We start from the raw sequence: 72,089 nt of genomic DNA, 5'->3' as shown, positions 1-72,089 counted from the left end.
TCCAGGCCAACTCTGTTATGCTGAGGAAATACACTGCTGGATTTTGCACTGGTGGCTGGCAGAGGGCCTGTCGGCCACTGACGACTGAACTTCCCTGCTGTAATAGAGAGAAAATAGAGCAGAGACAGTGTATTCTTAAGGATTTGTTTGCACAATTTACCCCTCCTTATCATTTGAACAGCTCAAAGGAGTAGTAAACTTGGTTCACAAACCATCAATGGATGCAATTTCATTGCATGATGGCTTATGAATCAAATGTGTAAGTTCAATAAATGCAATGAAACAAGACTCTCAAAACCACCTCCCTATCATGAAAGATTAAGGAAAGTAGTTGACAATGAATCTTGAACTATTTTCATCACTAACGAGTATGAAACGACTCAAGACTCAAGGGTTCAATTAACGTACGATTGAACCCAAACAAGCTATTATCTTGCACCTTTTTTAGCCTCAATTTTATTACTTCATTTTAGATTACCATCCATTTTTTAGTCAATTAAGTCCAAATGTGAGTTTAAGTCCTTTAATGGAAAGAGGGCTCATACCAAGAGTTGCTTTGGGCATGAAAGAGACATCATATCGTTGGTAATGAACCCCCAAAGGGATTAAACCATTAAGCATGACATCTCAATCTCATGCTTAAACAAACAAATAGTTTGAAACCACTTTCAAAGCAAAACAAAAGCCAAGAAATGAGGGAGGTTGCAGAGGTGAGTAGAAGTGATCACAAGTATGGAAAGCCATAAATAAATGCAATCAACTCAAATAGGACGGTGTCTAATGCCTAAAACACCAAACTCATGAGGATAATTACACTACAAGCATGCAAAACAAGCTCAAATGCAACAAACACTTAAAAACAATCCTAAAACAGTTCTAAATAAGTCCTAAAACATGTTGGAATTAAGACAAAAATAACTAGATTAATAAGCTAAAACATGGATCATGCTAGGCTAGTAAGCAAGACATAAGGAGGGAAGGCTAATCCCTCCAATTTTGAACTTCAAACCATGATTTTAGCCACTAAAATAACTCTGAAAATCAGTGTTTAAAAGCTCAAAAAAAGATAGTGCAAAGGTGGGAAACACAAGTGTAAGGGCCTTGAGAGTAAGGTATAAAGAAGGGTGAACGACCCCTCAACCTTTATTGGCCTTAAAACCCAAGTTTCAGCCAAAAAATACCGAGTTTTTACAGCCCAAAATCAGTTGGAAAACAGTAGGAAAAAGAGTAAATACAACAAGTAAAAAGGCAAAGCTTTATACCTTTTGAAGAGGAGATCACTTTCAAGCAATAAAACAAGGCAAACACACCCTCAAGAGCTTAAACAAGGCTCAAAGATACCTCAAATCAAAGATGGAGAGGTTTGGTTAAGAGTGTATAGGCAAAGGTGAAGAGTGTATAGGCAAAGGTTAAGAAATTTGCAAGAGAGAGAGAGAGAGGGAGAGAGAGGAAAAATTTTTCTCCAAAATTTGTCTAACCCCATGGCAAGAAGGAAGGCCTTCTATATATAGAGAAACATGAACCTTCCTTAAAAACATCTAGCCATATATGTGGGAGCAGATGCAAGCATTTGTACAATCAGCTGGCACAACTGTCACAAAATATCTGCAAAACACATTGGTGGCCGGCAGGTCACACCAGTGGTCGGCAACCAGAAGTGATGGCCGGTAGGCCATAGAAGGGGCCGGCAGGCCACAAAAGGTTGCAGGCTTGAAAATCTCTGGGTTTGGTCCAAAACAAGGTAGCAAGGTGTAGGGTTTGAAAGGCTCAAAACTGTGAGGACTTTGAGCATTTAACAAGCATATACACTCATCATTGGGTGTGCAAGCCATGACGTCCAAGTCGTAAGGGCCATAAAAAATGGGGTGTCTACAAGTGCCAATCTGGTTAAGTCCCTTTTTAGTCTCGAGCTCATCAATGTCAATCATATGTTCAATTTCAGCAGCATGCACAACTTTCAATTCATCATTGCGCTTGCATGAAGCACCAACAATATTGACAACAAAAGTCAATTTAGGAAAAAATTATGAATTAGGATAACATCTTTCGATGTTGCCACTAAAGCCAATTGCAAATGATGTGCAAAGCAATGAATATAATAAGCATATGGACAATCATTCAAAACTAATGCTTGTAATCCTTTCCACTCACCTCGCATATTGCTTGCACAATTGAATCCTTGTTCTTGAATATTCTGAATATCTAAATTGTAATGAGACAATATATAATATATTCCATCTTTTAGGGTTGATGCAGCAGTGTTAGAGACATGAATAAGCCCAAAAAAAAGGCTCTTTCACAAAACCATCTTTGTCAACAAATCTCAAAACTATAGCCATTTTCTCATTCTTTGACTTATCACGATCTTCATCAACAATTATGCAATACTTTGCATCACCAATTTCTTCACGAATTACATTCTTCACTTTGGTTGAAAAAATATGTAAAATTTCTTTTTGAATCTTTGGTGATGTGTAAGAGGCATCATTCGGAGCTTTATCCAATACTTTAGCAACATTATCATTATATGACCCCAACAATTTCACTATTTGAAGAAAATTTCCGCGATTGATTGAATCTGGCCTTTCATCATGACCTCTAAAAGCATAACCTTGAAATGCAAGCAATCAGATTGTATCAATTCAGACCTTCAATCTTAGTTGATTATCTACAATTTGTTCAGAAGTGAAATTGTCCAATACCTTTTGTATATGTTGAAATTGATTCATCAAGTCTTCACATGATCTCTTGGCAACATTGTGAAAAGAATTAGGATCTTTCCCTATATGATTCGAAAAAGCACATTGTGTTCCATTCCTAACTTCCTTCCAATTCTGAAATCTATCAACAGTGAATGCTTGCTGCCCATAATATCCAGATCCACATGGTTTATAAAAAAGAAAGCATGGTAAACAAAAAGTTACATCTTTTGCAAGTGAATATTCCAACCATGACAAAAATAGTTTGAACCGTGACGGTTGAAAGCTACAAAGATGAGTTGTTGATCCAGTTTTTGGATACTTTGAAAGTATAGGTTGGTATGGACTAGCCTTAATATAAGCTCGTCGAATTTCATCACGTTAATTAACATGATAATCCCATATCTGTATACGTAATCCAGGATCTCACTCTAATGAACCAATATCAATTTCTTTGACATCAATTTTTTGAGATTTTATGGGAGGATTTTCAGGGATATCAGCATTGGAAGTTGGCAATGTTGTATTGTCAGCATTGACTTCTGAGGAACTTGCATTTTTCCTTTTAAAAAATCTATCAATTGTACATGGCTTTTCCATAATAATCTACAAATCAAAATAGAACTCATTACGTACATGGTTAATATTCTACTTAGAAGTTAGAACCAATTGCTAATGTAATATATATATATATATATATCCCAGGACGTAGGAATTTTTTGTGCCTAGAATTCAGATTCAACACATAAATTTTATACAAGTCTCAATTCATTTTAATTTTGAATTTATAACACTTAATCTAAATAAAATTAAATTTTCCCAAATATGATAAAAACAAAAAAACCCTAGTAATTGAAATCATACGCCCTAATTCATGATTTTTTTTAATATGTAAAATTAAAAAAAAAAATTGCAATTGTATCAACATGACATTGAAAAAACAAGATAATAAAACTATTACAAATTGAAAACAACAATAAAAGAGAATAAGAATCACATACTTATAATAATGAGAAGATTAATAGCAGAAGTAAAACTTTTTTTTTGTTTGTTCCCCAAGTTGATTTGACTCCAAGAAAACCCTATGCTTTCAATAATAAGATGGCTTGCAACAAGTCAAAACCCTTAGTTTTTTTTTCTTTCTTCTTTCTGTCTTTTTCTATCTTCTGTTAAGCTTTTTTTTTTTTTTTTTTTTGGAAAGAAGAGACCTGGCCCTGGGCCATCTAATGAATAGATGGAAGCCCACAAAATAGAAGCATGGGGGCCATTTTACTTAAATAATTATATATTATTGATATTTTGTTGAAAAGTAATATATATTAATAATTTTTTTTTGAGCCGGAGAAGGCGTGGCCCCTGGTAGCCCCCATGTCAGTTCGTCCCTGGTTGGGACTAATCTGAGGATGACATAACATACATTGATGCAAAGAGTGTGTTGTTGATATTCATTCATTTCAAAATAAAACATAACTTTTCAAACATAATTCTTATCATTTTTCAATCAAAAATGAATTTCAAAACATAGCTTTACTATAGTATATTACTCACTGTGGCTCCCGTGAGAAGTAGGATCCACAAGATTTCAACTTACACAAAAGAAAGTGCGAACATTCATGGAATACAATTCAAAATAATGCATTACCACTCTTTTTCGGGTTCAATTCGTAATGTTCTAGTTTTGGTTCATACTATTTCTCTTAAATATGTACTTTTAGGTCCATTTTCAAGTCTTATTCAAGTTTATTTCAAGTTTCAATTAAGCAGAATGAGGCCTGGCAAGTCAAAAATGTGAAAAATAAGCAAAATGGGCTAAAACCCCAGTTGGCTGCACGTGCGAATTCAAGCAGTCTCGCAATTGGTTTTTCAACCCAACTTCCAATTGTCATATATTCCTTATCTAAACTCGGTTTTGGTTGATTCTTGAGTCTAAATTCAAGCCCCAGAAGTTTAGTTTCTAATGATAATAGTTTCATATCCAAATTTCAAATATACAAAGAGATATGATTAAATTAGTGAAGATTGTTCATTTTTATTTTAATTATTCCAAGCCAGTTCTTTTTCTAACTTAGTTCTTATCATATCTTTCATTCCAAAGCTTCAAATCTTGACTCTAGAAGTTCCAAAACATGTATAAATTGAATAACAACTCTTAGAAAAATATTTACATGTAAGAATTTAAGATCAAAATCAAACAAAATCTTAATTTTCAAAACAAATTCACAATTTTGATTTCTTACATATTTTAATTCAATTTCCATCCGCTTCTTTCATATTAAACATTAATTCAAGACTTATAACTTCTAAAACACATCCACGATGCCATCTCACCCTAAACAGGATAGAGAGGTAACCGTCCAATAGTCTTTAACTACCAAAGGCCGTACAAAACAAAAACAAATAATGGGCTATACCATATTTGTGGAATACATAAGCAGAAGTTGTACATACAAAATAATTTAAGGTCATTCAGAGTTGTGCATTGATATAATGACATGAAACGCACAAGTCTTATTTATTGCATAACTAATAATTTGCAAAACTAGGTAAGGGTTACAAAAAGATATAAAACATACAAACATCACAACTATAATAAAAAACTTTCCAATCTCTTACAAACTCCTCTTAGCTTGCGTTGCAAAAATATTTACATGTCTTCTATTTAAAAAAGTAAAAACTCAAAAATAGACTCCACATTTTTAATCCTAGTCATATTGGAACAATCTTCTGTGTAAATAAAATAACTTGAAATAAATTCAAACAAAATAAATAAATAACATACCGGATTTATTTTGTCGAACCAAATAAAAATTACAAGACCAAGTCGAGTGTGTAACACTCTGTCCTTAAGACAGATTCGCCCCGCTACGGTGCTTACGGTTGAGTGGCGTCTATCTCCCAGGATACAATGATCTTCACAAAATTGTTGTAGCACACCAAACAAAATTGTACGGCGAACCAAACCTAGTGTTCTATACTCTCTTAATATTATCTCCAAAACTAATATGAGGAAATAATGCAAATATAAAAAAATTTGGACAACAAAATGAGATAGTTTCAGACTAAATTTCCGGTGTAAAGACTGCTGGAATCAAGGCAGTATTTATAGGCAAAATTTACACAGCCCCGAAAAGGTGCCGGTAGGCTGAACAGGTGCAAAAAGTGTAACAGATACATTTTTGAAATGTCAAACAAATTCATTGTAGTTTATAACGAATCTGTCCGTTTGCATCTTTTGGAACAGCTATACCACACAATTTTGAAAAAAGATCCGTTCGTTGACTAAGTCAAAGAAACTTAAGGTACTTTATTATGTAAACTATTTCAAATATTTATATATATATATATATTAAATCATTGAAATAGTTTAATAAATAAATGAAGAGTTACAAATTTTAGGAAACCACTTAGGAACCTAAAATAGAATTTAGAATTAAATTAAATTCTCACAATTACAAATTTTAAGAAACTACTTAGGAACTCAAAATTTGAATTTAGAATTAAATTAAATTCCCACAATAATTTTTATTGAAAAAATTCAAATGAATTTTATCTAAAAAATTAATGTTAGACACGAAAACGACGTCAACTTCCCATTCACTCATAAATGGTTTTGACGTTCCGTCTTCACCGTGTGACTTGCTACGCAGCAAGGAACACGTCACCTCTTCGGACCTACCCCAAACGTTGTTTGGGCCCACTCAAATAAGGGCTCAAAAATATGTCTATATTAAACCATTTTTCCAACAATCCCCTACATGAATGGAATTTGACGGAGAGAAAATGCAACAACATGATCTAATTACAGAGAGTACAGAAATTGAAAATATTCTGCAAAGGATAGGTAGCTTTTGGCTTTGAACCTTCCCTTGTGAGACACTATCGGATTTACTAGCTAACCAGTGAACATGATGTCTTGAACTGTTCAGCCGTTTGTGTAAACCAAGACAATAGAACTCACACAGTATATCCCCAGACACAGTTTAGTTCTCACTATTGTGTTCATTTTAGCCCTGAACAACCTGGTCTTTCATCAGTGCTCTAGAGAATTGTAGCCCTTTACAAATCTCATAGAACCGGCCCAGTTCACACTCACATAGGTGATTCTTATGAAGAGTATCCTGCTATACTCCACTAGATTAACATAGATATAAGAATCATTAAAATTTTACTTAACCTTTAACGTTGCAGACATCACTATTTCATCAAAGAAATGGGTAGAAGTTAGACTCCCCAGTGATCCTTCTGAGTCATTCACAACTCGGTTGTCCCTCTGAACCTAGATCTTGGGATCTCTAGTCAACTAGGTTGGGTTGCCGTTGTGGTAACTCTTATTTAACAGGCTTAAGTCCCATTCCCCTCAATGAATTCTCAACTAACTCTCTTGCTAACCCTTTGGTTAGTGGATCCGCTATGTTGTCTTTAGACTTAACATATTCTATGGAAATAATTCCATTAGAGAGTAGTTGTCTCACGGTGTTATGTCGACGACGAATGTGTCGTGACTTACCGTTATACATATGACTCTGTGCTCTACCTATAGCTGATTGACTATCATAATGTATGCATATAGCAGGAACCGGTTTTGGCCATATTGAAATATCTTCAAGGAAGTGGCGAAGCCATTCTGTCTCTTTCCCTACTTTGTCTAAAGCTATGAATTCAGATTCCATAGTAGACCTAGCAATACAAGTCTGTTTGGAAGATTTCCAAGATACAGCCGCCCCACCAAGAGTAAAGACATACCCACTGGTGGACTTCGAGTCTCTAGTATCCGATATCCAATTTGCATCACAGTATCCTTCAAGTACTGCTGGATATCTAGTATAGTTAAGCCCAATGTTACGAGTAAATCGGAGATATCTTAGAACCCTTATCATTGCTTTCCAGTGTTCTACTCCCGAATTACTCGTATATCTACTTAATTTACTTACTGCATAAGCGATATCTGGACGGGTGCAGTTCATCAAGTACATTAAGCTTCCAATAATTTGGGCATACTCTAATTGAGAAATACTTTCCTGTACATTTTTAGAAAGATACAAATTAACATCTACAGGAGTTCTAGCAAGATGATCATCATCTTTGCTGAATTTGTCAAGTATTTTCTCAATGTAATGAGATTGTGACAAAGCATATCCTTCTGATGTTTTGGTAATTTTCATACCAAGAATTACATCAGCAATGCCCATGTCCTTCATGTCAAAATGTTTATTCAACATTTTCTTGGTAGTTTTAATCATATCATTATTACTACCTATGATGAGCATATCATCTACATAAAGACATACAATGACATAACATTTATCTGTGTTTTTAATATAAACACATTTGTCACACTCATTAATTTTAAATCCATTTGACATCATTGCCTTGTCAAATTTCTCATGTCATTGCTTTGGCGCTTGTTTTAAACCATATAATGATTTAACCAATTTACACACTTTCTTTTCTTTCCCTGGAACAGAAAACCCTTCTGGTTGTTCCATGTAAATTTCTTCATTTAACTCACCATTTAAGAAAGCGGTTTTAACATCTATTTGATGAATTTCTAGATTGTATAGAGATGCAATGGCAGTTAGCATTCTAATGGATGTGATTCTAGTAACCGGTGAGTATGTGTCAAAGTAATCTAGACCTTCTTTCTGTCTAAAACCTTTGACTACAAGTCTTGCCTTGTATTTATCTATTGATCCATTCGCTTTCAATTTTCTTTTGAAAATCCACTTGTAGCCAAGAGGTTTACAACCTGGTGGCAAGTCCACTAATTCCCAAGTGTGATTTTGCAAGATGGATTCAACTTCACTGTTGACAGCTTCTTTCCATAAATGAGCTTCAGGACTGAACATAGCCTCTTTAAAAGTTAAAGGCTCATTTTCTAACAAATATGTTAGAAAATCTGGACCAAAAGATTTTGAGGTTCTAGCACGTTTACTACGCCTGAGTTCCTCTTCCTCATTTTGATCTAACTCTTGTTCTTGATTATGTTCTTGATCCTGACTAGTAATAGCATCAAAAGATCTTTTATTAGTACTAGTTTCCTGTCCAGTCTTCTTTGGAAATACATGTTCAAAGAAAGATGCATTCCGAGATTCAATAATAGTATTTACATGCATTTCGGAATGTTCTGATTTATGAATCAAAAACCAATATGCACTACTATTCTTGGCATAACCAATAAAAATGCAATCAATGGTCTTAGGACCTATCTTAGTCTTTTTAGGACTAGGAATAGCCACTTTAGTCAAACACCCCCACACTTTTAAGTATTTGTAGGATGGTACTCTTCCATGCCACAATTCATAAGGTGTTTGATTTATTTTCTTTCGGGGTACTTTATTTAAAATATAATTAGCAGAAAGTATTGCTTCCCCCCACAAGTTCTGAGGTAATCCAGAACTAATTAACATGGCATTCATCATTTCTTTTAAAGTCTTATTTTTCCTTTCAGCAATTCCATTTTGCTGAGGTGAGTAAGGAGCGGTGGTTTGATGAATTATTCCATGTTCTTTACAAAACTCACCAAAAGGTGATTCATATTCACCACCTCTATCACTTCTAAGTTTCTTGATTTTCTTACCAAGTTGATTTTCAACTTCATTCTTATATTGAATGAAAGTTTCCAAAGCTTCATCCTTGGTTCGAATTAAATAGACATAACTATATCTATTATAGTCATCTATAAAAGTGATAAAATACTTTTTCCCACCTCTAGTTTGAATTGATTTAAAATCACAAATGTCACTATGAATTAATTCAAGTGGTTCCGTACTTCTTTTAATTGAATGAAAAGGAGTTTTAGATAATTTTGCCTCAACGCAAATTTCACATTTAAGATTTGAATCAATGTTAAATTTAGGTAAACATTCCATATTAATTAATTTACGCAAAGATCCATAATTAACATGTCCTAGTCTACCATGCCATAAATTTGAAGACTCAAGCAAGTAAGAAGAAGATGTAGTATTATTAATAACTGAGGGTACAACGGTCATTCCATTTAACTTGAAAAGACCATCAGACATGTAACCTTTTCCTACATACATCCCATTCTTAGTAAGTACAAATTTATCACTCTCAAATACTAGCCTAAACCCATTCTTACTCAACAAAGATCCGAAAACAAGATTCTTGCGAATGTCCGGTACATGCAGCACATTGTTGAGAGTGAGTTCCTTTCCAGATGTCACCTTGAGTACAATCTTTCCTTGTCCTTCAACTTTGGAAGTTGAGGAGTTGCCCATAAAGAGTTGTTCACCATTATCCACTGTAGAATAAGATGTGAACATCTTTTTGTCGGCACAGATATGGCGAGTAGCACCAGTGTCCACCCACTATTCTTTAGGATTTCTGACAAGATTTTCCTCGGAAACAGCTGCAGAAAGATTGATGTCATCGACACCATTGGAAATATTGTCCACTTCGGTCATATGGGCTTGAGCAGGCTTCTTGCTTGTTCTTCTTTTGCTTTTGCCTTTGCTACGGCAATCTTTGGCCCGATGTCCCTCTTTGTCACAGATGTAACATTTGCCATTAAACTTGTACTTTTTATTTTCCCCCCCTTTAGAGCCGTGTGATGAACTTTCTCTAAAAGACTTTCGTTTCTTGGTTTTTGAAGCATGTTCCACCACATTTGCCTTAGACTCCATAGGAAACTTACCAGCCCGCTTTTAAGAATTGCGGTTGTCCTCCTCAATCCTCAAACGCACAATTAACTCGTCTATAGAAATTTCTTTGCGTTTGTGTTTGAGGTAGTTCTTGAATTCCTTCCAGCCTTTTGGTAATTTTTCAATTAAGGCTGCAACTTGAAAGGATTTACTGAGAGACATACCTTCTGCGTGAATGTCATGCAGGATGAGTTGGAAATCTTGAGCTTGGCTGATCACAGTTTTTGAATCAACCATTACAAAATCCAAGAATCTGCTAACCACAAATTTCTTTGAGCCGGCATCTTCCGTTTTGTAATTTTTCTCCAACGATTCCCAAAGTTCCTTTACAGTCTTGATTGAACTGTAGACGTTGTATAATGTGTTGTCAAGTCCGTTCAAGACGTAATTCCGGCAAAGGAAATCGGCATGTTTCCAGGCATCAACCGCAGCAACCACTTGCCGGTCGGTTTCATCATCTTTCAGGATAGGAGCATCTTCACGGAGGAAACGAGCCAGGTTCAGAGTTGTAAGATAGAACAACATTTTCTGTTGCCATCTTTTAAAGTCAGTTCCTAAGAACTTCTCTGGCTTTTCACCGTGATTTACCGGTACTGTTACAACAGGAGAGGGGGTTGGCGTCATTGCACCCACCACAGTAGTACTTGTTTGGGCATTTGTTTCAGTAGCCATCAATTCTAATATATAAAACAAAATTATAATTAGAATTTACACTACACAGAAAATTAAACCAAATTTACAGAATTAAATTCTGTAAAAATAAAAGAAATAAGAATGTAACTTTTATTTTCCAATTAATTTGAAAATAAAATAAAGTTTTATTTAAACAAATTAATTCCACACAGAAAATTAAATTCTGTAAAAAAAAAAAGAAATAAAAACTATAACTTTTATTTTTCAATTAATTTGGAAATAAAATAAAATTTTATTTAACTAAATTAATTCCACACAAGAAATTAAATTTTGTAAAATAAAAGAAATAAAAACTATAACTTTTATTTTTCAATTAATTTGGAAATAAAATAAAATTTTATTTAACCAAATTAATTCCACACAGAAAATTAATTTCAGTAACACTTCAATAATTAAAATACTGAAAACAGAATTTTAATTAATGAAAACTCAGAAAAATAATTTCTAAAACCCAAAATTAATTTCTGAAAAAATTCCACAAAAATATATTCTGAATTGTTAATGACACCAGTATCGTACTACTAGTTGTTGTCAAAGAAAAGAGACAGTATATTACTACTATCTGTCAAATAGCATATAATCACTATTTGTTTTTCCAACCAGAATATTATTTTGTAAATCCACAGAAAATAATTTTTTTCCGAAATTATTTATGAAGAATGTAAAAGGAAAACAAACGAAAAATTCTGTAAACAGAATAATTCGAATCTGTCTTAAGATTGTTGGAATAATCTTCTGTGTAAATAAAATAACTTGAAATAAATTCAAACAAAATAAATAAATAACATACCGGATTTATTTTGTCGAACCAAATAAAAATTACAAGACCAAGTCGAGTGTGTGACACCCTGTCCTTAAGACAGATTCGCCCCGCTACGGTGCTTACGGTTGAGTGGCGTCTATCTCCCAAGATACAATGATCTTCACAAAATTATTGTAGCACACCAAACAAAATTGTATGGCGAACCGAACCTAGTGTTCTATACTCTCTTAATATTATCTCTAAAACTAATATGAAGAAATAATGCAAATAAAAAAAAATTTGGACAACAAAATAAGACAATTTCAGACTGAATTTCCGATGTAAAGACTGCTGGAATCAAGACAGTATTTATAGGCAAAATTTACACAGCCCCGAAAAGGTGCCGGTAGGCTGAACAGGTGCAAAAAGTGTAACAGATACTTTTTTGAAATGTCAAACAGATTCATTGCAGTTTATAAAAACCGAATCTGTCCGTTTGCATCTTTTGGAACAGCTATACCACACAATTTTGAAAAAAGATCCGTTCGTTGACTAAGTCAAAGAAACTTAACCAAGTCAAAGAAACTTAAGGTAGTTTATTATGTAAACTATTTCAAATATTTATATATATATATATATTAAATCATTGAAATAGTTTAATAAATAAGTGAAGAGTTACAAATTTTAGAAAACCACTTAGGAACCTAAAATAGAATTTAGAATTAAATTAAATTCTCACAATTACAAATTTTAAAAAACCACTTAGGAACTTAAAATTTGAATTTAAAATTAAATTAAATTCCCACAAGAATTTTTATTGAAAAAATTCAAATGAATTTTATCTAAAAAATTAATGTTAGACACGAAAACGATGTCAACTTCCCATTCACTCATAAATGGTTTTGACGTTCCGTCTTCACCGTGTGACTTGCCACGCAGCAAGGAATACGTCACCTCTTCGAATCTGCCCCAAACGTTGTTTGGGCCCACTCAAATAAGGGCTCAAAAATATGCCTATATTAAACCATTTTTCCAACAAGTCATTCTCATCATCACCTACATATATATATACATATATATATATATATATATATGGGAGAAAGAGAGTCAATGCCTAGTGAATAATATTTAGATGTTCTTTAATTTTCTATCAGGAAATTCGCTTAATAACTTAAAATAATACTTTTCGTTGTTTCTCTACTCATGTGCCTCACAATTATTTTGGTCATATTTGCATAATATTTTTCTTATATATAACACAAACTAATTTTATATAATATTTTTCATCTATACAACTACTAATTTGCAATAAATTTTACATCTTAAATATTTTTCACACTCACTTTTACTTTAATATTTCATTAAGGATTAAAAAAAAGGAGACGTATGCCCTCTAGTCCGACCAGAGGATGTTGTTTAGGCTCGTGGGGCCCACCATTGCCCCTGTTTTGATAATCTAAACTGTTCATTTTGTCGGACACTTCATATATTTTATTCAGACAAAAAATTAAGTCGATTCGATAATCATAACCTATTCAATTTATCTCATTTTCACCAAAAAAATAGACGATAATTGTGTTTTTGAAAATAAACCATACATTTTTTGGTGACAAACACAATAAATTACTTTTTTTTTTTTTTTTTTGGATAAAATACACAAAGTGTCTGATAAAACAAACAATTCAGATCATCGAAATGGGGCCTATGTTGGGCCTCACAGGTCCAAATAGCTCCCTCAAATCTAGATTTTGGACTGGGGGATTGTTGGCACCATAAATAAATAATTTATTATTATTATTATTGATAAATTGCAGGACACGTGACACTCTCCTACTCATTTGGAGGTTATGAGAAGTTACGAATTATTAAACACATGTGAAACAATGATGGAGAATGTAGAAGCTCATGGAGCATGAATTGGAGGTTAAAGGAAGTTATGGAGACATAAAGATAAAGTGGAAAATCATGGAATGTGAAGTGTGGAAAATGGAAAAATGTGATAGTTATTAGGTAGTTTTTTTCCTACAAATGTTTGCCTATAAAATAGCCATTCATGGCTACATTGTACAAAGATCTAAAAGTCAAATCAAAGACAATTGATTTCTATTTTTCTTGTCATTTATATTTCTGCACTTAATTTTCTGTACTTTATTTTATGCACTTCATTTTCGAAGCATAGGAGTAGAGGTAAATTTTGTGCACTTTATTTTATGCACTTTCTTTTCAAAGCATAGGAGTAGAGGTAAATTAATGGTTTGTTTGATTGTTCACTCAATCACCTCGATTGTTCATTCAATCATCTTTCTTCATCTCCGTTCTTCTTCTTTTAATTTTTGTTTTCTCTACACTTAACAATTTTGAAATCCTTTTCATTGAGGCAAAAGAACTACCAACACAATTACTTGATAATTGGTTTGAATTTAATCTGTAAGGATTTTTCAATCCTTGCTGGCACGCTCGCATTTATAGTATTTTCTTTCGTAGAAAAAACAAGCCAACATGGATCCTCCTCTTAAACAAAATATATGTACTAACTATAGCAGAGTGAAGCGATTTTGAGGGCAGATTATAAATTTAAAAATTCAATCCGCCGTTAGCAGACGGATCGATCTGGATCAATGCGGTTTTAACGAATTAAACTGTATTTTGCACAGCCTTACCTATGACAGATAAGTTTCTTGACTATTCACCTTTTTTTTTTTAAGCCAAAAAAACTTTATTTTTTTATAATATTTCAAACAATTATATTTTGGGACTAGATTGTCTCTAGTTCTTCATCAGATAGTCCATACCAGTTCGGCTCATTGGTCCAATTTTTGGACTCTGCTTAAATGATCTGAACGGTTCACATTTTAAGATTTGTCGATTATATCATTTTTGCAAAAAATCAAGTCGATCAGATAACTGAAAATACATTTTTAGATCAATTTTATATGAATCATTTATTTTATCACGTCCATTTTCAAAAATCAAGGACAACAATAATATGAATTTATATTTTGTCCTTTTAAATTCATACACAAAACGTATAATTATGACAATTAATGTTTTCAAAAAAATTGAAAGCGTAGTTTTGAAAAGTTTGTATTTTTAAAGTGTAATAAGTCTACTAAAAACAAATTTTTCCAAAGAGACTAATATTTTGGGACGATGAGAATATATAAAATTGATCTCAATATATGATTATCGTTATCTAATTGACTTAAGTTTTTATAAAAATAATATAATCAATAAATTTTAAAATATAAATAATTCAAATTATTAAAATAAAACATAAAAATAAAGTTATTAAACTAAGCAACACCTCTCTAATTCGACGGTGGACTGGAAATAAAATCCCATGGAGGTGACATGATCTGTCTATTGTGCCTGTTTGGTACAGCTTAAAAGCTGCTTATTTCAGCTTTCAGCTTAATTTAAGTTATTTTGATGTGTTTGGTTTAACTTAACAATACAGCTTATAACTTTTTGTAAGTCAGAAATCAGCTTAATCTTTGAGTGGGGCAGAAGATGCTTAATTTATAAGTCAGAAATCAACTTATGTTTATTGTTATAAGTTATAAACTGTTTCGACATAAGGTATAAGTACTTTCCAACAGTTCTACCAAACATGCCATTGTGTGCTACGGAGTGGGGCTTGGCCTGATCGGGTCGCTATCTTTCTTAAAGCAAACAAATCAAAATATCTCACACGTTAGAGATCTTTGTTACGCAAACAAATATCTGATCTCTCACCTCTCCCACCCAAAAAAAAATATCTCCAACGCCAAAATGTGGGAGTGCCAAATTGTTTACTGTACACACCATTAAAGTGATATATCATAGGTATAGGTATAGTTATATTATTATTTTTCTTTAATTGTAATTAATTTTTTAATTACAATAATATTTTAATTATAACTTATGAGATTTTTTGTTATGATTTTTATTCTTATTTTTATAATTTTGACATTTTTTTTTATAATTATAAAGTACATTTTATCTCCAAATTATATAGATTCGTCCATCCTATTTTATTTATTTATTTATTTATTTTTATCTTTACAAGTGGCCATCTCTTCTAACTTTAAAAAAATAAAAAATAAATAAATAAAATAAAAAATAAAAAATTAAGTTCTCACTACTCTATATATAAGAAACTGGATGTCCAAATATGAAATTAAAAATTTTGGATAAAATATAATAAAACGAAATTAATTTCTCATATCTAGTATCAGCTACAAGTATTAACATTCAAGAAGAGAAAAAGTTAAAGAAAATTCACCAAGTTACTTGATTACATTTATTAAGAATTTAAATATTAATTCTATTTAGAAGCCTTTAATTATATGGAAAAATATTGATAACAACTCAAAATATATCACTTCAATAGATATTATCTTACATTTTCCATCTTTCGTAATTGAACATGGATACAAGAAAATAGAGTGTCCTAAATAAGTATACTTGTTGTCTTTTTAGACTAAAAAATTGAGGTTAAAAATATGGATGTTTGGGTTAATTTTTTGACTTTTTATGAAAAAATGTGTAATAAAAAATTATAAAAATTAATTTGTAAGGAAAAATTCGAATTGAAAATTGTGCAGCCGTAATTGTTGACTTTTGATAAATAATGTTAAATTTTTAACTTTTTAAATAATTTTTTGACTTTTTAACTTGACTATATGTCAAACTTCGCCTTAGTTATATGTATGTTTTCATACTTTTTTTCCCCACTATTAATGTCAATAGAAATTACTGTTATAGTCTATATTTAAAAATAAAAGATTTTACTCTATTCGCCCCCTCTACATCAAAATACTGGGTCCATTCCTGTATTGAGAGGCGTGTACTATACCTTTTTCACTATATTGCGATTCTCTCCGTTCTAAAATTATAATGATAAATCTTTTTATTACATTATTTAAAAATTATATATGATTCTTTAAAATTTAAAATAATAATAAATTTTTGTGATTATTAATTTCACAATTATGTAATAAACGGGTAATTATTTAATATTTCTAAAGTGATGTATCATAGAAAAAAAAGATAGAAGCCCACAATTTGTGTTGCGATGAGGAAACAATATAAAACTAAATAATTAATGATTGACTTGAAATATAATCAAATAATATTCTAAAAATATTAAATAATCTTTTGTAATAAAGATACTCCATTATATTACAATAATGTAATGAAGAGAATCTCACGTACAAACAAAACCCCATAGTCGTAACCCGCCCACCACATTTTACTCTCCATCTCTCATATCTCATCGCATCCCATCCCATCCCATCCCATCCCTTGCTTGCTGATCGAGGTAGAGGAGGGAGGAGCAAAATGCATTGCACTGGTGCCAGCCTTGTTCTTCTTCCTCCATACAGAAGATACAACAACAACAACAACAACAACAAGAGATACAACAGATCCACTCCTAGTTTTGCTTCATTAATCATAACTACTAAAAATCCAAAAACCTTCTTCTCCAACACTAGCAGTTTTTACACTAGTACTACACTACCAACTGCTCTACAGAATAAGAACAATTATCGTCTTACATGTAGATGCAGCAAGGCTTCTTCTCCTTTAGAGTTGGATCTGTATGATCTTCTAGGTGTTGATAGCTCTTCTTCTCAATCCCAGATCAAGTTGGCTTACAGGGCTCTTCAGAAGCGCTGCCACCCGGACATTGCTGGCCCTGCTGGCCATGACATGGCTATCATTCTCAATGATGCCTACTCTCTTCTTTCTGATCCTAATTCTCGTTTTGCTTATGATAAGGTCAGTATCTTCTTCTTTTTAATCTATTATCTTCCAATAATTTCTATGTATTATACTACTATATTATACGAGTTGGATTCTTTCTCGTCTATAATCTAGACTAGATAGTGTTGTCTGGGTCTATAAAACCTATCACGGGTATATGCTAAATTAAAATTAGATCAATTTAATAATCGTAATATATTTAATTTATTATATTTGTAAATAAAAAATAAATTAAAAACACAATTATCATCCATTTGTTTGGTAACAAGAAGATAAATTGAATACTTTACGATTATCGGATTGACTAAATTTTTGTGTTTGGATGATATATACAAAATGTATGGCAAAATGAACGATTTAGATAATTAAAATGAGACTCATGATCCCATTACATCAAATTTAAATTAGAATTTATAATTTGTTATAGTTTTAACTACAAATCCATATATTGACTGCGCACACACTGCTTACTTATTATATAAAGCACATATGTGTGAACCGTCACATATTTTTCATTCCTAAATTGTCCCTGAACAATTCCGTCTACATAATTATCTTAAATTCTAATATTAAATTTCAAATTTTGTTTAACTTCAATTTTTCCGTACATTTAATTGTTAATTTTCATAAGGAATGGCTCTAGGTGCACTCACCTCCAAGAAGGGGCACATAATAAAAAAAAGTAGTCATTTTATGTGATAAAAATTATGATTTTGGTGGTATGTGTTGTGCTACTTTGTGATAAAAATCATCAATGACAAATTTATAATGTACAACCCAAAGATATAAATAACAAAGTTATGTCAATTTATAGTATATTTTTTGTGATTAACCAAAAAATTATATTGTTTAATGATAAGAAAAATTATGACATTGATACAAAGTCTGCCACATCATCACTTGACCGAAATATCTTTATATTATTACTATTTTTATAATCAAGAATCGAATCCATCCGACACAAGGGCAGAACCACCCCTCGAAGGTAAACTTGAGGTTCAAAGCCCACCACCTAGCCAATGAATTAGACAAACGGGAATGGATTTGAACCGTTATCAATAACGTGAGGAGTATACCCATTTATCAATTCAGATTATTTTATTAAAATGTGAGATGCACATAAATAACTTAAAGGAAGTTATATTGATTCAAAACTTTAAAATTAAATAATTTTAATTCTACATCCATTTTCCACAAAATTTATATTTTTTTGAAACCTATTCGAAGATATTTACCAAACAAAAAGATTTTGGAAAAAAGGGGGGGAACTTCACAGTTGGCTGAGAAATTTCACTGTGAATTAAGAAACTTCTCAATTACAACTGTGAAATTTATAAGTTACGCAAGCATAAAAACACCAAATAGTTTTCTTTTTTTTAATTTTAATTTTTACATAATTTCATTTTCATATTGAACTTGTTAGATAAATCTTAATAAGTGCATTTCAAAAATAAATTTTTTATTAGAAATGGGTGTATACAACAAAAGTTATGACATTTTAATGTTTGAAATAAATAAAACTAAAAGCTAGATAACTTAGCGCATAAGATGCGCTCCACTAAGGGACAAATCGTTCTTAATCTTCACTTAAAATTAAAAAAATGGACTTAACATGTTAAAGATTAAAATGAATGGGACTTACTAGGTATAGAAAAAGTAAAAAAATAGTGTTGAGATCCAGGGATAGAACCAGAATTTTATCTCCAAAGGACCCAAAGATAAATAAATTTTTTTCACCATATATACAAACACACATGTATGTATAATATAAAAAAAAAAAAATTTCTAGAAAATAAAAAGAGAATGTGAGATTATGGTAGAAGGACATGATATCTTTTATACTGAGAGATTATTTTATTTATAAAATAATATATATATTTTAAAAGTGTTAATGGTTAATAGAATTTTACAGAAATAAGGGGGTCATGACACCCTATAGTCTTCTTCTAATTTCATCCCTGCCGAGATCTAATCTAGCATAATACTCATTCGTAGAACTTTCTACCAAGTAACCCTTGTTTTGACACATGCATTAGTTTTGCATGATGGCTAACAGGCCCTGCACCTCCTTAGGAGGTTAGGAGTTTGATTTACTCATTTATGTGCTGGAATTTTCTATCTTTGTATCTTTTTGTTCAAATATTTCTTGTGTGCATGTCAAGTTTTGTTGTATGCTTATGATAATATGATTCCAATGTTTTTAATTTTATATTGTTGAATGTCTAGTCCAATATGAGTCTCAGAATATTCCTAAATATCTACAAATTGACAGAAAAGAGAAAAAAGGGGAACACAAAAAAGGCTACCATCTGTGAGTGTTTGTGCATGCATTGTTTTATATGATTCCTTGTTTATGCATTTATTTTTAATAAGCAGGAACAAGCAAAGTTTTCAGAATTAAGAGGGTATACTGGGAAACCTATATATTCAGTATGGTTTGGAGCAGAAAAGGAAGAAAGGGCTGTGTTTGTGGATGAAGTAAAGTGTGTTGGTTGCTTAAAATGTGCCTTGCTTGCTGAGAAGACATTTGCTGTTGAATCAGTTTATGGGAGAGCTCGGGTTGTTGCTCAATGGGCCGATCCCGAAAACAAAATCCATGAGGCCATTGACGCATGTCCAGTCGACTGCATCTCGTAAGGATTTTTATACCTCCCTCAACCTTCTTCTGTCTGTTTGGTTCCCTCATTGATTTATCAATTTGTCAAGGCTAAGAAGAGTGTTCTGTTTCTGCCCCATCCGAATTAAGTCAGGACAGCATATTATTTATTAATCACCTAACTTTGCTTCTTTGAAATCCATATTTAATCATTTCATTTCATTCTATTCAAATCAATTGAAAAAAAGAAGAGTTAAATCAAAAGAAAATGGTATCCTTGTTCACCTCAATTTTTTTATGCATCCACTTACTAGAAATCTTATACCCTCCCATTAGGCATAAGGAGTTACAAGGTGAGAAGTGTAATGTATTTATGGCTACCAATGCTAAAAATTATGGTTCATACAAAATAAAGTTAAAAAGGAACAAAGAAAAGCAGTTAGAGATGAACATAATGAATGAAAAGAGTTATGATTTGATGATTTATTTTTGATTATTTGATGTAAAGCAAACACTAATATTGAGTTAGGTGAATTATTTTTACTTGTAAAGATTATATATAAAATTATAAAGAGGGAAAAAAAAAAAAAAAAAGTGAAGGCTGAGGGGTGAAATTGGTTCAATTCGGTTCAACTGGTTTTTTTTTTTTTTTGGTAGATTTTGAGCCAAACCGAAGTAATCGGTTTTGTTTTTTTTTAAACCGAACAAACTGCAATGCATCGAACTAAACCGTTTTATGCGGTTTCGGTGTGGTGCATTGCAGTGCTATGGTTTTGGGCCTCACATTTTAGGCCTACTTTTATTCATTACAAAAATGAAGTTGGGCCTTGGAAACTAAAGTCAACAACACTTAAGCAAAATTTTTACATATGCCTACTTTATCAAATTAAATTGGGCTTTATTTACCAAAAAAGATATTTGAATTGGGCTTTGAAATCCTTGTCCACTAAGAGCTAAAAAATTGAAAAATAAAAATGCATCTAAAGGCATCCCAGCATACATCTATACCAACATGTTATAAAGACATCCCAGCATACATCTATACCACCATGTTATAAAGACATCCCAGCATACATCTATACCACCATTTCCTGTCGATGAATAAGCATGTGAGTTGAGTCTTCCTATAGGTTTTTATTTGCTAATTGATTTAGTTTATTTTCGCTCCTGTGTTAAACATAGGGTTGTGGAGAGGTCCAACCTAGCTGCCTTAGAATTCCTAATGTCCAAGCAGCCACGAGGCAATGTTAGAATTGGTGCAAGCAATGCAGTGGGTACACGCGTCTCAAATATCTTCGTTGATGTGGAGAAATTCCAAGCCAGGTTTCAGGATGCTAAGAATAAAGCTTCTTCTACTGATCAATCCACAGTGAGTGCTTCAAATATCTATCTGACTCTTCTCTAGTATTTGTGCCATAAACTAGTTTTTTTAGTTATTCTGACTCTCAAGTGTTCATTATAAATCTGTAGTTTCACAGTGCTTTCGACAAACTAAAGTAGTAAACGATGTGTAAAAATCTTCTATGCCATTGGTTAGCATATTATGTTTTTTTCTTTTTCTTTTTCTTTTCATATATGGTCTAATTTGTACCTTCTAGGCAAACCATGTACCAACCATAAACCATAAAAATGTGCATTTTAGGAATCAGATGCCCAAAGAGAAGCAAGAAGTTCAGCTATTCAAGCAATCAGATCAATCTCAAATTGGTTGTACTGGCATTCACCCATTGCAGGAGGAGGAGGAGGAGGATCAAGTACTACTGGCAAAAATTTGATACCCAGTGGCAAGAAATCCACTGAACCAAATATCAAGAAGCTCCAAGAAGCTGCCGCGGCCAGAAAACATGCAAGAGAGAATGGAAAACCGATTAGTCAAATCCCATCAAGTTACATATATAATGATGACTATTGGATTCCATCAACTCTGAAATTGCCTGAGGCAACAACCCACCAGAATATCTCTGGCTTTGGAATTGCTTCGGAGTCTTCTCATACCACCAAGGATGTCTACAAAACAAATAATCAAGATTTTACAGTAAGGAAAGACATGAAGAGAAACCCTTTTGTGTGGGGTATTCCAATGGCAATAGCAACAGTTGCAGCAGCAATAGTTCGTTTACAAATACAGGAAGGGTCGAGTGGTAGATTGGAAGAGCATATAGGGGGCTCATCGGCATTGCATATTGTCAATAGCTCCTGGTTGCAGGTTGTTTTAGCTGGGATTACATGGTATCTCATTGGTACATATACGGTAGAACTAGTAGAGGCCTTTCGAAGTAAGATGGGGATGTATAAAAAATAATAAGGAAGATAATACTTGAGCATATATGATTATAGCATAGACATTCAATTTCTATAAATGTATATATTCTTCAACAATACTTACTGAAGAATTGAGATGAAATGACACTCTAGAATTTGAAAGCATATGACACAGCCACCCAATAATAGAAATTCAGATGTTGGTCGATGATTTTATTCTCCTCTCTGTGCGCCCTTTTTTTTTAATGATCTTTATTGCCATATTTGTCATCAACATCTTGGTCATCTACATTTGAGCATTTTCTTCGTAATGGTTGTTCTCCCCAAAGATTCAGTTTATCTATGTAGCTATACCTTAGGTGAATGTGGAAAGAAACAAAAGGGACCATAAGTGAAAAAATTATTGAAAGCAACACTGAAAGTAAAAAGGGAATTAGTTTGTACAATTTCTCAAGAGTATTTTTCTTGTTAGCTGCTAGTGAGAGAGCTGAGGTCTAAACTTTCCAATTTTTTTGGGTTTTTAAGGATCTTGGAAAATGGTCAATTAAATGATTATTAGACCACAAATTTAGTGAAATGAGTTCTCATATAGCTCATCTATTTAATGAATGGTCAGACTTGCCAATCATTAGAATGACTAATGTCTGGAGTGGCACACCTTGGAAATAATATGAATTACTTTGCAGCATGAATGGCATATAATTCTTGGATCAAAGGGATAGGCAAGACAAAGCGGGCCAATCTCGAAATTGCATGAAATTTGGTGGATTGATAGACCCCAGTGGATTTTGAGCAAAATCTATCATCAATTTTGCGAATTTGCCATTTTTTTAAAAAGATTTGAAACTTCAATTTCTCGTAGTGTAAACCTTGGAATCTGATTTCGTCGAATCTACCATTATCATAGAAGCATATATTAGTAGTTTTTTTATTTTATTTTATTGCAATGTTTATATTTTTGATAATTTTTGTTATATTTCCTTATTTTTGTATTGCTCATTACGAAACTATCAATTCTAGTTGTTTCCTATTAGGCTAGGTTGCCTTTATTAATAAATAATAGATGTAAGCTTTAGGACTCTTAAGTTTTTTTGAGAATTAATATATTTCGAGTTTTATACTATTTTGTTCTAACATTGGGTATATTTTGAGAATCAACAATTATTAAGCCTTTATTCTTAGTATTCTTTGTGAATCAATGAGTATAGAAAAGAATTTTGTTTCCGATATTAAGTTTTCAGTTAATGGATTCTAAGATTATTACTATCTCACGTTTCTGTTACATCAATTACCTACCTTAAATTAAAGAGAAATTATTCTTTTCTCCTCAAACAAATTAAAGTGATGCTCGACAATGTGTGAGCAATCAACTAGTATATTGTTAGGTCCCGGTTTTTAAAAATTAATTAGGCAGAAGATCTCATTAACCCAGGCCTGATTTATTACTGAATAATCCTTGATTTAATCAAATTAAAATAATTTTTTTATTTTTTATTTTTAAAATTTAATATTTTGATTTTTAATTCTACTAAAATATTCTCACTCCACTCCTACACCCACATTCTCGTTTTTTGGATATTTATTTTTTGTTTAAATATTAAAATTTATTAATTAATCAGTTACATAAGTAAATTTTTATTTTTCACTATTTCATAAGTTAACATTATATAAAATTGTCATGCATATTTATTTAATTTACATTTTTTAAAGGGCACTGGGGCATGAGTCTAATTTTAAAACTTTTGGGGCAAATAACCAAGGTCTATTCTTTTGGAGCTAAAAGGACAAAACAATTTGAAAGACCATATTACTCGTACTTATCTGTCTATTTTTGTCTCCTACCTTTCCACGTTATCTATCTGTTCATGGGTCACCTAATGTCCACTTAATCTTTTTATTTGTCTATACCACCAGCAGTCACCACCACCGTCAACTACTTAGACAATTAAATTCAACTCTATCCACACATTAAAGTTTCGCAATCAAAGTTTTCCCTCTTCTTTCAATCCTCATCCCTTACTGTTGTAGGTGTTCTTTTTCTTTAACTCTGGCTTCCGACGGTGACCGATTTACAAGAAGGTAACAGCAAGAACAATGGAGTTGAGCAGTGGTGGTAGGGGCGATGGCGACGAGGACGAGGAGATTGTGTCTTCTTAGATGTAAATATTGTTTTTCAAATCACATCCATGAGTAGATTAGTGGTTTGCTAATTTTTTTTGACGGATTTTGTTGTTTGTTGTTGTTTCTATTTTTTGTTTCTTTTAATTTTAATTTTTATATATGATGTTAACATTTATTTTAATATAATTGCTTTATAACTTTTCTCAATATATATATATATATAAACTCAAGAGAACAAAATAAAAAAACTCGTGTATATATAAAATAGAAAAAATCAATCAACACAAAGCCTCTTAATTCAGCCCCCAAAATTATAAAATACAATCAATTGTCATTGCCATTGTTGTTACTGCAATTACTACTTTCTTCATCTACTAGCAACTACATGATTGCATCATCACCAATCAATTCAAATCTCACATCTTTTACCTTCATGGCGATACTAATGAATGACCCACCCAGAGAGAGCGATAAATCCAAAGACGGGACTGAAACCTCCTCAAACCACCAGTCAAGAGGGACTTGCTGCTAGCTTCTGCTGGGGCTTGAGTCCATTTCATTCCATTACATTTGGGCTGGAAAACTTTTGGTGTATCAGCCAATTTAATTATGTACTAGGCTTGTTAACTCACCCCTTCCTTTTCAGGAAATAAACGAGGGGACCGCATTGAGCTATGTTCGGAGGTGGAGTCGTCATTACACTCACTAGTTGTAATTGGTTATATTTGTAATAATGTGATGAAAATTTATAATAATGGCATTGCAAAAGGGGAAGGAGAGGGTTGGGTTAGCTGAGGGATAAAAGTCGCTGCGCTGCAAAAAGGGAAAAAATGGTGGGTCAACATTGGAAAGAAGGAAGCAGGGTAATTGTAGTGGCGCCGAGCGGAGACGGAAGTGGTGGTGGAGGATGGGTCAATAGCCATGTTCCCCTTTCACCTTTTCTCTTAATATAGCTCCCTCATTGCTCTTAATATAAGCCAACTCATTGACTCAAGGAGTGAGGAGGACAGAGAGCAGTGGTGGAGTGGGAGTATTGATGGAGAAAAACGAGCAGCGGTGGGGGTTGGGAAAGGGAGGACAATAGCCTATTTTTCCTTCTTTTCTTTCAAAAATTAAAATATTAAAACTTAAAAAAATCAAGGGTAAAATGGGCATTTTCATTTAAAATTTGATGACATAAGCTAGTTCCATCCATTTAACTAACGGAAATGTTATTATGTTTCAAGGAAGGCTAGTGTCATTTTTCAATAAAAGTGGGGCTAGGTGTAATTTAGGCAATTATCAAGGGAGGTTCGGTGTAACTGGCCCTTTATGTTAATTTACTGAAAAGAAATAACCGTTCAATCATATTTTTTCAGACTTCGTAGAACAATTGCCCATAAAGAATCAAGGCTTGGCTTGCTTGTCCTGAGGGGCTCTACAAAGCAATTGCATTATAGTTTGAACCCCCCACAGATGCATTTTAACTCTCGTACAACCCAAAAGGGCAATTATCAATAAGCAGATAAAAATATAACAGGACAGTATAGATAGATATCGAGTGCAAAAACTAAGCAGGAACCAAAAACAATTCCAGTGTCAAGTCAAACAATACACCTACAATCTTATCCAAAACATACATACATACATACATACATACATATATATATATATACACACACTAACTAACTAGAATGAGAGACACAAACAAATAGATACCAAACCCCAAACATCACTTCAAAATCCCTTCATAACAATCCTAATCAGCAAATGTAGTCTTCTTTCCCTGCAAAAGTACATGGGATAAAAAATAATCAGAAAATGGCAAAAGTATATGGGATAGGAAATAGAATCAATCATCCCACAGCCTCAAAAGCACCGGAGCAATGCAGCTCAGAAATATTTTGAGCAGTAATCCAGTTCTTACGAAACCCAGTCCAAACTTGAAAACTCATTCAACGCAAGAGATGCTCTCATCATCAAAGAATGATTAAAAACAAGTTGGAAGCCAACATACCAATACCACCAGCAGTACTTATGCTTGGTTTGCTGCGCACTCCACATCCTTCTCTACCACCAACCTCCAAACCGGCCGCCACTTTCTCCAAACCGACCAGCACCATATCTACCACTACTTCTTTCACCACCTCTGCCACTGCCAGTATAGTCACGATTATCAACTCTCCGCTTTGCCTCTTCCACCATCAGAGTATATCCTCCAAGTTCAGATCCATTGAGTTCCAGAGCTTTGTTGAAACTGTCACTGTCCTTGAAATCAATGTAAGCAATCCTGCAATCAAAAAGAGACAAAGAACTAATTGATATATATATATATATATATAGCATGTATGTCATCCACCAATCTCAACCTCAGGCCAAGTCCTAATAGCCTTGGGTACTAGTCAGTTGCACAATTATTGTCATATTATTTCAACATTTGGTAATAAGGCAGTGGCATGGAAGCCTTCTTAAAATAATGCAGCTAATAATCCCTCAGGTGTTCATACAACCCTTGCTTAAAATAAAATCTCCAAACTAAACAAACACACCACATCTGGTTGATGCAAAGTGATGATCAATTAATGATCCTTACTTCAACAAGCCCCAACCCAATTAGCAGGTTTCAATAACATCAAAGCATCAAACTTTAAATCTATTACAAAAATATTTTATTCACCGAAAAAAAAGGTTTCAATATCATTTCATCCAGTATGAAGTCTTGAAATGTATTTTATCCCTTGATACACACAGTAAAACTCGGCTAATACTCTCAAATTACCAGATTTTTATTCTTGTTGATTGATACATAAACACCCTACCCTGGCGTGCACAACATATGGCTGTAAACCCCCCACTGAACAAAATAAGAACATATAAGAACAAAAATGAGCTGCCAAAATGACTTGCAATTTTATTGACTAGAAAGTGCTTTATATACATGAGAAATATAACAGAAATGCATAATAACTTGCAAAGAAATAGCATCACAAGCCCATGAATAGATGAGCTTATCTTCTAGTTTCCTATTTTCTAGTAACAACTACCTTGAAGCTTTCAAACATTTTGACTTATTCAAAAATACAAGAGCAACTTTATTTCAACAATCTCTGAATATCTTAACAACCTACTCAACATGACACATCAGCAGCTAAGTCATCTTCTCAACACTCCTTGGATCAGCTGCTGCTCATTCCCAATTTTTCTCTTAGGAATTCAAACCTTGCTTTAGAAAGTGCTTTTGTCAGAATATCAGCAACCTGATTTTCTGTTTTGCAATGGAGCAACAGTACTTCTCCTTCTTTCTGTGCTTCCCTGAGAAAGTAAAGTTTAATCTTAAAATGCTTTGTTTTCCCATGAAAAACTGAATTGTTAGATATAGATATAGCAGCTTGGTTATCAACAAAGATTTGTGTGGACTCCTCTTGTTCCATATGCAGATCTGTTAACAATTTCCTAAACCACAGAGCTTGGTTTACGGCTGCTGTAGCAGCCACATATTCAGCTTCAGCAGTACTTTGTGCAATAATCTCTTGTTTCCTTGAACACCACGAGAACATGCCTGATCCAAAACTAAAGCAAAAACCAGTTGTACTTCTCATATCATCAATAGAACCTCCCCAGTCACTGTCAAAGAAGCCATGGAACTTAAAATCTGAACAATGAGTGAACTTTATGCCATAATTGACAGTGCCTTTGATATACCTCAAAATCCTCTTTGTAGCTTGAAAATGCACCTCACTTGCACAGTGCATAAACCTCAAAAGAAAACTCACAGCATGCATTATGTCAGATCGGGTTGCTATAAGATACATTAAGCAACCAATCAAACTCCTGTACAAACCTTCATCAACCTTATCAGCTCCATCATCCTTGCTGAATTTCTCTTTCTGATTCATAGGAGTTGATATAGCTTTTGCAGTCTTCCATGTGAATTTTTTTGAGGATCTCCTTTGCATACTTTTGTTGGCAAATAAAGACTTCATGCTGCCTTTGCTTCACTTCCATTCCCAGAAAATAGGACATCAAGCCCAAATCTGTCATCTCAAACACCATAAGCATCTCTGCTTTAAATTCCTTTACAAGCTCCTCCTTGCTCCCTATTATAAGCAAGTCATCAACATAAACAGGCACAATAATTAAGTCAGTAGCCTCCTTCACGTACAGAGTAAATTCACTTAGGCTTTTTACAAAGCCTAGGCTTAATAAGTGGCTATCTATTCTGCTGTACCAGGCCCTTGGTGCCTGTTTAAGACCATACAACGTCTTTTTCAGCAAATACACTTTATCCTCATGCCCCTGCATAACAAATCCCTCTAGCTGCTCTACATATATTTCCTCCTGCAAAAAACCATTCAAAACGGCTGATTTAACATCTAGCTGATAGATCTTCCAGCATTTTTGTGCTGCAATTGCTAGCAGCAACCTGATTGTGTCTAACCTTGCCACAGGTGCAAAGGTCTCAGAGAAATCAACACCGTAGATTTGAGCATAACCCTTCACCACTAGCCTTGCTTTATACTTGTTAATTGATCCATTTGCATTTAACTTGGTACTAAACACCCATTTAACTCCTATAATCTTCCTATTTTGAGGTTTTTCCATAAGCTCCCAAGTGTGATTTTTCTCTTTCATTCTCATCTCCTCTTTCATAGCTTCTATCCATTTCTGATCATTTTTAGCTTCTTCAAATCCTACAGGCTTTGTTACAGCAACATTGCATCTTTGATAAATGTCAGAAAGCAGTCTTGTTCCCCTGACAGGTGGGTCATCAACATTGTCTTCAGAAGGTTGCAAATCTTCTAAAAATTGATCTTTTTCTCCATCATCCCAATTCCATTGCTCATTCTTTCCCTGTTTGAGGATGGGAAACTCTGCAAGCTTTAGAGATGTTGCTGTAACCAATAAAGACTCCTGGTTTTGCTTTCTTATCAAGCTTGTCTCTTTTCACCTGAGGCACATATGAAAAACACAGACAACAAAATACTTTGAAGTTATGTAATGAAGGTTTGTATCCATACCAAGCCTCAAAGGGTGTTTTTCTTTTCAAAGCCCTTGTTGGAAGTCTGTTAAGTAGAAAAATAGCAGTATTTGTAGACTCAGCCTAGAATTTTTTTTTGCAATCCTTTTTCATGTAGCAGACATCTGGTCATCTCCATGAGTGTTCTATTCTTCCTCTCACTCACTCCATTTTGTTGTGAAGTGTATGGAGCTATCAGCTGGTGCTCAATTCCAGCTTCTTCACAAAACAAATCGAACTGTTTTGAGGTGTATTCCTTGCCATTATCTTATCTTAATACTTGCATCTTGCAGCCACTCTGGTTTTCCACCCAAGCTTTGAATTTCCAGAACACAGCTGCAACCTCGGATTTAAACCTCAAGAAGTAAATCCAACACATTCTTGTTAAATCATCTATAAAAGCAATATAATATTTACTTCCCTTTTATGATGGGGTTCTCTGAGGCCCTCCAAGATCAGTATGTATTAGTTGCAGCTTCTATGAAGCCCTCCAGGCCTTTTTAGGAAATGGCAATCTACTTTGTTTTCCAAATTGACAAGCCTTGCAGCCAAGTAGATGCTCTTCTAGTGGAGGTAACCCTTGTACCAGCTGATTTTTCTGCATATATATGAGTGCTCCATGGTGAAAATGGCCCAATCTCTTGTGCCAAATTTCTGTTGCGTTCATGGAGACTTGATATGCTGTCTGCTCCTCCTTCATTGGATCCAGAGAGAAGCACTTGCCTCTCATTTTTATTGTACACACCTCGCGGCCATCTGCATCTCTAATCATGCACTTTTTATCTTCAAACAACAGTTTATAGCCTTTTTCAAGTAGCTGACCAACACCTAGCAAATTTTGATCAATTCTAGGCACATATAAAACATCAGTGATTAGTTTTGTACCTAAAACACTTTCAATTGCTACTATCCCTTTGCATCTTACTTCAATGAACTCACCATTTCCAACCTTGACTTTGGAAATTTTAGTTCTATCTAGTTCTCTAAAGAGCTCTTTGTCATAGGTCATATGGTTTGTGCAGCCACTTTCAACCAACCAGTGTTCATTAGAGCTTTCGCTTGCATAACATGAGGGAACAAACAGGTGCTCCTCCTCCTGCTGATCCACCATTTTAGCTTCACCTTCTTGTTGTTGTTTGCTTCTACAAACCTTCTCTATGTGGCCTAACAGGTTGCACTTTCTGCACTTGATGTCAGGCCTCCACCAACACTTAGATTGAGGATGATTTGTTTTATTGCAATGCTGGCATTGAGGGTAAGTTCCTCCTTTGTTGTTGCTGTCTCCATCTTCAGCATTACCTTTGCTTGAGTTGTCTTTATTGCCCTTCCTTTTCTTGCCTTGACTTTTATCCTGGATTTGTAGTTTGGCCTCCAAAGCTCCCTCCACAAACCCTTCTTGCCTAATCAGTCTTCTGTACTCCTGTGCCTGTGAAGCATTCAAAAATTTTGCCAAGGAAATACTTGTTAAGTCTTTGGATTCCTCAAGAGAGGAGATTTTGGGCTCAAACCTTTCAGGTGTGGTTACTAGGATTTTTTCAACAACCCTTTGATCAGACAAGTCTTCTCCAAGCAACCTTACTCCTTTATGGTCTCTGATTCCTTCATCCTTTGTATCTCAAATTCCCTCCTTAAGTTCATCACTTGCATGCTCCTTGATCTGTCATTGCCTTGAGACTCAGTTCTGAGATAGTCCCAGATGTTTTTGGCTGACTCCAAAGTCATGATCTTGGTGAAAATAGCTTCAGAAACTGCTGAATGGAGGCAAGACTTGGCCTTGAATTTTTTAGTTGTCCTCTTCTTGTGAGTCTTGATTTCTTGTATAGTGGTATTGTCAGGCAATGGAACGATTGCATAATCAGCTTCAACTGCCTCCCAAAGATCAACTGCTTGCAAATAAGCAGCCATCCTTACTGCCCATGTTTGATAATTCTCACCAGTGAAAACTGGTGGTATTATTGGAGAGAGAGCATTTGAGGCCATGCTTAGAAAGGTTAGGTGTTTGTGTTTTGGTGTTTTGGTGAAAGATCTCTCAGGATTTCTCACATAGGCCCCTTAATGCTGTGTTTGGTTAAGGGATTTGGGGAGGGATTTGGAAATGGAAAGGGAAAAGATGTGTGAATATAGGCATGATTTATTCACATTTCACCTACCTTTTCCATTTCCCTTTCCAAATCCCTTCCCAAATCCCCCAACCAAACACAGCATTAGAAAGCAGCTCTGATACTAATATGTTGTTATTTTTCAAGAACAGTAACAAAATAAGAACATGTAAGAACAAAAATGAGCTGCCAAAATGACCTGCAATTTTATTGACTAGAAAGTGCTTTATATACATGAGAAATATAACAGAAATGCATAACAACTTGCAAAGAAATAGCATCACAAGCCCATGAATAGATGAGTTTATCTTCTAGTTTCCTATTTTCTAGTAACAACTACTTTGAAGCTTTCAAACATTTTGACTTATTCAAAAATACTCCAGCAACTTTATTTCAGCAATCTTTGAATATCTTAACAGCCTACTCAACATGACACATCAGCAGCTGAGTCATCTTCTCAACAGAACTTTAGTCCCAGCTAATACTGCCTGACAAAGCATAACAAATAAAACTCAGCCAATAACTTATCCAAGAATTAACATTCCACAACACATATGTTCACTGTTTAATTACCCTTCTTTAAAGAGCTAATTGTCCTTTGTAGCCATTGCATTTCTGTATGGCCATAATTATTTGCATTATCGAGTAACGACACAAATTGCTAAAGTTATTTAATCATTGACATGTATGGTATCTTGATAAACAAATAATGCACATCACAATACATCCAACCCATATATCTTGACTACATTCAACAAATTGAAATTAGTTTTAATATTAGTTTCAATTTATTCTAAGACCATAACCCACAATATTCAAATTAGGAGAAAAGGTACACACCCTTTGAGTTCATCACCAACATAGTTTTTTGGAATGGTTACCCTTGAAATCCCTCCACAAGAAGCAAAATGCTCTTCCAGCGCACTCCTGACCTGCAATCCATGCAATCCATATTTGTTGCACATCATGCATAGAGATATAGGAATGTGACAGAAAAGGAACACTAGTGCTAGAGGAAATGTTATTTGCAACATTATACCTGGTCCTCCCCGCTGCTTTTATCAAAGCCTCGAATAAATATAGTTTGTCCTGGGGCTCTCCCACTCTTTTGGTACGAATTTCTTTCCATTCTACAATATTTGGTGTTGAAAATTAAATTCATAGAAACTTAATCAGAGTAACTTGAAACTAGCTTGAGGTGGGGAAATGGGGAAAATACCCGCTATTTGATGTGTAAGAGCCCCTCTCCTTCGCCAGATCAAGTCTCACACGACGACCCAACAAATCTTGGCCGTCCAACTTGAGAGCCTACAATGAAGACATATAAATGGTAGGCAACTACCAATCTAGATGGTTCACTCAACATTCTCAGTAACGCATAACATCTTCTAACCACACGTTTCTAACAAATGAAGTTCATTTCTTAGTAGCAGGAAACTCCTTGTTAGACTTATTTATTTTGATGATTTATTTAATTATGTTTTAATTTATTTGAAAGAGAAAAATAGAATCCAAAATTTATTTTGATGATTTATTTAATTATGTTTTGAATCCAAAATTTATTTTGATGATTTATTTAATTATGTTTTAATTTATTTGAAAGAGAAAAATAGAATCAAAATTTATTTTGTCCCATTATTTCTCACCTAAACCTTTATCCTAAATGTTGTTAGAATGTATTTAATATTTGATTAAATCAGGAGTTCAAATAGCCCAAAATAGAGGTTAGCACAGCAGCAGTTCAAAAAGTTCAAAAGGTTCATGTGGGAGGTATTCAAATTTGCAATGATGGAGTGGAAGATATTCAAATTAGTAATGATGGAGTACAACGGCTATAAATTCAAATGAATACAACGGCTATAAACGGCTATAAGTTTCATTATATATACCAAAGCCTCTAATGTAAACAAGTTACAAAAAAAAACCAGAAAATATTCTTTGATCTATAATCACTCACATTTATTCTCTGAAAAATTCTCTGAGAAGTGTTTTTCAATTTTTGTTTACATCCTCTCTCAGAAATTATACATTGAGCCTTATAGTATTAAGCTCATCTTTCCTGTGTGAGATTTACAAAAAAATCAAAACTTCATTTTATGTATCTATCTTTGAGAGATAATTCTTGTAGCTTTCTGTGAAAGCAAAAACACCATCTTTTCAATCTTGTAAGAGTGTAGTACACTCAGTGTTCTTGACTTAGAAAGTCTGTGTAAAATTCGTAGAGAATTGCTCCATTTGTAAAGAGGTTGCTAGCACCCCCTGAAGTTAGAGCATAGTGGAAAATCTCAAGTGAAGCTTGAGGAGTGGACGCAGGCCGAGTTAAAACCGAATCACTATAAATTTGTTTGCCTCTCTCTCCCTTATCTCTTTATTTTATTTAAATTGCTGTACCTATATTTCACATTTTCACTATGCTAAAATCATTAACTGACATAGTTGTTAGAACACTTGTTTTAATTATTTTTATTTCATTAACTGTATTTATCTATTGTGCTAGTCATAATTTTTATTAGGATATTATTAATTTTTAATTGTAAAACCTAATTCACCCTCCTCTTAAGTTGTCTTTTGGGTAACACTCCTGCTTGGGTAACAAACGCAATTCCGCAATTCCATGTTAAAACTGCTTGTGTCACTGAACATGGCTCCTACGAGTTTCTTAATGATGCCCTTTCACCTCACCAATCCCCAGCCACAATCTACACATTAATGAACAAGATCTTTCATCCTTACTTGGACTGCTTTGTAGTGGTTTACTTGGACGACATTGTGGTCTATAGCAACACGTTGAAGGACCATGTGGATCATCTATGGACGCCGGTGTTCAAAGTGCTAAGGGATAACGAGTTCTACGTGAATGAGAAGAAGTGCTCCTTTGCCATGAATGAAGTGATGTTCTTGGGGCACAAGATCAAGGACAAGATGCTTATCATGGAAAAAGGCAACGTGCGGGCGATACAAGAATGGAAAGCTCCTACCAAAGTGACAGAGCTAAGGTCTTTCCTTGGCCTAGTCAACTATTATTGGTGGTTCATAAAGAGGTATTTGGCATAGGTGGCACCACTCACGAACCTCCTGAAGACGAACAAGACCTGGGATTGGTCAAAGAAATGACAAAAATGCCTTTAACGATATGAAAAAGGCGGTGACAGAGGAACCAATCTTGGGGCTACCCGACCACACCAAGCCATATGAGGTGCACACAGATGCCTTTGACTTTGCTATTGGAGACCTGCTTATGCAGAATGGGCATCCTGTTGCCCATGAAAATCGCAAGCCCAACGACACCGAACAAAGGTACACGGTGCAAGAGAAGGAAATGACAACAGTTATTTATTCATTGCTTGCATACATGCAGACACTTTCTCTTGGGATCCCAGTTCGTAGTAAAGACGGATCCATCGTAAGGGTCACAATCCCCGGTCTCAAAGATATCAAGTAACTGAGTAAGAAAGAAGATACCCCTTCAGAATCGGAAAGGGTACCTAAAGGCTCATCTTTATGGGTGAGAGCCCTAAAATGACACTTACTGAAACAGTTAACAGGTGAATCTACATAAGGGGGCCCATTTGGAAAAAATTGAGTGGCCGACTGATTCCCAATGAACCCAAGGTATGATATGAAAGATATGTTATAATTTGGGAGGATCACCGTGAGAATTAAGTCTTGGCCAAGTAAAGAGAAACCCACCCAACAAAATAATGAAGAGAACCTTAAACATTTTCTTTCCTAGGAGAAGGTGATAGTACAGATATGCAAAAGCAGGGATGGTTAGGTTGAACAAAAAACTACTAGCCATTTTGGTAGCCACAACGAAAGTAGTAGGATGGATTTCCCAGAAGAGTGAGGGAAGACAAACCCACTAAGCCAGATATACCTCATTAGGAATCCCATCTCTCCGTCGGAAATGAACATCAGAAGGAGTTTCAAGAAGTGAGAATTCATCACCGAAATTGGAAGTCCGGTTACTGAACTTTTTGGTTTGTAAGCAGTTAATGTTGAAGAGGCCATGACAAATAGAGGATATGTTAGATGGATACAAGACACCATTAGAAGGTGTGAACTCTTCATAAAATTCACCAAGGAAAGGAAGACCATGAATATGACAAAGGTTGCATAAGAAGATCCTAATTTCTTCATAAATTGTGTAGGAAATTTGGTATTTGGTGATCAACTCTCCAAAAACCCTTTAAGTTAATGTTCCAAGCATAAAAAACTTGGGAGACAAACTGGAGTCTCCAAAAACCCTTTATGCTAATGTTCTAGATTCCATAGGATGATGAAGCCCTAAAATTCAAAGTCTTTGAACCTATACAAGTAAGTGATACGTGAAGATAGGTCTCTTATCATGTAGATGTCCCTCTATAAATATGAGGACCATCACACAAGAGGGGATCAAAAAGTGAGAAACAAAAAAAGGATAAAAACGAAGAGAGAGACTGAGAGAATTCGAAAGCCAAGAAGAGTTTAGAGAAACCAAGAAGAGTTTAGAGAAAGTTAGAGGCTAGGGAATTGTGAAGAGAAACAAACATTCAACACTTAAAAATCAACAGTGCAACACACAGTGATGGCAAGCTATGCGTAAAGGGTTCCCAACCCAGTAATTGTAATTTGTGTATCTAGGGATTCTAAAAAACCAAAACTTTAATAGAATAATTCTTTTGCTTAAATTCTCGTTTGTTAATTTTTTTTGTTCTTCATTAATTGGAGGTTTCACTTGTTTAAAGTATGTAAATTGTAATTAACAATCTGGAATCCATATCGGAAATAGGAACCTACTATCAAATAATCAACACTATTTAGTCTAAAAACTAAACTGTGGATGTTTGTAACATGAATTTCAAAATGTGTTGAAACATTGTTTCGAAATTTGTGTCTATGCATAATACTGACATTCTATAAATAGCTCTAGTTCCTAGTGTCCATGGACATGAGAAGTAGATGAATCTAACCTTTAAACACATAACAACACCCAACACTAGTACTCAAGTCCGTGTAACATGGAAAAGGTTTTATACAAGACGTGATTATCAAAGATTGCCAAGCTGAAGAACAATTGCACAAAATGGCAACAAGGCTGTCCATGTGTCAATGTAAAAACCACTGTCCTGTGTAATCCAAGGAATGTTATGCACATAAAATGAGTAGCTTTATGAGATACCAGAAGACAAGGGATCAATACCAAATATTGTTGTATCATTACAGAAAAAGGACAGCACCACTGAGATTCCTGAGTCCTAATCAACCAATCAGATGCATACTAATTTCTCAGTTGTAATAATTGCAGCCAAGTCCATGAAGTGGATGAGAATAAACATCTTCTTATTGTTATTATCGTTATTACATATATTAATGTTATTATTGATAGCTTTGAATGATCAAAATCCACAACTCCAGCGTTCCAGACAATATGAACATCTCCCACCCTAAAAACAAAAATATAAACAACAAAGCCGGCCTGATATTGGCTATTAGAAATCTTGTAAAAGCTAAACTGTGAATTGGAAAAATGAGAGATGTACCTTCTGCGCAGCTGCTACTGTGGCAAATTCAACATGGCCATAGCCCTTAAATGCTCCTTCATAATCTAATGCAAAGCGAATTTGTACAATTTCTCCAGCATCTTTAAAGAAGTCCTCCCTGGAGGAATAAATAATTGTCAAATGAAAATCAGCATGGAAGTTTGGAACTCAAATTTACTATAGGCAATACGTACACATCAGTTTGTTCAACAGAGAAAGATAGGTTGGCAACAAACAGGGTTTTTGATCCTTCAGTTTGAACTTGAGTAACTGGTGTTTGGGGCTGCATATAAAAAATTACATTCTCTCTTCAATTGCAAACACACAAAATAAAATAAAACTACAAATAAAAATTTTAGTGCTTACAACTTTTTTTCCAAATTCAGCATCAGCTTGCCTGCTCTCTGTCTTCAGTGATACCGCATTTACCATGTCTACATCGCTGTCCTGTTTGGCCAAGAAATTTTTGGAAAATTTTCAGAGGAATCAATTTGGAATCAACAGTACAGGGGTTTTCAGAAGTCGAGCTCATAAGTTGCATTCCAGTTAACCCTTGAAAAACAGATGCAAATATAAACATCCATTCCATTTCTTTCAAAATTAATTTTGATAAAATTAGTTATGCAAAATCTCAATCTTAGCATAATGTGAACTGCTACTAACCCAAAGGGTAAACACATGCACAAACCCATAGAAATTTCTAAGTGTTTCCATCTCTTATAGAATGATAATCCAAATCATATGACCAGCAGCATAATCTTTAATTAATTAAATGTAACTGATTTTTCTGCATCAGTGGCAGCTGCTGATGTAGCAAAATTTAATATCTTAAAAGGTTTAAAATGCTCTGGTAGCAGCCATTGCTTCCCTTGCAATAGAAGCATCTAATCATTTTATTCAGTTATTCTGTCATTTAATTTCAAGACTTCATCTCATCACATCTTTTGACGCATGAGTATAGAATTATTTTTTTTAAAACATCGACCAAACAGTCACAAAATAGTTACAGAAGGCCACATCAAAACCAAAAAAGAAGTCAATCCAAATTCATTTTTATGAGGAAAAAAACTAATTTCTCAGTTGAACTAACATTATTTGAGGAAGTGGTATTTACATTTTTACTTGGTGACTTGGAATTTGGATGTAGCAAAATTTAATATCTTAAAAAGTTTAAAATGCTCTGGTAGCAGCCATTGCTTCCCTTGCAATAGAAGCCTCTAATCATTTTATTCAGTTATTCTGTCATTTAATTTTAGGACTTGCATCTCATCACATCTTTTGACGCATGAGTACAGAATTTTTTTTTTTTTTTTTAAACCTCAAACAAGCAGTCACAAAATAGTTACACAAGGCCACATCAAAACCAAGAAGTCAATCCAAATTCATTTTTATGAGAAAAAAAAAAACTGATTTCTCAGTTTAACTAACATTATTTGAGGAAGTGGTATTTACATTTTTATTTGGAGACTTGGAGTTTGGAGACTTGGAAGGTTTTTCGTGTTCTTCCTCGGAAGTGTCTTCTTCGCTAGAACTGTTGTCCTCTGAACATTCGTCCTCAGATTCACTTCTTTTCTTTGCAACTCGTGTTGGCTTCCATGAAAGCAATTGATTACAAACGAGAAGTAGATGTTCCGAATGTAAATACTATAAGATTATTAATCAATTCATCAGCCCTCAACTTACAGAGCTTCGCCTTAGTGATTGTGCCTTTGTAGGCTCATCATCATGACTTCCCTCATCACTGCTGCTCCCATTTTGTGTAGCTTTTTTTGCACTTTGTTTTCCAGCATTTGGTGTAACAGTGGGCTGCACCATATTTCACAAAGTGATCACTTAATGCAATTTAATGTAGCAAGAAGACTATAAAAACTTGTGGCTTATAATTGATGCTAACAATATAACCTACCTGGGCCTTCATCTTTTTCCTTTGAGGCTCATCTTCTGAACTGCTATCACTGTCTGCTTCTTTAAGGCATGCCTCCTCCTGTGATTACAGAAGTACAACAACATTGCTACATGAAATCAGTACAACAGTCAAAGAAACAAAAAATTATGCCAAAAAATTCCAAAACCCCACGAGAGTTGCTCATAAACTGTAGCCTAACACAAAAGAACTCTCATTTTCACGAGATGCTTTGTGGCCATTTTGTTCCACTATCAACTAAACAGAAGTGTGAAATGTAGACACCATGAATATACCTGTTTAGATTCCTTTGTTTCAGTTGCTGAAGATGACCTTTTTGAAGGGACAAGTTTAGTCGCCAGGGCCTGCATTCCAATAGGCAAATAGTAGAATACAACATATGATATCCATGAGCAACAGGGGGGAAAAAGCAAAGTAGTGAGCAACTTATAATGATTTCCATCACTTTATACGTGCCTAAGGCTTCACTAACCTACATAAACATATTGTTTTGTCCAAAACTGGCCACCATTTAGATTCAAACTCACAATCAAGTGCAGTGTTATAACAATATGCACTTCAATTCAATTCTTAATAAAGCATCCAAATCTGGACCAAATTTTAACTGTGGTACTGAAAGTGGGATACAAAGAGGTGGGGGTGCCCATTTTCCTGAATACACCAGTAACTTATGAGTTTAAATGGCAAATTCTCTCGGATCGTGATACCCTAACACATGATGCATTTTGTGAGAGTCAGACAGCGGAAGACATCACAAATAATGATACAAAATAAGTAGAATAGAGGCGGTAAACTCACATCTTCATCCTCTAATAATTCTTCTGAACTGCCACTTGATTCATCTTTCTTCTTGACAATCGCAACAGAAACATTTTTAACTGTAGCTGACGGCAATTTCCTGGGTTGGGACGCAGCCATTTTGACATTATTCTTCTGACCCTAATCAATAACCTTTGTTAGTATCGAGAATTTACTCCAAAGGTAATTGAAATGACAACATTTGCAGTCTCACATTTTCCTCATCTGACGAGCTATCAGAGCTGGAATCACTGGGGTCTACCGCCTTTTCAGGGACAGCTGCAGGCTTCTTCCCTAGGGTGGGTGGTATTATTTTCTTCTGGATATAATATGTATAATGACTTATCATGGTAGCCATTACAATTCTCATAAACAAAACTATCAGTAATCATTAAACAGAATCCAAAAAACACTGAACTTACGTCATCATCTGAGCTGCTGCTGTCATCTGACTTGGAATCATCACTGGATTCGACTTTATTTTTGGGAGCTGCTACAAGCACCTTTTTTGTAGGAACAGCTACCTTGCTTTTGGGGTCCTATTTATAAAAACAAACAATAAAATACTGATAGATGGTAAGGAGAAGAGTAACAGAGATATTAAAATGAACTAGCAACAGTAGAAAATTAATATCAGAAATCACTCAGGTAAATAATCTTGTAAATTTAACCCTTATGCATACTTGGTCTTCCACAGAATCAGAACTGCTGGACACCGCAGTACCATTTTTAGAAGCAGATACTGGCTGTTTATTTGAAGGCACCACAGATTTGACAGGAGACTCCTGAAGCAAAACAAAGACAGGGTTAGAGAAAGAGTCTGGAAGAATGTCTATCGCATGCTCCTCTCTCTTAAAGGTTATCAAATGCTCCTCTCTCTTCTTATACATATTATTGGTCATCACTAGGTCAAAAGCTAACGCAAAATCCAAAATATCCCCTCCAGCCTTATTTCTATCACCAAAATCATACCCACCATGCACCCTCTCATATCATAGTTTATCTATTCCTACATGGTCATTGAAATCACCACCTATAACTAGGTTTTCTCCTACGATCCATTTGGTCCCAAAAATCTTTCTTAGTCTAATCATCTAATCCTACTTGGGGGGCGTATGCACTAGTAATGTTTATTATATTCTCTCCAATAACTAATTTAACTAACATAATCCTATCACCTTTCCTAATGACCGCAATTACATTTTCTACAAGATCCTTGACAACTATTATTCCTACCCCATTCACGTGTAAATCCTTACCACTATAATATAGTTTAGAATCGGTATTCAATCTGTTATACAGCAATATTCAAAACATATCGTAAATAGTAAAAGAACAATACAAAGACATGTACAATAAATTTAGATCAAAATTTATTTTAGGGTAAACCTATGGGAGCGGGAGCGGGAGCTAGAGTGGGGGAACGTGACCACTTAAAGGAGTCATAGATTAGGAGCACTTAAGGAGTGATATTATTATATATGATTTAATTAGATTTCTTTTAAACAATTAGATGATTTATTTTATTTATTATATGTTAAAAAGTTAAGAAATAATAATTTACAAAAATTATTATTATATATGATATTTAAAGAAATAACAATTAGATATTTTATTATATATGATAAAAATTATAATTTATAAATTTTATTTTATATATATATTGTATATGATAAATTATATTATATATATTATATATGATTGATTATATTATATATAGTAAATTATATTAAAATAGAGAGAGAGAGAGAGAGCAGAGACAGACAAGAGAGCAGAGAACAGATTGAGAGACGAAGAAAGAGAGAAGCTCAGAGATAAAGAGGAGATCGACAGTGAGAGAAGTGACGAAGATGATCAAAGAGAAAAAAAGAACGAGAGACAGAGAGATCGAGTAGAAAAGAGAGAGAAAACGAGAGGTAGAGAGAGAAGAAGATCTCTCGATCTAGAGAGAGAGAAGAAGATCGAGAGACAGAGAGATCGAGAGTGAGGTCGAGGTCGAGAGCTCGAGATCCTGATCACTTCCTTCTCGCATCATATTCACGTCACACCTCAAACTCGCAATTCTTCTCCGATTCTTCCTCGGAAGCACAAAATCGCACTTCTTCCTCAGATTTGTGAGTATCATCCACGATTCCTACTACTACTAAGGGATAAACTATCAATACGTCCTAATAGTTGGATTTAATTCTCATCAAGTCTAATCTTAGTAAAATTGTCGCTAAAAGTAATTTTTTGTGATGATTTTTTGCATGTCACTAAAAATTTAAAAATTGACAATTAGTGACTTTTTTGTCATGATTTTTATAAATTGTCGCTAAACTTATAATTAGTGACATTTTTTGTGAAAGTTTACAAATTGTCACTGAAAATTAACAATTAGTGACATTTTTTAATAGTGTTTGATGAAAAATGTGATTAATTCTCACAGGACCTATTGGACAATAAGTCCACCTATTAGAATCTACACGTAAGTCCCCCTTCATTTTACCTCCACGTGGTTTGAGACTGAAACACTTTACCTTATGGTTTAAATATAGCTAGAAAATTCACATGTGGTTTTGGTTTAAAGTGTCACTGTTAGTTTGTGTATCACACTTGCTATTTTTTAGAGTGGACTTAGTTTTCTAAAAAAATAAAGTGAAAACAACAAGAAGACAATTTAACTCCAATCTTCTCCAAACTTAGATTAAGATTTTAATTAAAATAAAAATATAATTAAGAACTGATCTAAAATATAATTAAATTAAAATTAGATTAAGATGCCAAGAACTACAATAAATAATTTAGGATTAATTGTGATCTAAATTATAGTTAGATTAAAAAGTTAGGAATTATAATAAATAATTAAGGATTTAGGATTAATTGTGATATAAAATATAATTAAATTAAAAAGTAAGAATTATAATAAATAATTAATTATAATTTAATTGAATTAATGTTAGAAATTATAAATTATGAGAGAAGAGAGAGAAATAAAATAATAAAAATAAGGGCAAATGACGCTAATAGTCCTGTATTTTGGCTCTTGTATCACTCAATTCTTACCCTAAATTTTTAATTTTGTCTAAAATTGGTCTAATTGATTCTGATTATTAGTATTTTTTTTTTTTTTATGGCAAATGCACACATGAGTGGCATGTGTCATATATTTGGAAGTAAAATTGTAAATTTGATCAATTCAGTGACTTAACCTCAATCAACTCAGTGATCATTTTGGATGTCTTTATTTACACACCACCTTTCATCTCAAGGCACACCATTAATTAATTTATTTTTTATTACAATATTAACCTAATATAAAATGACCACAAAAGATAAAGGGTTGTAATACACACCTTATGTAATACACACCAATTACTCATTGCACACCACACCCAATTTTGATTTTTTTATTTTTCACTCAATACGCACTATCAATTTTTAAATATTCCCAAAATATCCTCATCTTCTCCAACCATAACCATAACCATAACCCTAACCCTAACTCTACCCCGTAGCCGTAGCCGCCGCCGGCATCAACCGTTGCCATCAGCCATCCTACCTCTTTCTGCCGCCGCTACCCTTCAACCGACACCATCCCCTCATCACTGCACCGCCGTCACCGTCGCCTTCCCAACACAGATCTTAATGATCAAACATGGCCTAATTGGCTTATAGTTTTTATTTTGATCTTCTTTTTAAAGTTGTTAATTATAGTGAGTATAACTAGTCTTGTATTTTTGTTTATTTTTACTCTTGCTATAAGAATGTTCTTTTGGTTGATCACTACTGCTTTCTTGTTCTTGTGGATGGTTACAACTGCCTTCATGGTCACTTTTACTTTTTTATCAGCTTCATGGTCATTTATCTTCTTGTTTCTTTTACACTATCTTTAGATCTTTGATTGGTCAAGGGAATAGAAAATTGAGATGGAAATAAGTTAGTTAAAATATTCGTATTCATATTTCTTTTTTCTTTTTTCATTTTTTGGTTCTTTTTTTCTGTGGTGACCAGCTAAAAACGATGGATTTTTTGATAATTATTTCTTCTCTTTTTTCTTACCCAACTCAATGAAAGATTGAAGCTTGTAGGTGGGGTGTGTGAGTAAGTAAAGGTAAAAATGAAAGATTATGGGTGGAAGATTGTGATGTGTATTGAGTAAATTTCTTATTTATCAAATTACTAAAGGTGTGCATTGAGTAGTGGTGTGCCTTGGGATGAAATGTGGTGTGTAAATAGAGGCACCCGATCATTTTTCATCAAAAATCCTAGCATTGTTACCAATTGGACCAAATTGGCTCAATATCTAAAGTTAAGAGTCAAAATTAAGTCAATTAAAATTGTAGAGACAAAAATGACAAATGGCAAAATATATAGACTATTGATATAATTTAACCAAAGGGGTGCGGCAACTTGGTAAAGGCTTGAGGTATAAATTTTGAGATCCCTAGTTCGACTCTCCATGGGGCCAACTATTTGAGCGATAACACATACGGTTGGTAGGATGAACCTTCCAGTCCTGGGTGAACCATACCCAGTGTTAGGAGTGTGTGTTCAAATCCCGCCGCAACTTATCTGCTGTGTAGAGCCACCTAAGGGTGACCTATGCGGTTAGGCTTTTTTTTTTTTTTTTTTTTAACTACTGCTATAATTTACCCTAAAAATAAAATTAAAAAAAAAAATGCATAAGGTTTGAGGTATTCCATTTTTGCACTTTGATACAAATATGGTCACTTTCTCACTATATTTGAATTGTACGATAAAATGCTCTGGCCCCGTGTGTAAACTGAATTTTGCTCATAAATTTACTATAAAAAAAACAAAAAACAAAAAACAGTGTAATTAAAAAAAAAAAAAAAAAAAAAAAACAGGTTGTAGAACCAACTAAAAATGGTTGCTAGTCAAACCTTGTGGTCTCCATCAGATTGTGAAGAAGCTGCATCATCTTCCCTGTTGTTGATCTTCTTCTCCTTCTTCAGGGTCGTCTTAGCCTCATCACTCTTGTGTCCTTCTCTCTTACTCACTATTACATACACACAATCCACATTCCTCACTCACAACACAAATTTCTCAAAATCAAAAACAATTTAACAACAATTAATCAGAAAGAAAGCAAACCTACCTTCCTTTGCAGATTTGGTGGATGCAGGAGCTGCGTCCTCAACAGCAAGCTGCATCAAAATCAAAACCCTCACTCATGCATACATATATACATACATCCACAAACACAAAATATATATATATATACACACACATAGAAAGGACGACAAGTGTCTCACTTCGCTGGATTTCTGGGTAGAATTATCCATCTCAAGATGAAGAAGAAAAAGAGAAGGAATATGACGCCTGCTCGGGGATTTTACAAACACCCTAATGTTTAGGGGTTTTCAGATCATCCCCAATTACCTTCTCCATTTTTATCTGACATTTTGTTCTATAGTTTTAGCAGTGACGATTTCCCTTCAAAAATCTTAATTGATATTATTAATTAAATTAGAGGTAAAGAATCAATCAATTTTAAATGGCGATTTATAAATTATTTAATTTTTTTTGTTTTTTTGGTTATAGAGTCAAAAGTTTTATTATAGTATAAGTTATATAAAGAGTCTACTATAAATATGCATGTATTATGTGTTGAAGGATAAATAAAAGTTTTCTCATAATATTAAAATTACTAAATGTTAGTGTATTTTTTTTAAAATATAACACTTTAACGTAACACTTCAAAAATATAATACTTACACTAAAAAAATTTCTTAGTGTACTTCTCTTAAATATAACAACGTAGTATTTTAAAAAAATTTCTTATTGTATTTTTTTTCTAGACATAACACTCTAATCAATGTAATATACAAAAATTTCTTAATGTATTTTTCTCAAATATAACACTCTAATATAATACACTAAAAAACTTTATTTTTCTCAAACGTAACAATGCAACATTCCAAAAAATTTCTTAATGTATTTTTTTTCAAACGTAACACTTTAATCAATGTAACACACAAAAACTTCTTAGTGTACTTTTCCGAATATAACATTCTAATGTAACACGCTAAAAAATTCATTAGTGTATTTTTTCAAACATAACAACGTAACATTTTTTTAAAAAAAAAATACTTAGTGTATTTTTTTCAAATGTAACACAAAAACTCATTAGTGTACTTTTTCAAATGTAGCAGTTTAATGTAACACTTCAATATAACACCAGAAAATCACACCAACAGAAATGCAAATTTCCAAGCTCGAAAACGGACACCTTAGCAACCAATTCCCCCAAAAAGAATCTTTCACATCTCACCTTTCCATTCTCATCCCAAAAACAAATCAGAAAATTGAAAAAAATAAATCATAAAAGGATATTCACTTAATTCAAGTGGCACCAAATCAAATAAATACAACTTTTCAAAACAAAAAGGTTTAATTAGTTCATAAGAAAACTCTTAGAAATAAATGGATCAACATTTTCTTATATGAGATTTATATATAAAATTTCCTTAAATTAAATTGATATAAAATTTAAAATTAAATATCAAAATTGAGATTATTAAAATTATAAATACTAAAATGACACACAAAAGAAAATACAGGACCTGCAGATGTAATTCACCTTTTTTATTTTGAGAAAATTTGTGAAAAGTTCATTTTAAATGGGGTATAAGGAATTAGATTCAAAGTAAAATTTTATTTGGAAATAAGAACACACCAGAAAAGTCTCTGGAAAAAGTCATTGGCGCCAGAAAATTTTGACGAAAAATTGATTGGAAAAGTCGCCAGTAACCACTGACCAGCGATCGGCGACAATAGGTAGTAGTGGTGAGTAGGAAAATGTGTAACATTCAACAAATACAGTGTTGAATAAATTATATGTGTTATATTTTAACAGATAATTAGTTTAGTGAATTTCAACAGACAAAGAGATAGGTTGATTTCAATAGATAAGTTTATTTTAAGAGATAGATAGATAGGTTGATTTCAACAGATAATTGTCATTTCGGACACATTATATCCCTTTAGCCTAAAAATAAAATAAAATAGGGTGGTACTTCATCCTTTCCTGAAAAATAAAATAGGGTTGAGCAATATACCCAGTAGGAATACATTTAACCAAGTATTTAATCACTTGAATAAGATTATGGTATCCTTGCGACAAAAACATTACAAGGGATTTTGTCTAGACATGTAGTCTTTAGCAATCATATCGATACATGATAACCAAACTATGACAATTACACTTCATATCGTCAAGCACAACAATTAAAAAATCATAACCATAGAAAGCAAGCCATGAGTCCATCTGTAAGAGTCCAATTCAAAACACCATTTGCTTGTGTTTTAAAATCGCCCCCACATTTGCCGGCTATTATACGGCAGGGAGTGGGTACCCAAAGAAAGCCATCTGTTTTTCCACTTTTGTCGGCTACAATACAACAGGATTTTGTGGACACCCAAAAATATTTTTCTCAAAGAAAAATAACGTCCAAGCCACAATTCATTTACCATATCAACATCCACATCTTTCATCTCTTTATTATTCACAATATTTCATAAATCAAAGGAAATTCCATTCAATTTGGTGTTTTCTATTCAAGTTGAGAATTTAGGATTTTACCAAATTTAGGGGTTTTTCTCCTTCATCATAGATACGGGCTTTAACAACATTATATACACATTTTAGAAAAAAGAGTCAAGAAATTTCAAGCAAAAGTCAAGTAAAATGGTTGATTCATGTAACACATGAGATTAATCCAACAATCTCCTCAAATTAGCTCATAAGCCACAACAACACCATGAAATCTCTTCAAGACAAGGAAATACTAAGGTAAAAGTATCCCTACCTCAAAGAAGTGAAGAGGAAAACTCGGAAAACCCAAGGTCGACGAAACCACGAACTTCTCGGATCAATAGAAAGCCCTTGACGTGCTCTACAACCTTTCTCAAAGGACCTAGGTGAGAATATACTTCTAGGTGAGTAGATCTAAGGATCTAGGTGGGAAAAAGTTGAGTTTAAAGAGAAAAGAAGAGAGACTCATGATTTGAGAGGAAAGAGGAGAAGAAAATCATGAGAGAGAAGCGTTTTGGGTCTATTTATAGTAGTAGAAAAGTAGCTCAAAGATCTTTGAAAAGAATAAGTCGAAAACCCCCCAAGGGTAGGGCCCATTTGGACCCAAAATTTTGAAAATAAACACGCAGGGGTCAACCCCTAGTGTGGTGGTATCGACCCTTCAAGAAGAAATGACAATGCTGTCAAGGCAAGGTGTCAACACTTGGACCAGAAGGGTCCACACTAAATTTCAACAACTAAACTCAGATTCTACAATATACAAGGGTCAACCCTTCCCAGACTGGTGTCGACCCTTAAGGCCAACAACAAAAGACGGGTGTCGACACTACCAAGGTTGGTGTCGACCCTAAATTCCAGCAACACTTCCAGAAATTTCAACAACAGGTAAGGGTCGATCCTGAGGAAGGCTGGTGTCAACCCTATAATAGAATTTCTAAGTTCCCAAGGAACTTTTTGACAAGAGTAAGCGCGCACAAACAAACCCAACAAGTTTAAATCAAATCATACTCCTCCAAAACTAAAATACAACAACTCTAAAGACTCCCAAAAAGAAAATAAAGTGATTAAATACACCTTCCAATAAATTAAAACATCCAAGTGTTATAACCTCCCCACCTTAGGAAATTTCGCCCTCGAAATAATATCTGTTCTCACCAAGATAACAAGGTATGGTAACAATATCATATTTATTCGATCCTCAACAATCTCGCAACCAAGCAAAATATGTATCAATTTGACTCCAAGACAAAGAAATAATAGAAGGTTTTAGTTCATGCCCAATTCATCAAGTACAAAGAAGGAACAACAAAACAAGTACATCACAATTTAGAAAATAAGTCGAGATACTTCTTGCGAATCTCCGCTTCACATTCCAATATAGCTTCCTCCACATTGTGATGGCGCCATAACACTTTAACTAAGGGGATTGTTTTACCCCTCAAAACTTGTTCTCTAGTATCTAAGATTTGGAGCGGTTTTTCTTCATAAGACACATCTTCGTCTATCTCAATCTCCGTCCAATCTAACACATGAGAGGGATTGGGTTCGTATTTGTGAAGCATAGACACGTGAAACACATTGTGGACCTTGGAGAGTTGTAGTGGCAATGCAAGGCGATATGCAACTTCTCCAATTTGCTCAATGATATCAAAGTGGCCGATGAATCTAGGTGATAGCTTTCCACTCTGGCCAAATCCCATCAACCCTTTTCTAGGAGATATCTTCAAAAAGACATGGTCACCTACTTCAAAGGATAAGGGTCGTCTTCTTCTATTTGCATAGCTCTTTTGTTGGCTTTGAGCAGTGACTAACCTTTTCCAAATGAACGTTATTTTCTCGATAGTTTCACGGACTAGATCCGAGCCTAGCAAGGGTGAATCTTCCACTTCAGTCCAATACACCGGTGATCTACACAGACGCCCATACAATGCCTCGAAAGGTGCCATCTTAATACTTGCTTGGTAACTATTGTTATAAACAAATTCAACTAAGGGTAGGTGCTTCTCCTAAGACCCTTTAAAATCTAGCACACATGCCCTCAATATGTCCTCAAAAATCTGGATAGTATGTTCAGATTGCCCGTCGGTTTGTGGGTGGTAAGTAGTACTAAAATTCAATTGAGTACCCAAGGCACTTTGAAGGCCCTGTCATAGTCTCGCTGTAAAGCGAGGATCTCTATTAGACACTATACTCATTGGAACCCCATGGAGGCGAACAATCTCACGGATGCAAAGTTCAGCTAGAAACTCTATGGAATCTCTCATGCTCATGGCAAGGAAGTGAGCAGACTTAGTAAGTCTATCCACAATCACCCATACTGTATCATTGCTTCTTTGAGTTCTAGGAGGCCGAAAACAAAGTTCATGTTGACGTGTTCCCACTTCCATTCAGCAATCGGAAGAGGTTGCAGCAATTCAGCTGGTCTTTGGTGTTCAGTCTTAACTTGTTGACATGTCAAACATTTGGACACAAATGAGGCTACATCCTTCTTCATACCCCTCTAACAAAATTGGCAACTTCAGTTATGATACATTTTGGTGCCTCTAGGATGCACGGCTAGGCGAGAATGATGTAAGTCCCTCACAACTTCATTCCTCATGGATTCAGGTACGAACAATCGATCAAGGTAACGAACACTAGAATCCGTATGAACACATAAATCTCTATCTTCCTTCCCTTGAGAGATCTTCTCCTTGATTAAGTCTACTTCCGGGTCACCCAGTTGTGCTTCAACCACTCTCGCAACAAGGGTAGGTTGTGCGATGGTGGTGAAGAGGGTAGTTTGTTCTGAAGATTCACCGAGCTTTAGAGCAAATTTATTGGCATCCCCCATCATCTTCCATTCCCTCATCGCTAGACTAGCCATCGTACTTACTGATTTTCTACTCAAAGTATCCACTACTATATTGGCTTTACCAAGGTGGTGGTGTTTTTCAAAATCATAGTCCTCTAGAAACTCCATCCATCTTCGTTGGCGTAGATTCAAGTTTTTCTGGGAGAACAAGTATTTGAGGCTTTTGTGGTTGGAGAAAACTTCAAACTTTTCATCATATAGATAATGTCTCCATAACTTCAAGGCAAACACAACAGCGGCGAGTTCTAAGTTGTGTGTCGGTTAGTTTCTTTCATGAATCTTCAATTGGCGCGAGCCATATGCCACTACTTTACCCTCTTGCATTAGAACACATCCCAACCACTCTCTAGAGGCATCACAACACACCGTATAACTTAAACCTCGTTCCTGAATGATAAGAATTGGGGCAGTGGTCAATCTAAGCTTTAGTTCTCGGAAGGAGTTCTCATAAGCTTCACTCCAAACAAACCTTACTCTCTTACGAGTTTATCTAGTTAATAGTGATGCTATGGAAGATAAATTCTTTACAAATCGGCGGTAATAACTGACTAAGCCCGAAAGCTATGAACTTTTGAGGCGTTCTTAGGCTGCTCCTAATTCTGCACAGCTTCTATTTTTGAAGAATCCACCATAACGCCGTCTCCGAGACTACGTGACCCAAGAACTTCACTTCAAAAAGCCAGAATTCACATTTCTCATATTTTGCGTACAAATGGTGCTTCGCAAGAAGTTGCAAGATAGTACGAAGATGCCTTTCATGCTCCTCTTCGAAAGGTGAATAGATAAGAATATCATCTACAAAGATGACCACAAATTTGTTAAGAAACTCCTAAAAGATCCTATTCATTAGATCCATGAATGTGGCTGGAGCGTTTGTCAGCCCAAAGAGCATAACTAAGAACTCATAATGACCATATCGGGTATGAAAAGAAGTTTTGGGAATGTCCTCATCTCTAACTCAGATTTGGTGATAAACCGACCTTAAATCTATCTTGGAGAAACAACGAGAGCCTTTAAGTTGGTCGAGGAGATCATCTGTCCTAGGCAAGGGGTATTTATTCTTAACTGTGGCTTGATTCAATTTACGATAATCTATGCACAATCTCAAGGATCCATCCTTCTTCTTCGCAAACAAAGCCGAGGTTCCCCAAGGTAAGGTCTTGGGCGTATAAAGCCCTTACTAAGTAACTCTTGCAAATGTTCCTTCAGAACCACCAATTCAACTGGGACAAACCTATATGGTGACAATGAGATAGGTGCCATACCTGGAAGCAAGTCTATGGTGAACTCTACTTTCCTATGAGGAGGTAATTCTGTAAGATCGTCAGGAAAGACATCGAGGTATTCACATACTACCTTTGGAAATTCATCTCGGACTACATCACTTCTGTCATCCAAAAGGGTTGCTAAAAAGAATTAAATTAGCCCCGGCCACATGGGTAGTATGAGGAGGGTAAGGATCTACTATACCTATCCCCCAGAAACATGAAACAATCACCGCTTGTAGTACACACCGTAACTCTCTCCCGATAACAATCTATGATTGCCCGGTAAGTGAACAACCAATCCATACCGAGGATAACGTCAAAGCCCGACATTTCCAACAGTACAAAATTAAACGAAAGTTGTCGACCTGCCACCTCAATTACACACCCCTGACACCCCTGGGTCAAGGTGACCTTGCCTCCAACCGGTGACTCTACTGTAAGTGAAGATTGTAGTTGCCTACTCTCTAACCCCAACAATGATGCAAATGATGTGGTAATAAATGAATGCGATGCTCTAATGTTAATCAACACACTAGCCTAAGTATTGAAAATGAGGAATGTACCTCTCACAACTATTGGCCTCGCAGCTTGCTCGGAAGCGGCGACAGTGTACACTCTTCCCTGTGACCTCTGCTCTCATACATCACCTCTCGGGACATAAGCTTATGGTGTGGATTGGGAAGACGTGGCTCCCTGAACTGTCCTAGATGCTTAACCTGATTGAGTAGGCTGATAAGACTGTCTCTATCCCTGACCCATCTGTAAACCTCCAGACTACCGAGACACGAACTTCTGCAAATGTCCCGGCTGACCACATTGATAACAAGATTAGGGCTGACTCCTATTATGAGGTTGACCCTGTGGGCGCATAGGTTGGAATCGTGCTCTACTTTTCTATTTTCACTCTGCAACCTTGTGACCCATTTGGCCACATCTATAACAAGCACCAGTAACTCGGGTCATACTTCCCGAACTTTCACCTGTCACATAATTAGAGGATTTAGCTTGTTGTGGAGGCGATTGAAAGGAGGATCATAAACCCTTAGATCTTTTGAAGAACCAGTATCACCTTTAGCATCAGAATGTCCTGCTCTCTTCAATCTTTGCCTTGCCTCTTTGGCCTCTATAGTAATCTCCACATGAGCTGCCGCTTCAACTAAATGGTCGAAATCACGTATCATATTGTCAACCACCTTTATCAAGATTTTTGGTCTCAACCTTTTCTCAAATTCAAGGCACATTTGCTCTTCTGTTGCCACTAATTCGGGTGTAAAACACGATAAGCTAGTGAATTTGGCTTCAAACTCCGCCATCGGTGCATTAAGTTGCAACAACTCTTCAAACTGTTTCTTCAACCGCTCCCCAATTATGGGAAGGAGAAATTTATCTTGGAAAGCTTGCACAAATGCTTCCCAAGTATGTTCAACCCTATGCTTTATGGATTTCCACCACTTTCTGGCCTCCCCCTTCAACTGGTAGGCCGCTAATGCCACTCGCAATTCATTTTCTTGAATGTCTAAGATTTCAAAAGACTTGACTATTTGCTCTAACCACTCATCAGCTTTCATCGGATCAGGCTCACTGCTATACTCGGCGGGATTGGAACGAAAGAACTCCTTTTTTTAAAAAGGAAGCTCTTGTTTCTCCTTCAACAGTTCTAGCCACTTGCTTGGCTCTCAATATCTCCATGGACTCCAGTAGAGCCCTTGCCATTTCCCTAACCAAGGCCCCCATAGCTTCTTGGGCTGGTGGAACGGGTATATTGTTTTGACCCACTTTTTCTTCTTGCGGACTGATCTCGGGTTGGGCTGGAATATTCCTGCCTCCCCGACGGGGTCTACCGTGAGCTCTAGCATGTCCAAACATAATATTAAATTTAAGACCAACTTTCCGCACCTAAGTGCTCCATTCTTAATCCTCATACTTATTCACCATGTAAACACACAAACTTCCACGTAAAATAATCCAAACAATCACACATACAATCACATAAAAGCACACATGAGTTGTCCTCCCTAGATATTGGCTAATTCCATGGCAATCAAGGACCTCCAAGTGGAAAGAACAATGATCAAGTGCCTTTCCAAAAGGATTTCGATGAATGTAATGGACAAAAGTCAGAGCATAGGAGTCTAACCCCATACCCATATAATCACATAAAGACACATAACACACAAGGCATCCTAATCATTTCGTCCTAGCCTAAGGACCCTAGTGTGACACACATCACTTCCCACGAGCCCAAGGTATTCTGGCCTATTGTTCTGATACCAATTTGTAACGCCCTGAATTTCTCACAAGAACATGCCAAGACAAACATAATAATCTACCCAAAAAGTCATCTTTTTCATTGAACTGAGAGTTAAGAGGTTACAATTCATAATGTACATTTCCACAATATTCGAGATTCGCTTTTCAGTTCAATGAACTAGATGGCCTTACAAAATATAAGCCTCTAGGGCATACTAACAACAAAATAAATTTGATAGTCTTGTTACAAAAATTCCAATTTAAAATAACCAAAACATCCTTGATATCAACTTTTCCCAAAAGGAGTTATTGTTTGTTCCAATCCCTTAGTGAGGTGGTACTTCATCATTTCTTGAAAAATAAAATAGGGCTGAGCTATATGCCCAGTAGGAATACATTTAACCAAGTGTTTAATCACTTGAATAAGATTATGGTATCCTTGCGACAAAAATATTACAAGGGAATTTGTCTACACTTGCAATCTTTATCAATCATATAGATACATGATAACCAAACTGTGACAATTACACTTCATATCATCAAGCACAACGATTAAACAATCACAACCATAGAAAGCAAGCCATGAGTCCATCTATACGAGTCCAATTCAAAACACCCTTTGCTTTTGTTTTAAAATCGCCTCTACATTTGTTGGTTATTATACGACAAGGAGTGGGCACTCAAAGAAAACTATCCATTTTTTCAGTTTTGCCGGTTACAATACGACAGGACTTTGTGGACACCCAAAAATATTTTTCCCACATTCGTCTAGTGATAAGCCTAGACAGGGCATTTTGGTACCTTTTAAACTCCCTGTGTGGGTACCAACACAACACCACATTTCCAAAACTGACTCTTACCCAGACTCATGCCAATCAACAATTCAATCACAATTTATTCCATCAACAAACATCCAACATTAGCCAAGAATGGAATAAAATACCACATTCAAAGAAAAATAACATCCAAGTCACAATTCCTTCACCATATCAACATCCACATCTTTCATCTCTTTATTTTTCACAATATTTCATGAATCAAAGGAAATTCCATTCAATTTGGTGTTTTCTACTCAAATTGAGAATTTAGGTTTTTACCAAATTTGGGGGTTTTTCTCCTTCATCATGGATACAGGCTTTAACAACATTTATATACACATTTAAAAAAAAAGAGTCAAGAAATTTCATGCAAAAGTCAAGTAAAATGGTTGATTCATGTAACACATGAGATTAATCCAACAATCTCCTCAAATTAGCTCATAAGCCACAACAACACCATGAAATCTCTGCAAGACAAGGAAATACTAGGGTAAAAGTATCCCTACTTCAAAGAAGTGAAGAGGAAAACTCAGAAAACCCAAGGTCGACGAAACCACGAACTTCTCGGATCAATAGAAAGCCCTTGACGCACTCTTCAACCTTTTTCAAAGAATCCAGGTGAGAAGATACTTCTAGGTGAGTAGATCTAAGGATCTAGATGGGAAAAAGTTGAGTTTAGAGAGAGAAGAAGAGAGACTCACGATTTGAGAGGCAAGAGGAGAAGAAAATCACGAGAGAGAAGTGTCTTGGGTCTATTTATAGTAGTAGAAAAGTAGCCCTAAGGTCATTGAAAAGAATAAGTCCAAAACCCCCTAAAGATAAGGCCCATTTGGACCCAAAATTCTGAAAATAAGCACGCAAGGGTCGACCCTTGGTGTGGTGGTGTCGACCATTGTAACAACGTCCGCGGGGGGACCCCGCTACAGTTCAGACTCGATTTGTGTCACAGTTCTAAATCTGAACCAAAGAGTCCAAATCTGGCAAATCGTTTTGAGAAACAAATTTTTGAAAAAGTAATGCCAAACATGGACTGCTTTGCCAGATACAGAGTCGCCACCTAAATATTTTAAAATGGGAGAATTTAGGAAACCCTGACTCGGTGCCAAAGGCCACATGTCCGTCATCACCGGAGTTTTCTCGGCTCTGGAGCTTGGGTACGATCGGGGAAGGTCAGCTATGAGCACCCCCTTTCTCCCGGTCCGAAGACCGGCCTCTACTAACCGTGATATCCATTTTTGAAAACGTTATGTGTTCTTATACCAATTGTTAGCCTAGAATTACTATGTTATGCGCGCAGCAAACAAGTATAGACTAGATTGCCTAATTTGGAAATAAGCATTGCATATCCGTTTGTTTTGAAAAGCGTTTTGGAATTTGCTACTCGCAAGTAGGCTAAGATACGGATTTCAATGAGTTTTTCCAACTCAAACAATCCAACCTTCACCCGCAGGCATCCAAACAGTTTATAACACATAAGCATCTAGCCACATGTTAAGCATGCTATCATGGCAACATTCACACTCATGCGATATGCTAAAGCAGAAATACTTACATCGTACTCCGTGCCAAAACAATAAACTAGTTAGCAAACATGCATGTCCTAGTTCATGTTTAAATGTCTAATGCAACGCATGCAGGATGCAATCGAAGTAGGCTCGGCTAACCTAAGCATGGCATATGAAATGCGATTAATTGATGCACGTATTCAATTCGGAATTGAAGTACAGATGCAGTTAGCGTGATGTACCGAGCCTAATGCATGCAATACAAATGCATGAATGCACGCATGCATAGCATAAGGTATGCTAAATTAAACGTGCCCTAATCTACCATCATAGGCAGGTAAATAAAAGGGAAGAAAGAAGTGGGGATTGGAAGACATACACACACTCACCCACACTTATTACAGATTTGCCCTCGCTCGGAGGGACCAAATAAATATTACAAATTAATTAACTACACGAGCTAATTAAATATTACAAATTGCCTAACCAACTAAGCAAAATAACTTAAGCTAAGAAAAACAGGAAAATCGCCTCGGGAAACGCGCCGCCATGCATAGGCTGCCTCTGTTTTCCTTTATTCACTCCTCTAGAGGCTGCCAAAACCTCAGGACTGCATCCCTGGACATTGGGGAGTGCCACCGGCTGAGTGGAATTACCACCGGCAGTGGTATGTGGCCATCGGCACAAAATGAAGCTGTCGGCAGAGAAATTATTGCCGGTCGGCAATATACACTACCGGTCGGCAGAGTGTTCCTCCAGGATCTGCAAATGACAGCAACAGAGGGCAAGGCAAAGCATGGCAGCACAATTCAAGGCATGTATGCAACAATCATGTCCCTTATCATGGTAGTGACTCAAAGGGGCATGTGCCTCGATTCTCGGACCACCAATCACGCATTTCCATGCATGATGGCCCAAAGAACCAAGTATGCAACTTTCATGTCAAATGAAATGCAAACCAATCAAACAAATTAAGGCCCAATTCCTATCACCAAATCAAGGAATAGGGCATGCATGCAAGGTGCAATGCAACCTAGGCATACAAGCTAAGGGTGCAACATGGCACGGCAAGAGACTTATGCAGGCATACAAGCAAACATATGGCAATGCAAATAGATGGAAAGATGGACTTAAGCATGGTTTAGGCAGCTCTAATAAGGCCTAAAACAAGGGCCAAAGTGCTATAATAAGGGACCAAATACACATGCACACATACATATGATTATGGGCCAACACTTAGGCACGAATTAGACAACCCTCAAGCACACTTGAAAGAGACATTCATGGACAAATAGCATGCGACATAAGCATTGAAAATCATGTTATAAAATGATGCCAAATCATGTTGAACAAGATAAGCAAATGCATGCAAGCATGGTCCAAATACTTGAGACAAGTCATGAAGCTTTGAAGCACATTTAGCACAACAACCATGGCATGCATTAAACAACTAAAAAAAATAGATTTTAGCATGTTAAAACAAGGCTAAAGGACTACTTAGATGGCATCTAAGTGGCTCAATCTCGAAGGCATGCACAACGGTCTAACATGGAGCATGCAACACATGCTTTCAAAGCATTAAAGAGGCATGCAAGGCAATCAAACAAGCATGGAAATGGGACTGAAATAACATGTAGGGTGGCCCCAAATCACCAAATCGATGCAAAGATGTCATGCTACACATGCACATACTCAAGGCCAACAAGCCGGAATGCAAAGGAGCTATACTAAGCATGCCAAAATCAACCCAAACACTTATGGACAGACCTAAAACATGTCAAGATAGGCACAAAACCTTCACAAATCTAAGCCTAAAACATGCTCTAACAAGGGCTAACAACCTAAAGCACATTGAGGCAATATCATGGCATTACATGGTAGGTATGCTAAGCATGCATGGGGTACCAAAACCAATTTAAAATCATGTTATATTATGGATATATAAGCATGAAAAACAGCCTATACATGCTCAACACACACTCAAGCATAGGCTCCCTTTAGAGACCAAAACATGCCCTTTTCAAGGACAACAAGGAGAGGGGGTGGCCCTCTCCTTCTTGGGACTTCAAGGCATCACCTTCACCACTGAAATCCTTCAAGATTTCAGTGGTGAAGAGACCCCGACACCAAAATCCCGGAGTTCACACAAAAGGGCACAAAATGAGGCCTTTCAAGGCCTAAGGGTGTTCAAACTTACCCAAACCACAAAACACTCTTAACAAACAACCAAGAGGGCTTAAAAACAGAACTTTTTTATGTTATACAATAAGCACAAAAATAGCTCTAAGATAGGTAGAAAATCAATGCAAGAATGGGGAATAAAAAGTCTAGATTCTTACCCTTGAAGTCCTCTTCAACAATGGTGCTCCAATGACCTTCCTTGGCTTGAATCCAACACTAAAACACTAAAATCAGTCCCTTAGAACCTCAGTAATCAAAGGGAGGTGAAACACTAGGTGTTTGTGTGCAATAGTAAGACACAAAACACCTAGAACACAAAGAGAGTAAAAGAGAGATAGAGTGTATATCTAACCCTAACCCTAAAACCAGAGCTCTCCTCTGTCTTCTCCCTCTCTAAAATGTCTAAAGTCTCTAACCTCTTCAACCAAGAGAGAGCCCCTCTCTATATAGAAGCTTTTGTCTTGTAAAGTTTACAAGACAAGCTTCACAAGAGGGAGATCCCTCCATACACGTGTATGGAGGGGAGCAAAAGCAAGACAGCTGTCTTAAAATATCTACAAAAGCAGATGCACAGTAGTCGGCCGACCAAAAATGCCATCTTGGCCAAATGGAGTGCCGACCGGCACTAAAAAGTGCTGACCGGCAACAAATAGTGCCGACCGGCAAAATACATTGCCGGTGGAGAGAAAAACTAGCCGGTGGCCTCTAGCCACTGCCGGTGGTGGGTGGGGATGGTCTACAAGCCCTACCCTGCCTCTCAAAGGCAAGATGCAAGTGTTTGGTGCAAAACCAGAAACTAAACGGTCGAGTTCGGAGATCCTGAGGCAAGGCGCGTAGCTGAGACCTCCGGGAACTCCAAATGAACACAAACATGGATGATCACCGAGTGTTCAAACGGTGACGTCCAAGTCTTGAGGACGGTCAAAAATGGGGTGTCTACAACCATTCAGGAAGAAATGACAATGCTATCAAAATAAGGTGTCGACCTTTGGACCGGAAGGGTCGACACTAAATTTCAACAACTAAACTCAGATTCTGCAATATACAAGGGTTAACCCTTCCCAGACTGGTTTCGATCCTTGAGGCCAACAATAAAAGACAGGTGTCGACATTGCCAAGGCTGGTGTCGACCCTAAATTCCAGCAACACTTTTAGAAATTTCAGCAACAGGTAAGGGTCGACCCTTAGAAAGGCTGGTGTCAACCTGTAGACACCCCATTTTTGACCGTCCTCAAGACTTGGACGTCATCGTTTGAACACTCGATGATCACCCATGTTCGTGTTCGTTTTGAGTTCCCGAAGGTCTTGGTTCCGCGCCTTGCCTTAGGATCTCTCAACTTGTCTGTTTTGTGCTTGGTTGTGGACCAAGAACTTGTGATTTTGCTTTTGAGGGAAGAGGGTGGCTTGTTGGCCATCCCCTTAACCCATCGGCTAAGGCATGATGCCATCGGCCATGTTTTCTTGCCATCGGCCAAAGGTGGTGGCCGATCGGCACTTTCTTTGGTCGATCGGTACTTTGTTCAGTTGATCGGCCATATTTTTGAGCCAAGACCTTTCCATCTACTTTTTGCAGATATTTTCTACCAGCTGTGACAGCTGGTGAGCACATTTCTCATCCTTCATACACGTGTATGGAGGGATTTGTACCTTGTTCTAGCTTCTCCAAGAAGCTTTGGAATTGAATTCCTATAAGAAGGGAGCTCCTCCTCCCTTCTCAGAGGTTCTGAAAAATTGAGATAGAGTTCATAAATCCCTCTCTCTCTATATCTCCATCTCTCTCTACATTTGTGTGTGTGTTTGTGCCTAAAAGTGTAATATCTTCACACTATTGCACACAAACACCTAGCAATACACCATCCTCTTGTTGCTGAGGTACTAGGGAGTTGGTTTTAAAGTTCTTGGGCTGGTTTTGGTCAGAGAAAGGTGCTGGAGTGGTGTTCTTGAAGGTGTTCTTCAAGGGTGAGTAATCTACCTTTTAATACCCCATTCTTGCTTAAGCTTTTAGACCTACTTGCATATTGTTTTAAGCTTAACTCTAAACTGTAAAAAGTTCTGATTTTTCATGCTTGTGAAGTTTGTTTAAGGTCACTTTTTGGTTGGGGGTTGTCTACCCCCTCTTAGGCCTTGTCTGGCCTTGTTTTGTGCCTTCCCTTTTGAGCTTTGGAACCATCTTGTTTTGACCTTCTCACCACTGAAATCCAGAGGATTTTTAGTGGTGGAGAATTTTGAAGTCTTGAATAGGAGAGGGACACCCCCCTCTCCTTGTGTCTCATTTGCTAATATAAATGGCTCATATTGGTAGCATGTTTGCTTAGCATGTTTTGGCTTCATTTCAGCAAGTATTTGGTGTTATTTTTCCATGCTATACCTTTGTTTTAAGTTGGTTTGATAGCCTCTTACATGCATCATGCACTTGTAGTGTAATCTTTTTTATTGCCTTAACATGCACCTTGCGTTTGGATCATCATTCTTGCATGTTTTGGCTCAACTCAAAGAAGTTTTTAGTCATGTTTTACCATGCTTGAGCTCTGTTTCATGTTGTTTTAGTCATGCATGCATTGTTTTGTATAGCCATGGTTCAATCTAGCTTGTTAGCTTTGAGTGTCCAAGTCATTAGCATGTATTACTTGGACCATTTTCATGATTTGGCATCATTTCATATGTGATTTCAGTCCATATAGAGTGGTCATACACTTGCACTTGTCACTCCTTTAATGCTTTAAAGAGTTAATGTTTTATGCCTCATGAATGGATCATTGTGCATGCCTCCATGCTTAGGCTTTTGGGATGCCATCTCAGTGGGTTTTTGGGTATGTTTTGACATGCCATAACTCTGTTTTTCATTGGTTAAGTCATGCCATGTTTCGTCTTGATAGGTGTAGTGCAACACCCCTTTGTAGCCTTGCATGCTTCATGCTTTTGGCCTTTCATGTTGACTTGTTTTGGCCTTGGTCCATGCATGTTTTAGACTCATTTTGGTATGCTTTAGGACTGTCTTGGGTTGTACTTTCCATTTGCTTCATGTTTTGCATAGCCTTTGTAACAACCCTCACCACTGATTACCGTTAAACATTGATTACCGATGACTGAATTAGTTATGACTGATAACTTAACTGATTACGACTGATAAATGAACTGATTAAAGTACTGAAACGACTGACTGAAAACTGGAACTGAATTGATTGGGTATATGTTAGTTAAATTGCATTCTATCTGTTTGACTGTATGAATATCTGTTCATGCTTATATGTTTAAACTGCTAATTGAAAGCCTTATCGGCGGCCGAATTAGAAATTGATTGGTGTTTTATGATCGTCATATTTAATATGATTTTATGGTATAATTATCTGAAAACTGATTAGGTATGATTAAATTAGATTAAAATAAGCCAATTAAAGAGTTTGACGTAATTACACTTTTGCCATCTAGTGGGGCCTTTGTTTACTCATATTTGAAGCCTTGTGTATGCTTTAGCAAAACATTTCCTCAGCCTTGTTTGAGCACTCAGCCGAATTTAGAGAGAGAGAGGAAGTGAGAATCTTGAGTTCACTTGTAGAATTGCTTGGAAATTGAAGGATTTAGAGCATGAGATTGCATAGTTGAGCTTGTTCATCTTGCATTCAAGACTTAAGGTAGCTCTATCGTCTTCGTGTTCATGTTTTGAGTTGTTCTTGCATGATTCATGCTTCATTGTAGAACTAAGTCATGAATTGGTTCATTAATGGTGAATTGAAGCTCATTTCGTGCATGCATGTTTGAATTAATGGGTTTTGAGTTGAATTCATGGCAAATTGTCACATGCATGTCCATGTTTTAAGAGTAGTCCATGCTTTCATCATGTTTTGGAATCAATTGGCTCACTAGAGCATGTTTTGAAGCTTGAAAGTTATTTAAAGATCATGCATGTATGTTTGAAGATTGTTCTTGAAAATGATTTGAAATTGAGTTTGAGTTAAACACCCTTGGGCTTTGATTTCTCAAATTGAGCTTTGAACCATGTTATTCTATGTGTTTATAAATGTTTTCCAGAATATGGGCCCAAGAGGATGTGTTTTAATGCTTTTGAACTTGGTTTTTGGCTTGGAGGTGCAATCTGGAATTTCCAGATTCTGCACTTCCGCTCGAGCGGAGGAAGTGCCGCTTGAGCGTAGAATTCGAGCATCCAGTATCTCTGCACTGTTTTACAGTCCGCTCGAGCGGAGGAGTGGGCGCTCGAGCGGAGTCAGGTCTCACGCTCGAGCGGGCGTCGAGCGGAGATTTCACTCATCCAGTACTTTCACAGTACGCTCGAGCGGGAAAGTTTACGCTCGAGCGTGTACCTTTGTTGCATGTCCGCTCGAGCGGGGAAACCTGCGCTCGAGCGGGACTCTGTTTTTCTGAAAATTCTTTTAAATGTACATCTTTGCATCCTCATCCCATTCTAGGCATTCTTAGGCCTAGTTTAAGGCATCTTGTTGAAGATATAGATGTAGAACACACCGAGGCATTAGGGATTAAGTTATTACCGTTCCCAATTGTGTGGCTTAGTGTGTTCAATCTGTTAACTGTGTAGGGTTGGCGACTGGGGAGACACGCTCTAGCATACCGTAGCCCAAACTCAGTGAGTAACAATTGTGTAAAGATATGTTCAAATGATTATCTTCTGAATACTGAACTGAATTGTTTACTGAACTGATATTGTTTACTGAATGAATGTATGTCCTATCTTCTGAACTGTATTGTGGCATCCTTAGCGCCTACTGTTCACTGTTACTGTTACTGTTACAGAGATCTCTGTCGGTTCCCTCGTGGAACCACTACTGTTTACTGACTGATGGCCATCATTACTGTTCGGTCTTTTAAGACCTACTGTTACTGTTATGCTAATGGATGTACCACATACGACTGTTTACTGTACTGAACAATTGAAATACTGATTGAATTGGACTGTTTTCATTACTGTAAGGACATTCATTCTAAACCCCTTTACGCTTTATGTTATTCACTGGGCTTTAGCTCACTGCTCATATATATATGTAGGTGTACAGGCACCAGACCGCGGCTAGAGGCGTCAGGGTAACTCCAGTTTTGTCAAGCCAGCCTTTGTGCCTCACTGCGAGGTTCCGAGCCTATCTGCTAAGGCTTAGGGGTGTTTTAGGAATTCCCCTTCTGTACTGTCTTACTGTTTTGTATAGACGGAATGTTTCCTGTACTGTTATGTAGGGTTGAGTCCCTAGTTTGAATGAATGTAAATATTGTGCATACTGTTCTGTATTGTTTATGTATGAATGCATGAAAAATCTTTTTGGCATGCAGATTGTCACAGCTCATTGGACATTATTTATTTACTGTATTGGCTTCCGCCAGGCCCTGTACTCTGATTTACTGTATTGCTGATAAGCAGGCTTTCGGTAATCTCGGATTACTGGCCGGTTACGGTGCTAAACCCATAGGGCCGGGTTTGGGTCGTGACAGCCTTAGTGCAAGTCCCTTTGCTATCTTCAAGTTTTGAGCCTCTTGCATACCATACTTGTGTAGTTTGGATGGTTTGGCACCATTCCGTGATTGATTTCAAAACTTATAATGCTTGTCACATGTCCACACTTTTCACTCTTTAGGTGCTCTTAAGAGTTTGTATCTTCGTGCCTTGTTTGTGAACCAAAGCGTATGCATGTTTGTATGTGCTCTTGTCTTCATTTTCATTGCATCTTGGCCACTGATTTGGGTGTGGCTGAGGTCTCCCCATTTTGGTTTAAGTCCATCTTTGCATGTTGTTGCATGCTTGACATGTTGCATGTTGTTGCATGTTTGTCCATCTTTGCATGCCATGTATGTTTGTATGTTTAGGTTGCATTTTGCATGCTTGCTAGCTTGCATTTTGTCACATGCTTGTTTAGGTCGCATTGCGTTTGGCATGCTTGTTACCTTAGCCTTGTGTGCATGTTTGAGTCATATTGCATTTGGCATGCTTATGTTGCATTGCATAGTTTCTCCATGTTGCATGCATTGCATTGTGTTTGGTTTGGGGTGTCAAACTAAACACGAGGATCGAGGGACGTTTCGTACTCGAAGTGACGAAATGTGACTCAATCCTCGGTCGCCAACGCTCTTGATTATGCATGATAGATTTTTAGGCAGTCAAGTGTTTTTGTGCATTCATTATACATTGAATTGCACACTTGACTCCTTTGGCCATCATGCATCGAGATGCGTGATTGGTGGCCCGAGGGTCGAGCACTACACTCCTTTGAGCTTCAGACATGACAAGGGGTGTAGTTGCACACATTTTTCTTGCAAATGTATTGCCATGCCTTTGTTTGTCCTCTGCTGCAGCAAAAGGAGCATCCTGCAAGAAGAGATGGCCGATCGGCTAACAATTGTTGGCCGATAGCCTCATATTTGGTCGATGACCATTTTTCCTTGGCCGATGGCCTCTCAGAGTATCCATGGGATGGTTCAGAAGCATCATAGAAGTTGGCACAGTTTTCAAAGGTGCAGAACAATGCAAACAGAGGAAACATGGGACATGGCAACGAATTTCTGAGAGAAGCCGGTCAAATGCGCATGCATCCCTCGTCACGAGGCCATTTCAGTGTTTTAATAACCTAGAATAGTTATTTGTTTCAATTTGGTTATGTAATAATTAATTAGCTTGTTAGTTAGTTAATTAGTTGATTTGTATTATTTATTCGAACCCTCCGCCGAGAGGGCGATTTTGTAATAAGTGTGCGTGAGTGTGTGATGCATGTCTTCCAACCCCACGTCTTTCTCCTTTTTACTTAACCGCTTACAATGGTTAGTTCTAGGTCATTTTTCAATTAGCATTCTTATGCTTGCATGTTTGCATCCATTCATCAGTCTTGCATGCACCGGGCTCGGCGCATCATACTAACTGCATTGTATTTCAATTCCTACTTGAATACGTATTCAACATCATGTTATCAAATTGCATCTCACATGCCATCTTAGAATAGCCGAGCCTATTTCTAGTTGCATTTTGCATGTGTTGCATTAGCCATCTTAACATAAACTAGGATCATGTATTGATTACTAACTAGCTATTGTTTTGGCTCGGAGTACTAGGTAAGCTTTTATGCTTTAGCATCTTGCATGAGTGTGAGTGCTGCCATGATAGCATGCTTGCCATGAGGCTATTAGCTTAATTGATTAACTGCCTGAATGCCTGTGGGTGAAGGTTGGATTACTTGAATTGGAACAATTCATCGAAATACGAGTTTTAAGCCCACTTGAGGGTGGCAAAATCAATATTTCTAAGCCCACTTGAGGGTGGCAAATCCGCGTCTTAGCCTACTTGCGGCTAGCACCTTCAAACCATTTTCAAACAAACATGAGATGTTTTGTTCCAACTTAGGCGATCTAGTCTATACTTGTGTGTTGTGCGCATCACATAGTAATTCTAGCTAATAACCAAAATAAGAACACATGTGCTTTCAAAAACAAGATATCATGCTTAGTACAGGCCGATCTTTGATCGGGCAAGCGGGGGTGCTCATTGCATGACCTTTCCCTCTCGTACCCAAGTTCCCGAGCCGAGGCAACTTTGGTGATGACGGACACGTGGCCTTAGGCACGAGTCAGGGTTTCCTAAATTTTCCAAAATAAAACATTTAGGTGGCAACTCTGTATCTGGCAAAGCAGTCCATGATTGACACTTCTTTATTAAAATTAGTTTTCCAAAACGATTTGCTGGATTTGGACTGTTTGGTGATTTATCGGTCTTGCATCGCACTTTGCGAGATTAGATTCAGAACCGTGACATTTGAGTTCGAACTGTAGTATGCTAATAAACAAACCGGATTTCGCGCCGATCTCGCACGTTCGGGCACGTCTACGCAAGAACAAAATTTCTAAGTTCCCAAGGAACTTTTTAACCAGAGTAAGCGCGCACAAACAAACCCAACAAGTCTAAATCAAATGACTCTCCTCCAAAACTAAAATACAACAACTCCAAAGACTCCCAAAAAGAAAATAAAGTGATTAAATACACTTTCCAATAGATTAAAACATCCAAGTGTTATATATAGTATTAATTTAATTAAATCATAATTAATTATAAATTCTTAATTATTTATTATTATAATTTCTAACATGTTAATCTAATTTTAATTTAATTACATTTTAGATTAATTCTTAATTATTCTTTATTCTTTATTTTATATTTTATTTAATTATATTTTAATAAATTCTTAATTTTATTTTATATTTTATATCAATTATTAATTATATTTTAATTAACATATTAATCTAATTTTAGGTTTGGGGAAAATGGAAGTAAAATTGTCCTTTTATTGTATTAATTTTATTCTAATTTATCAAGAAAACAAAACTCACACTAAAAAATAGTGTGTGTAATATACCTTATGTTAGTTTGGATGGAAAAACTAATGGTAGCTCTTTACTCCAAAACCATATGGGGTTTTCTGACTATATTTGAACCATAGGAGGGTAAAGTGCTCCAGGCCTAAACCATAAAGGGTAAAATGAATTTAAACCAAAAAAATATTATATTGCATTTAAATTAACTACTAAAAATTTGATTGTTTACATCTAAAAAAAATAAAAAAACGAGTTTATTGTTCCACAAATATCGGTTGAAAAAAAGAGAGAGGAAATTACACTGACTACCCATGAGATTTAGAGAAAATATAGTAAATTTCATAGTTTTGATATAATTACATTAAGCTTAGTTAAAGTTTTAATTCATATAATTTTTATTCACATTTTTATCAATTATTTGTTAGTCACACAAGTGAAGAAATTATATTGTAATCTCTTTTATGCTGGTATGTTTTTCTATATATATTTGTGTCTTTGCACTATTTGCTTTGATTTTAGTCTGTTTAGTTTATTGAAAGAGAGGGAGATTAGTGTAAGTATGTCAAAACTATAATGCTGCTTGCATTTTCTCTAAATTTCAAAAGAGGTCAATATAATTTATTCGGATAAAAGATAGTTTTAGTCCCTAACGTATGTGCTATTTTTCAATTTAGTCCCTTAAGTTTCAATTTTGTCATTTTAATCTTCAAAGTTGTTAATTTGAGTCAATTTGGCCATAGGTTTAACGTCCGTTAACATAAATATGAATAAAAGACAGTTTTGGTCCCTAAAGTATGCATTTCTTTTCATTTTAGTCCCTCAAATTTTAAATTTTGTCATTTTGGTCCTCTTGAGCATATACTTGGTGACCAAAATGACAACATTGAAACAGGAGTGATTAAAATGACAAAGAGCAAATACTTTAGGACCTAAAATTGTCTTTTTTTCTTAATTTATCCTAATCAAAAATTTATTCAAATAAAAATAATAAATAAATCCACAAATTTTAATTTCGAATATTAAAAAATTTCTATCAACATTCTAAAATTATGTTCTTACAATTAGTCCTACTTATATTGATTTGAGGACGGTTTAACAAATAGAGCAACTCCAAGTGTAAGAGGTAAAATGCCTTACAAAAGTATATAGAAAAACACATTTTTTATTTTGCCTAACTATTTTAGTTAGTGTACACTCCAATCATACTCTTTATTTCAGCTAATCAATCAAACTAATTTATTTAATTTTTAAAAAAGTATTATAAACATAGATAAATGAATAAATATTTTTTTTATAACATGATGCATATGTTGACATGTCATTTACAAATATTTTTAAAAAAAAAATACATAATGAAATTATTTTAAAAAAAATATTTTCAAATGGTAATATGCAAATACAAAACCAAATCAATTAGATGTAATATACAAACACAAAACCAACCAAAAGAAAAGTACTTGATCAGATGGAGGGAGCAATTTCAGTTAGAAACCCTTTTGCTTCTCAATAAAGGCTAGCTAGTTGTAAAGAGTCAAAATTAGAATGGGCATTTTGCCTTTTATGATAGAGAGTTCCTTGGAGAAGGAGAAAAACAATTGCACTAGCAAAAATGCCTCAAGATGCTCTTTTGCCTCTTCCTTTTTAGAGATGCTCCACATGTATTAGGTAAATATATTTAAAATTAGAGGAGAAATTTGTTGTAAAAATTTTTAATATTAAAAATTAATTAAGTATTGATAGTTGTAAGTATTAAACATTTAAAACTTTAATTAGTTTTAGTTTTATCAAGTACCTCTAAGTTCAGCAACCATCTTTACTATTAAGAAAATATTATTTCTTGCAAATTTTAACAAATGCCAATTAGGAAAATATCTTTCCCTATTTTCATATAGTTATATTATAAATTATTATTTTTTTTACAAAATGGTCAAATACTTGATATTTGTTTTACTTTTTAGAGTGTAAAACTATATTTAGTATTTTGAAAAAAAATTAAAATTCTAATTCATTTTTAGTATAGTGAAATCATTTTTTGTATAATACTTTTTTTGGGCCCCTTATTGTTGTTTTTTTGATCAGCAAAAACCCTTTTTTGGGGCCCTTATTAACAGATGGGGAACTGACCCAAAGGTCCAAGCCCAACATATTACGTCCCATTTAGACCAAAAACAAATTTAATACTCCATTAAGTTCTCAAATTATCAATTAGACGAAAATACCCTCACATATCATCCAATTTACACGCGCTCAATCTTCACCCACAATCATCTCACACCAGTCTGATCAGTACACTGTCACATCCTCGCCGCTCGCCTCTGCATTCTCAGTCCTCCATCTTTCCACCGTTCGACTCCACTACCTCTGAAACCCTACCCTAACCACAAAATGAAGCCGTTCATCTTCTCCAATTGTGACTCTCAACAACACGAAGAACTATCACAACTCTGAAGAAATTTCATAGTTTTTGACTTCCGATTCACAGATATGGGGAAAAAAGTAACATCTCTCTTCACTTATTATTTTTCATTCAAATTTGTACATTATTCTTTGATATTTTGTATATATCATACCGTTTCAATAACACTTTCATAAAAAAAACCTTGTATAACACATTTTACACACTTGAAAATGTATAAACCCTATTTTTATATAATCCCCTATTTTAGAACATTCTAATCCCTTGTTTTTACAGATAAATCTTTGTTTTTACACATTCAACTCCTTGTTCTTATTCTTATTGTTGTTGCTTCTTCTTGTTGTTGTTAAAAATTGGTTTTTTTTCTTCGTATTGTTGCTACATTTCATTGAATACTTATTCTTCTTGTTGTTATTGTTGTTGTTTACAAAATACAATGGGTTGTTTATATTGTTGCTAGTGTTTATAAAACTGAAACATCAGACGGTTTCATCACTCTGCAAGTAACATATCTAAATTTATTTAAACTACAAATGAAACCGCAAAATTACACAGTTTAATCACTATTCAAAACAAATAGGTAACTTATTATAAAGTACAAATCAAACTGTCAAATTATACAGTTTTGTAACTATTAACAACAAATAGATATAACTTACTATTAAACTACATATAAAACTGCAAAATTATACAGTTTTGTCACTATATTACTCATGTCCTGCTGTTGCTTTCATTTTTTCAGAAATAGTTGTTGGATGATATTGGAAGAAACAAACCAATATGCCCAAAAATCCAATCAGGGATTTAAGTGTCTCACCTTTTGACTGTCTTTCACCTGTATCCATTAAAATGCCACAAACATCTCCCCCTCCACAAAAAACCCAACCACCACAACCAAAAACAACCAAAAAAACCCACAAAACAACCACACTACCTACAAGAAAAAGGTCAAGAACTACACCACAGACCACATCCACACAACAAACACCAACCACACCTCCAACCATAAAAAAAAGAAATCCAACAAAAAAAAACAAGAAGCTCCTCCGACCGAAAAAAGAAAGCTCCAAGAAAGCCAATTAACTCCCGAAACACAAACCAAGGGATCAAAAGGGAAAAAATGAACAGTCCCTACAAAGAGAGTTCAATAGTTTAATTACCGTTCCAACATCGGAACGGTAATCAAACTGTTCAAGGGGGTCAAATTCATAACAACCCAACAGACAGAGTTGCAAAAAATTCCTTTTTGGGCCATTATAAATGCTCTCTTCTCAACACAACTGAAGGCCTCTTGGTGTAGATGATACAATTCCATTGTAGCAAAAATGACAACACTCTATAACAAAAAAAAAAAAAAGCATTTATATTTGGCAAAAAGGAAATGAAACTCAGAAACAGTGATGAGAGGCTCATTTTTGGTGTCGACTGTGGAGAAGACAACATCACCACCAAATCCTATGCAAGATCAAAGGATTTTGAGCTCACATTTTACAAATGAAGATGCAAATCAGTAAAGAGATTGGATGCCAAGTCATTGACCAAAATGTTTCAACAAACCAAAAAAGGAAAATCAACCAATGATCGTCAAGATCTTGCAAGGGTCATCACCCTTTACTTATGCCTCAAACTTCTCATGCTTACAACAGGCCATATACTCAGTTGGAGTTTTCTTAACTATGTTGACAATTTCAACAACATCAAGAAGTATAATTGGGTTGAGGCAATAAAACACACTGATGAAATCGATGGCAAATGCAAAAAATAACCCAAGGCATGTCACTGGATGCATCATGTTATGTTACTCTTGGTAAACACACTACTCAACTACTTCACACAAAAATATCAAACATCCAACTATTTCAAACCATCTAACATATTTCAATTTTTTTTTATAGTACTGGTATTGTGAGCACAGTAAACTCCTTCGACCATCCAACAAAGAAGGCTTCCTAAGGTTTATGAAGTGAAACCTTGGCAATAATGTACTCCAAGTGGAAACACATCAGCCTTGCTGACTTTGAAAAGGTATTCAAACTCTTCTATACTTTCATAGCACAAATCTATTCAACACTCCTTTCATAGTCATTATAGTAACAATCATGTTATCAAACTGTAAAAGTTTGCAGTTTCAAAGTACACACCTATTTAACACTCCTATCACTCATGTTATGAAACTGCAAAAGTTTGTAGTTTCTGTTGGAAAAATTGGTTTTATAAGGCTTATTTTGGGCCAACTTTGAGCCCAAAATTGAGTGGGCCCCAAACGTCTTTTGGGGTGGGTCTGAAAAGGTGACGTGCTCCTTGCTGCATAGCAAGTCACACGATGAAGACGATTCGTCAAAATCATTTATGAGTGAATGGGAAGTTGACGTCGTTTTCAGGTTCGTTGAATGGACAATTAAAGAAGTAAATGTGGGTTTCCTTGAAATGGGTTGTCCCATATTGAAACTTTAAGAGAGCTTTCGTGGGTATATAAGCTCTTGGTGTACTAACTTGGGATGGGCCCACGGGGGCACCCCAAGTTTGTAGAAGGGAGAAGTTATGGACAAATTGAATCTTTAGCCCAAACCACCACACATGCGCGTAGGCCTGCCGCCGCCACCATCCATCCGACTGGCCGAGCCGAGCCGAGCCGTACTGGGTGTTGGTGTGGGTCGGGTCAGTTCTAATATTAATTTTTTGGACAAAATTCATTTGAATTTTTTCCAAAAAAAAACTTAATGAAATTAAATTCAAATTTGGTGCCAAAATTGAATTTAAAATGTTTTGTTCAAATTTACCTCTCTCAGTCCGAAATTTCTAACAGAGTTAACTGTTTGAAACTGCCAAATAACTGCCCAGCAGTTACAGATCCACAACTACCGAACAGATTCAAGAAATTGGCTGCAGATCTGTTTGAATTTTGAACAGTATCTGTTCAAAACAGGTTCATACCTGTTCGGTTCTTTACTGCACCTGTTCGGACAGTGTATTTTGCCTATAAATACTAGATCTATTCCAGCATTTTAGTACTCCAAAAATTAATTTTTGTTGCCTTCTTTTTGCTCTCTTGCATCAATTATTCTTCATATAATTTT

General features: G+C 35.4%; 3 protein-coding genes across 26 annotated transcripts; 1 reads left to right on the top strand and 2 right to left on the bottom strand.

Moving 5' to 3' along the window:
• The first annotated feature begins 17,006 nt into the window (after positions 1 to 17,006).
• LOC114299376 (DNAJ heat shock N-terminal domain-containing protein) lies at positions 17,007 to 22,618 on the top strand. The gene is made up of 4 exons (XM_028244092.2): positions 17,007 to 17,561; positions 19,923 to 20,179; positions 21,325 to 21,511; positions 21,785 to 22,618. Exons 1-4 carry the CDS (start codon positions 17,121 to 17,123, stop codon positions 22,442 to 22,444), a joined length of 1,545 nt encoding a protein of 514 aa, XP_028099893.2. The 5' UTR covers positions 17,007 to 17,120; the 3' UTR covers positions 22,445 to 22,618.
• Positions 22,619 to 26,000: 3,382 nt separating this feature from the next.
• Positions 26,001 to 45,429, bottom strand: LOC114299377 (uncharacterized). 24 transcript variants are annotated; one of them, XM_028244093.2, is made up of 19 exons: positions 45,123 to 45,429; positions 44,966 to 45,014; positions 44,751 to 44,866; positions 40,548 to 40,649; positions 40,287 to 40,403; positions 40,079 to 40,183; positions 39,865 to 40,005; positions 39,342 to 39,410; positions 39,049 to 39,126; positions 38,826 to 38,948; positions 38,595 to 38,732; positions 37,509 to 37,589; positions 37,337 to 37,425; positions 37,143 to 37,260; positions 32,840 to 32,928; positions 32,660 to 32,750; positions 32,461 to 32,552; positions 26,522 to 26,794; positions 26,001 to 26,290 (listed from the first exon to the last, which is right to left on the bottom strand). In XM_028244093.2, exons 1-18 carry the CDS (start codon positions 45,150 to 45,152, stop codon positions 26,575 to 26,577), a joined length of 1,848 nt encoding a protein of 615 aa, XP_028099894.2. In that variant the 5' UTR covers positions 45,153 to 45,429; the 3' UTR covers positions 26,001 to 26,290; positions 26,522 to 26,574. The 24 variants fall into 24 exon arrangements, with proteins under 24 accessions (XP_028099894.2, XP_028099897.2, XP_082725037.1 ...); XM_028244096.2 differs by having other exon boundaries at positions 39,865 to 39,999; positions 45,123 to 45,403; XM_082868911.1 differs by having other exon boundaries at positions 37,512 to 37,589; positions 39,865 to 39,999; positions 45,123 to 45,356.
• A 7,080-nt stretch (positions 45,430 to 52,509) lies between these two features.
• LOC145791413 (uncharacterized) lies at positions 52,510 to 53,094 on the bottom strand. The gene has a single exon (XM_082871770.1). It carries the CDS (start codon positions 53,092 to 53,094, stop codon positions 52,510 to 52,512), a length of 585 nt encoding a protein of 194 aa, XP_082727896.1.
• Positions 53,095 to 72,089: the final 18,995 nt, after the last annotated feature.

This window comes from Camellia sinensis, chromosome 5 (genome assembly GCF_055761805.1).
Source record: "Camellia sinensis isolate YWXY chromosome 5, ASM5576180v1, whole genome shotgun sequence".
Classification (NCBI taxonomy): domain Eukaryota; kingdom Viridiplantae; phylum Streptophyta; class Magnoliopsida; order Ericales; family Theaceae; genus Camellia; species Camellia sinensis.
The sequence above is the reverse complement of the archived record's forward strand: the minus strand, read 5'-3'. Positions and strand labels throughout refer to the sequence as shown.

Coding starts and splice junctions, on each gene's coding strand:
- LOC145791413 (XM_082871770.1), bottom strand. CDS start 53,094: ATGAAAGCTGATGAGTGGTTAGAGCAAATAGTCAAGTCTTTTGAAATC.
- LOC114299376 (XM_028244092.2), top strand. CDS start 17,121: ATGCATTGCACTGGTGCCAGCCTTGTTCTTCTTCCTCCATACAGAAGA. Junction 17,562..19,922: donor CTCGTTTTGCTTATGATAAG/GTCAGTATCTTC, acceptor TTTAATAAGCAG/GAACAAGCAAAGTTTTCAGA. Junction 20,180..21,324: donor TGTCCAGTCGACTGCATCTC/GTAAGGATTTTT, acceptor TGTTAAACATAG/GGTTGTGGAGAGGTCCAACC.
- LOC114299377 (XM_028244093.2), bottom strand. CDS start 45,152: ATGGATAATTCTACCCAGAAATCCAGCGAA. Junction 44,867..44,965: donor CACCAAATCTGCAAAGGAAG/GTAGGTTTGCTT, acceptor TGTATGTAATAG/TGAGTAAGAGAGAAGGACAC. Junction 40,404..40,547: donor CTGATTCTGTGGAAGACCAA/GTATGCATAAGG, acceptor TTTTATAAATAG/GACCCCAAAAGCAAGGTAGC.